This window comes from Chenopodium quinoa, unplaced genomic scaffold, assembly GCF_001683475.1.
Source record: "Chenopodium quinoa cultivar QQ74 unplaced genomic scaffold, ASM168347v1, whole genome shotgun sequence".
NCBI classification, from domain to species: Eukaryota; Viridiplantae; Streptophyta; class Magnoliopsida; order Caryophyllales; family Amaranthaceae; genus Chenopodium; species Chenopodium quinoa.
This window is the reverse complement of record NW_018742263.1, coordinates 2,108,017-2,180,105: the sequence shown is the minus strand read 5'-3', so window position 1 is coordinate 2,180,105 and position 72,089 is coordinate 2,108,017. Positions and strand designations below refer to the sequence as shown.

The following is a 72,089-nucleotide window of genomic DNA, read 5'->3' as shown; positions in this document are numbered from 1 at the left end:
CATTTGGAGTGAAGTGCGTGAGTGGGAGTTAAAAAGAGCATTCCATAATTTTGGGAAAACTCTTAAACTCATATAACACTCGGTTTTGGTCGGACCTTGCTAACCCCAAGGTAGCGGACCTTAAAGTTGTGTTCGCCCTATTTGTGGGTGGATACCGTCGGAGGCGCGGCGCTTGACGTGCTCGTAGCTTTCAAGTAAGAGCCCCGGTTTTTAGGCGAAGCTCGCTTCAAGGGTAAGATTTGTTATCCTTTATTTGTGATTATTTATTTATACTTTATGATTTTAATTATTGCGAGTGGTTCCTCGGGTCGGAGTTGTTTCCGCGGTGAGTCGGACTCACCAAACCTCAACAGACACGTGGTGGGCGAACATCCTTTTGTCCCAAAAAGATTGACGATCCAGCATGGACCATTCAGAGGGTGACACGTGTCACCCTAAAAGATGCCCAAAAGCCTTTTGGGCTCAGTGACACGTGTCACTCAGACATTGCCTCTGGAATGGCGGCCTTCAAGGGCCAAAACCTTGAGGCGCCGTTTTGCAGCGTGACCTAATCCCTGGGTCACTAGATCCTAGGGATTGCACACTTTCCAAAAGGACCCTATAAATAGGGACAGTTCCTACATTTATGACAAGAACGGATACACGTCATACGAGACAACACGTCACTTTCACATTTATTACAGAGCTGTCGTTTTCAAGGAACAGACAACACTTTACCTGAGCTTGGAATCCGAGTAGATAACTTTATTTCCGCCCGTTTTACTACCGAATACTTACTAACTTAATCTTTGGAGGCGGACCACCGACCATCCGGCGGTCCGTTTGCTTTGCAGGTACAGGCGTCCTTTGCTGAATCCAGCCTCAGTGTTGTAACTCTCTAAAGGGACAAAAACCCCCGAAATAGGGGTTTTGTCTCGTTTTGCGTGCCATAGCCTTGGGATTTTGATCCCAATTTTGTGTGACATGTTATTAATTCTAAATTGATTTAAGAATTAATTCAATGAGCAAAAATTGAAAATTTAAAGAAGTCTAACTTTAAATAAAATTTAACAAAGTGTATTCAACCAAAATAATTCCCAGGAACCATTATTTAATTAAATTGGTTTAACTTGGTGCAACAAAGTAAATAAGGAAATTTCTCATTTTTAATTTAATCAATTTAAATTAATCTTGAAATTTTGACAAAGTAAGAGGGAGTTGGAAAAATATGAACTTTAATGTTCAAATGAAAAATCCAACTACTAACATTTGTGAATCCTTGAAAAATTATATCTTCCAATATGAAGATAACAAATTTCTATCACAAAGTCTGAAACTTTACGTTTCCAATCAACTAACCAAAAATGATTAAAACAACAAAGTTCAACATCAAATTCATGGTACTTAGTAGTTTTTAAAGTTTCAATCACTTAACATAATTAAATATTGAATCTTTAGCACATTAGAAGCCTAAAAAAACAAAGTTCTCACACTTAATGCAATTAATTGGAAATTATGTGAAAAATAAAACCAAGCTTTCAAACACAAATTACCACCAAGTAATCATGCCTAAAGAGGTTTAAAATTTCATATAAAATATGTATTGAACCAATTACATAACCACCATATATATGCAATTAATTTTCAAGGTAAGAGAGACTTAAAAATTTTCATAAAAACGGAAAACCCCTCGAAAAATGCATTTCTGGTCGGTTTTTGGCTAACTACTTAGACAACCAATTTTGTCTCCCCAAAACCAAACCCATTGATGAATACCTTTTGTTTCGGGGTTTTCTGATGTCCTGCGGGAGAGTTACAATTCCGAGACTGGAACCGGACGCCTGTACCTGCAAAACAAACGGATGCTCCGGATGATTGGAGATCCGCCTCCGACGGTCAAGTTAGTACTTGATTAAGGAGTAATTAATGCGGAAATTAAAGTGATTGGGTCTCTCTAGGTGAGAGATTTAATGTGTGTAATCTGCGTAATCTCCCTTAATGAGGATTAAGGGAGGTATTTATAACCTCGGGAAACGTGCCAATCTAGGTTTAGGTTAACCTTGGGCTGATTGGGCTTCCCACGGAAGTTGGGCCTAGGTGACCGGTTATCCCAAGTGTCATGGGAAGGACACGTGTCGTGTCGTAATTGGTCCATAGTGGACGGATCATTGCTTGACACGTGGCAGGCTCCTATTGGCCCATGTGACGGACACATGGCGGAACCTGATTGGTCCACTTGTCAGATGGTGATTAGTGGGGAAAAATCCCCTAATCATTTGCCCCTCACAGGTGGCACGTGACTGGTCACGTGTTACCTGTGACAGGTATCGCCCTGTAACAGGCGACGGCCTGCTACAGGTGTCACTCGGCGAGAGGCCGAGAGATTCTCCCGCCAAAATTTTGAATTCTGGAAGTGACCCTTCGCCTTCTCACTTCGCCTATATAGAGGAGTGTTGACTTCGGTCATTTTCACACTTGAAAACTTTGTGAGAGAACATTCGGACCCCTGAACTTGCTCTGACATTTTGGACCCTTTCTGCCTACCGCCTGCTCTGACAAGCCGACTGCAAAGGATTTTCAGAACTTCATCAATCGTCACTCGTTCAGGTAACCGTCGGTTCTCTTACTCTTAATTTTCTCTTTACTTTATTCTTTTTTGAAATTGCACCACGGAAGCACACAACACGACCTAGGTTAGTGATCAGCCGGTCACCGGGGACGGCTGAATCTAGGACTAGGAGTGCCGCCTGCCCTTTTTTTGGACCCATCTTTGCCCTTTATACAAAGTCCGACTGTATCTGTGTCTATGCAGAGCATGATGGCCAGAACAAAAAAGACTGCCAGGATCTCAAACTCAGACGGCTCCTCCCACAGGGTGCCGATTAGTGAAACATCTGAACAGGCGCCAGATGTGGAAGTGAAACAAAGCGGCTTGAAAGCCGGCAGTTCTGAGGGAGGAGTCAAAGTGACCCCCTCCCATTTTACAATTGACAATTCTACATTCTCTCCTGCTCCTTTTAAAGGAGAGGAGACGGGCCCCTCCGGGAGAGGGGAGGAGTCGTCCTCTTCGGACTCGTCAGAGGATGATTCCGAGTCTAGCTCTTCAGGCCATGCTTCTCTGGACACATAAGAGAAAAACAGTCGCCTGCAAGAGAAAAACAGAACTGTTGATTCTTTCTGGCCATGCTTCTCTGGCCCGCCTCCTGAGAAGCCGCCTACAATGGTGTAGACGACTGCATCATCTGTATCGGAATTGTCAGCCTGTTGATTCTTTTTGGCCGACTGTTTTTTCGAGGAAGTGTTCCCCGTAGATTTCTTGACATAAGTGTCAAGATCACCTTTCTTAGCCAGGCGGTCCAGATACCGCATGAGACTGATGCATTCATTGGTGTAATGACCAACATCTTCATGATAATCACAGAATTTTTCTTGGTTCCGGTTGTTTGCAGAACCCTTCATGGGGACCGGCTTCTCAATTGAGATCTGTCCCTTGATTTCCTTTAGGATAAATTGGCTATCCTTGTTAAACGCATACTTTGGGGAGTATGATTTGAATTCTTTTTTTTTTTCTGGGCCGGCTGTTTAGAGGAATCAGCCGCCCAGACCTCTTTTCTCTTCTCGTCTTTGTTTGACGACTGTTTCTGTCGTCCTTCTCTTTTTTCAGACCTTCTCCCGTCTGACTGTTTTACCGTACTACAAAGATCAGTCGCCTGTATATAAGCTTCCGCTTCAATCAAGGCCTCTTGAAGAGTCGCCACCCTCTTTCGGACCAAATCAAATTTGAAGGTCGACCCGTCTTTGAGACCTCTGAAAAAGTCAGTATAGGCTACTTCATCTGGTAACCCTTGAATCTGTATTCTCATCAGGTTAAACCGCCTGATGTAAGAACGAAGCCCCTCCTTCTCGCCCTGCTGAATTGTTCCTAAATCAAGGGTCGTCTTCTTCGCAGGGATGTTCATGGCGAAGTTGGAGGTGAATAAGTAAGCAAGCGTCTTGAAGTTATTTACACAACCATTCGGCAGGTTGCCGAACCATTGTTGTGCGATTCCTTTGAGAGTCGCTGGGAAACACTTGCATCAAGTGGGATCATCCAACCCTTGAAGGTACATCAGGTTGGTGAATGACATCAGATGGTCTTCTGGGTTAGTAGTGCCGTCATAGGCGCCTACTAATACATTTTTCACTTTGACCGGCTGAGCGGCTTCAGTAATTTCCTTGGAGAAGACCGACGGCTGTTCACCAAGTCTAAGCAACCGTAGCTGCCAGTCCATAGGTTGGACATTTTTTGCTGCATGTCCACCAAACGGAGGTGGCTGTAAAAAATATTGTTGTTGCGGTACAAACGGTAAGTTTGGTACCGCCTGGTCGCTATGAAAGCCGGACTGACGGGAGGTGCCGCCTGATGACTCTCATGATACGACTGAGTATGCCTCATCGAGGTATTTCGCAGACTGTCTTGGAAGTTTGAAGTAGAGGCCGACCCTGACAATCGGTCACTCTTCTTCTGCTCTAGCAGTAGCCGAGCGTCTGTGTATGTTTTCCTCGACCCGTCCGCCTGAATATGACGAACAGGTTTCCTATTTCCTGGAGTAGGAAAACGGTATTTTGTGAAATCAAGGGCAGGTGGCTCCCACTTCCTAGATTTAGGATGAGGGGTCGCCTCTCGCCCTTGAACTGGCTTCCTCTCCCGTGAAGTGGAGGGTTTCTTAGCCGACTGCTCCTTGTCCAGAGCAGGCGGCATCTTGTTGATCAACTCTTGAATTTCTCCCTTGAAGTCCCTCATGAAGGTCATGAGTTCGTTCCTTGTGATGGGAGCAGACCCATCAGTCGGTTGCTGCCGAACAGGCGGTGCGCCTGCTGGCTCGCTTCCAGTTTGAAGATGTTCCCGTTCCCTCCTTTCGGTATGACGGGTACGTCGGGCCCTTAGGGTCCCGTCTGAAGCTGTGTGAGCTTCAACTTCAAATTCATTCTCAGTATCGTGGTCCGACTGAACTAGAGGGTCGTCCTGGGGATGCCATCTCAGAAGTACTCTCCCCACAGACGGCGCCAAGATGTTTCGGGGTTTTCTAATGTCCTGCGGGAGAGTTACAATTCCGAGACTGGAACCGGACGCCTGTACCTGCAAAACAAACGGATGCTCCGGATGATTGGGAGATCCGCCTCCGACGGTCAAGTTAGTACTTGATTAAGGAGTAATTAATGCAGAAATTAAAGTGATTGGGTCTCTCTAGGTGAGAGAGTTTAATGTGTGTAATCTGCGTAATCTCCCTTAATGAGGATTAAGGGAGGTATTTATAACCTCGGGAAACGTGCCAATCTAGGTTTAGGTTAACCTTGGGCTGATTGGGCTTCCCATGGAAGTTGGGCCTAGGTGACCGGTTATCCCAAGTGTCATGGGAAGGACACGTGTCGTGTCGTAATTGGTCCATAGTGGACGGATCATTGCTTGACACGTGGCAGGCTCCTATTGGCCCATGTGACGGACACATGGCGGAACCTGATTGGTCCACTTGTCAGATGGTGATTAGTGGGGAAAAATCCCCTAATCACCTTTCACGTCATTTGATTATCAAACAAAGCGAAAGTGTGAAAAGTCTAGTGATGAGGATATTTTTATTAAAATATCTCTTCTTTCTGTTTTTGAAAATATTTCTTTTCTTATCTTATTTATAAAAAACGTGCATTCCAGTTTAGTTTAGTCCATAATAAGGGTCCAATAATAGTGTATTTGGAAGGGGTTTGAAAAGACCTTTCCAACGATATATTATAACCCAATTCCGATGAGTAATGAGGAAGTTATGGCCAAAATACTAAATTGGGCCCGATTTGGTTTTTATATGCGGCCCAATGGTCTAGAGGAGGGCCTATTATTAATTATCATTCCTAAAACTATTAGGATTGATTATAGTCTTCTAGAATACTTTAAAAGGTAATTTTAAATTCTATGGAGTTAGGATTAATAATTATGTTTCAAAGAGTTTGAAATTGAATAAACTACTCCTTTTTAGAATCCTTGTTTTGTACGAAGTGGAATATATTCAGATTTCATTTTCGTACCTCATAATATTTATCCAAATTTTATATGATTGGATAGATCTTGAAATTATCTTTCCAATAATATATTATAATATTAAATCCGAGCTATAAATAAAAAGATATGAATGAGATATGAAACTCTATCCAAAACAGAAACCCTTCAACTATTTCGGCCATATCATTTTATCAACAAAATATTTTAATCTGATTCTAATTAGATTAGAAAGTAGACTTCATGAGCTTTCCAAAAACATATTATATGACTTATTTGGACTTCCGGATCAAAAGATAAGATAAAAACAAAAACGCATGAAACTGATTATTAGCGCCTGACGACAAGGATTAGCGCCTGGCGCTAACCTTTAGCGCCAGGCGCTAATGTATGGAGTTTGACGCTGCGATCATGTTTTATTCTTTTCGTAACTTTGATTTGTTTTTTTATCCGTTTGCTGATTTTCTCTATAAATAGCCTCCTAAAACCTCCGTTTTCAATCATCAATTTTTATCAACTCTCTAGTTTTCTAATTCTCTTCTCTCCCTAAGCTAAAGCTTACTCTCTCTCTCTCTCTCTCTTTTCTAAACCAACCCTTTTGCATACCAAAATTCCGCATTCACAAGATCTAGACACACCTAGCATAATTCGAAGTTGCCTTCGCCCTAGACGTGAAAGGTTTTAATTTCTGAGGGTTTGGTCCCAAATCTCTCTTTCAATTATTTAATTTAATTTTTTTATTATTTTTTTCTTGAAGTTACTAACGCGTCTATTTTTTTATTAGAAAAAGGTACGAGGCATCCAAGTAAGTGCTTTAATTAATTAATTAATATTATGATATAGAAATCATGCTTAGGTTGTTATTTTGATTTCTAGTATCATGTTTAGGATGTTCCTAGTATCATGTTAGGATGCTTTCATTAGTATGATATTTAGGGTGATTTGCTTATATCAATTATGATTTCTATGATGCTTCCTATTTTCTTTCCTAATATTCATGTTAGTATCATGTCAGGGCTATATATTTTATCTTTATTGTTTAGTGACATGCTAGGGTTTGTTATTAATCTTGTTAGTATCATGCCTAGGATCTTGCTATTATTATTGTGCTTTAAAATGATTATTTTAATTATGATTATTTTAATTATAGTTTGGTATTATGATTATTTTATCATTATTTTTATTATTATCATGTTGCTTGATATATATTTATTGTTATTTCTTGATCACACCTTTTTATGTATGTTTAAAGGGAATTTGTACTTGTAATCACGCTTATATAAGATAATTAATAATCTTGTTTAGGGTTAATTTGATTATAATTCAAGTGATTGCCAATAATAGTTTTGTTTATGCATTAATATTCAACCAACATAGATTAAACAGGTTTAGGGTTAATCCTATTGATTGCATGTTTTTCAGAAAGCGCACATAAATACGATTAGAATAAAGTAGAGGCCTACTTTTAGGGAAGGTTCAATCTCTTTTAGGTTGGATTTGTACCTTCATCCCCGAACTACCAGTCATGGTTCCAGACCTATTGGAGTTGACGATCTCCTGGATTATTAAGGGGTGTAACCTTCACCTCGGGAACGGTTTACAAGTTCCTAAAACTTGTTGGAGACTCTTTTGCTCTATCTTCTTTCCCTTTGGACGCCACCGTACTTTAGTGTATGATAACAGTGGGGTTCAAGTTTGTGGTAATGCTTGAAATATTCACTACAGTTTTTTGGCGACTCTGCTGGGGAGGGTTTCTATTTTAATTCTTGAAATTTATTTCGGCAATGATTTAGAATGAGTGGATGAGACTCGAAAAGTTCTAAGTATTTCATGTGCGTAATTTTGATTAACATTATTGTCATATGCATAAAAAAGATCTCATTAGAAAGACCATCCGTAATGAGATAAAACATAGGATTTTTACACGTAGGAAATTTGAGGAATATCTTTCACAACTAGGATTGAAATAATGTTGTGCGAAACTGGAAAATTTTATCGAGCATAGAAAGCTACTGAGGCATGTAGGAACTAGCGTCAGCGAACAAAGTCTGGCGCCAACAATTTGACGTTAGCGCCAGGCGACAGCTTCTATCGCCAGGCGCTAAAGCCAAATTGTGGCGCTGGCCTCTGTTTGCTGGTGCCAAGTTCTTCTAATACCGAGCCATAAATATGCGTTCTAATTTCGACCAGTTTTCAGCACTCTATGCTCGATCCTACTACCTGATTGAGTTTTTCTCACTTTTCTGAAACCCATATGTGTTCTACATATGGACATAACCCCCTGGGAATTCATGCTCCATCTACCTAATTGAACGCTTTGAGCAAAAAAGGGTACACCCGAGAATGTTGAATTCACCAACCCATGGAAACGAGTTTTTCTTAATTCGCGGTGTCCCATCCACTCGCGCCAACCCTTCACGGTTAGGCTTCCACATGGTGCATCTGGACAATTAACCATGGACCCTCTATTGACTAACCTATATCCCGAACTTTAGAGAACTAGAGCCATGGTTGGGTTGCAAACTCATTGCATCATGTTGTGCCTACTTGACTAATTGTGCATTATTGGTTGTGCATCCTCTATGTGTTTTTCATAACCGTTTGTTTGACTTGTGCTAAGATTAAATAAACATATTTATGACTAAAAGAACTTTGCCTAATTAATTTTAGTAATTAAAGTCTATTAATTTAATCAGAGTTGACTTATGACTTAATATGACTTTAGGCATACCCTGTAGAGTAATAATACTGAAAGCAGTTCCAAATCGACGTTCCAGCAATGGCGCCAAGATTTAAACTGCAGCGCCACTCTCTGGAGCGTAGCTCCTGGCGACAGTCCTGTCGTTTTGGCGACAGTTCGGTTTGTTACTCAAGTCATCACCTTATGTCTAATTACACATCTTTCTAGTCGATTCAGTTAATTTTTACTGGTAATAATACCTTGTCAAGTCATAAATCGAGTCTAAGCACTAAGTCACATGGTCTTACACAAGAGTCAAAGCATGTCATTTACACTCACCATATAAAACACACACTAATGTACACTTTGACCATGTCTAAAGGAGTCTTGTATACGCGTATTTTCCATCTTTTTTTTTAGGGTGGTAAGTCGGATATTAATCCTCCAATTAAATCAACTTGTTTGAACCTTATACTTAACTCCCAAAAATATATACCTTATTTTTGCCAAAAATATGCACCTATTTTTTCTTTTTCAAAACCGTAAAGTCAAGGTCAATTTGAGTCAAGTAATTAAAAAAAATTGGTTTAATTTTCAGCGCGTGGTCAAGAATGGAAGAGCGTTTGATCAAAGACAACCTTTTTATTCAAGTCCAACTTTTCGACAAACCAATCGCTCGTAAAAGGAAAGCTAAGACAATAATGGCAACTCAAGAGGAAGTTAATGAGCTCAGGAACCAATTGATTACTGTGACTGAGGCGTTAAAGGATTTAACCCTCAAGATTGATGATCCTGTGAAACAACAACATATGTACCTCATGCAGGAGAGTCTGAGCAAACTGTCTAGTGACTATAAGTTTCAAAAAATTAGCTCACAAGGGGTCTCGGTGAACAAGGATCTTCTTCCGCAGATGTTCAATGCTAACAACATCCCGAAATTCAAAGCAACTGACAACCCTTACTTTCATTTAAGAGCCTTCAAAACGATAATGAGTATCAAGGGTATTGACAAGAAGGTGTTTCCCTCTTTGTTCTCCTTATCTCTCGAAACCGTTTGCCAACAATGGTTCTTTTCTCTTGAGAAATAAAGAACCTCTTCTTGGGAGTCCATAGTAAACGCTTTCATTGAAAGATACAAGTGCAATATTCAAGTTGAGACTGACTATAGAGAACTTGAAATCCTCAGGCAGAAGGAGAATGAAGGTTTTACCTCTTTTTCAACAAATGGAGAGAAACCTCAGCTAAGATGATTTAGGTGCCAAGTGAAAAAGAATTTGTGAGGTAATTCATCAAAAACCTTCAAGAGAAGTACTCCAAACATCTCAAATACCTGAATAATATCCATACCTTCAAGGTCGTCTATGACATTGGAATCAATATTGAAGACGACCTGGCTAAGCTGAAAGCTGCTAACAATAACTCCAATAGTGGCTGGAAAGGCAAGAAGAACGAAAATCCTTCTTCTTCCAAAACCACCCACTCAAACAATGTTAGTACCTTTAATTTAAGTGAAGTCCTTGCTATGAATAATCAAGGAAAAAAGAAACCATTTAGGAGGAACTTTACTCCTATAGGTATGAGTTATGACACCGCATTTGACCGATTAAATGCAAAAGGTCTTATAACTCCTATTGGACCATTTGGGGACCCACCAGTCAAGAAGAGTACGGCTAATTGGAATTCCAATGCACATTGCAAGTATCACCAAGGTAGAGGCCATCTTACCGAGAATTGTTGGAAGCTTAAGAAAGCTATCCAAGATTTAATCGACAACAATAAACTGCCATTGCCTCCTGCCAGTAAGAAGTCAAGTATTGATAGTGCACCACTTGCTCACACCTTAGCCATCTCTGATGAGGAAAACGAGGTTGATCCCTCATCTCTCATCAAACCTGTTGAAGAAATCCATGCTATTAAAAGAGGAGGAGATCTTTTTCGATGCCATGGATGACTTTCCTGAACTAGCAAGTAAAGAGGACATACAATTGTTTACACTGTCCATGTTGGAAGGATCAAACTTGCTACGTGAAGCTCTCGAAGTTGCAAAGAAACAATTAGAAGAGCTTTAGAAAAAGGGTGACAAGATTCCATCCACAAAGAAGAAACCCTTTTCCCTGCAAGTAATTAACAAACCCAAGAAGAGTAATAGACTCTATTCTCCAATTGGGATTCTATATGCTCAAATGTTCAAAATGCTCTCCGAGAGTGGTGAGGTCAAACCTCTCGAACCGAGACCATTTGAATCATTAAAAAGGACAGATAGGTTCTACTGTCAATACCATCAATCAGGAGGTCACACTATTGAATACTGTTTTAAATTTAAGGATTTAATTGAGAAAATGATGGATGACAAAAGGCTAGTCCAAATTCCATAAGAAGAAGACATGAGTATTAATGGAGTTTGGGACAGTGATGAAGAAGACGTTTATTTAAAAGACATGGTAGGACCTCCACCTTCGTTGTCATATGCCACGGATGACTTCTGGGTTGAAGAATATTCATCCATAGACGTCCTCATAAGATCTGGGAGAATGCAACCTCCTATTTCGACACAACCTATACCAACTACGCATTAAGTTCCCATACCTATCATAGAAGACAATGATATTGTCAAACAGTTCAAGAAAACCCTGGTTAAAATGAATGTATGGAAGCTTCTAGAAACATCTTGAGAACATAGGTTGGCAGTAATGAATGCCCTGGATAAGATAGGGATAGATTCTGACACCACTCCTGAAGGGTTAGCTAACTTCCTTACGAGTGATCTCCCTAGTCCTATCAACTTGATCACCTTTTCCGAAAAGGACTTACCTCCAGAAGGTGACAAGCATTATAAGGCGCTAAACCTCACAGTAGTCTGTAAGAGAATGAACGTCCCTATGACTCTTGTAGACAATGGATCGGCCATTAATGTCTGTCCACTTAGAACTGCGAGGATGCTAGGTATAAGGGATGACGACCTAACCCCGTCAACGCAAGGAATAAGAGCTTATGACAACACTCGTCGTCAAGCTCTTGGAAAGATCACTATGAATATAACGGCGGGAGCAATAGAACACGCTACTACATTCTAAGTAGTAGATATTAAGGCTTCATTTAATCTATTGTTAGGACGCCCTTGCTTCATGAACTAAAGGTCGTCCCTTCATCTCTCCACCAATAGGTAAAGGCCATAGTTGGAGGAATTCCCGTTACGATCGATGCTTCACCCATGAGGATTAAAGCTATAGAAAATCCAATAATTAATGTGGAGCACAATGAAGATGATGAAGATTTGTGGGGCTTTAATGAAGAGGTCTCGTTAATCGAGGAGGATGAAAGGACCCCTCTCTATCACGACCCCCACTCCAATATGTCATTAAAGGCTATTCTTATGAGACAAGGGCACTTTCCTGGAATGACTCTAGGAAAGAAGAAGGGAATAGAAAAACAGCTGGAATTACCTGGCCTCCCTAAGTTAGATATTATCGGACTTGGTTTCGAACCGACTCGGGGAAATCTCAAGCGAGCCCAAGAAAAGTCAAAAGCACGTAAGGACACTCGCATCCAAAAGAAAGCAATCCCAATGGATCAGTATCCTCTTACCCTCAATGGACAATTCGTAAAAGGAGAGGACTATCCATGCTACGAATTTCCCGAACCTTTTATCGTAAATGGCATAAGGCAACCGGGATTTGAAATTTTCCTAGATTGCTATTTTACAGATGAAATCCCAACTCCTATTCATAAGGAGAAAGCACCACATGCTTTGACTTTAATGTCATGGTATTACTATTTGGGCGAGAAAAAGATGAGTCAACAGCCACATCTGTAAAAATAAAAAAAATTCAATGCAAATAAATTAATATTACTATACAAAATATGTTTTTGATTTCTGTAATTAAAAATATTATTTTTCTACCTGTAATAAAATTGGAGAGCCCCGAAAAGGTGCTTTTGGATTCTTTTTTAATTCATCAAGACTAAGCATAGTCTCTCCAATAATTAACGGCATTGGATTTCTCCCAGATTCAATCTGCTCCAAAACAGTTGATATGATTGCTTGACCCTCATTAGTTCTACCACTAGTGAGAAGATATTGATTAAGCATGCAAAAAAGAAAAGCCCTTCTTCTATAAACATGAAAAGACTCACAATAACGTCTATCAAAATAATGGCTAGCAAATTCTTTCAAATTAACTATGCTACCATCTACTATATTTGTTAGATCTTTGTCTTTTAAATTGAAGAAGCGCTCGAAATCCTTATAGTAATATTAGTTTATTCTAGGGATTACTACAAGATCTAATGCAGGGAAGCCTAATATAGCATCGAATTCTTCCGGCAAAGGGCTAATTTCATCATACCCTAATCTAAAACTATTTCGGGGGTTTTTGTCCCTTGGAAGAGTTAAAACACTGAGACTGGATTCAGCAAAGGGCACCTGTACCTGCAAAGAAAACGGACCGCCAGATGGTCAGTGGTCCGCCTCCAAAGATTAAGTTAGTATGTATTCGGAGTAAAACGTGCGGAAATAAAGTTATCTACTCGGATTCCAAGCTCAGGTAAGGTGTTGTTTGTTTCTTGGAAACGACAGCTCTATAATAAATGTGAAGGTGACGTGTTGTCTCGTATTACGTGTATTCCTGTCATAAATGAGAGAATTGTCCCAATTTATAGGGTCTCATGGAAAAGTGTGCCCTCCCTAGGATCTGGTGACCTAGGGATTAGGTCACGCCGCAAAGCGGCGCCTCAAGGTTTGGGCCCTTGAAGGCCGCCATTCCAGAAACAATGCCTGAGTGACATGTGTCAGTGAGCCCAAAGGGTTTTTGGGAATTGCTTAGGGTGACACGTGTCGCCCTCTTAATGGTCCATGCTGGATCATCAATTACCCCAGAATGATGGGATGGCTGCCTACCACGTGTCGTCATCTCAACGGTCCAGGTGGCACCTTTACCTAAGACACGTGGCGGCTTCTGATTGGGCCACTTGGGCGGGTATAAAAATACCCAAATCATTTGCCCCTCACAGGGGTCACGTGCATTGCACGTGACACCTGTGACAGGTGTCATCATCCGACTGGCCGGATTTTCAAATTACATTTTGGGGGCAAAAATTAGGGTTTCCCTTTCTATAAATAGAGGGGTTTGACTTTCTTTTGGATTCACATTTGCGTGAATCTTCAAGGAATCTTGAATCTTCTGACTTTCCATAACATCCGACAGCCGGCCCCCTTAGTTCGCCTGCCATCAAGCGCCCAAGACCGACGCCTCTCGTTACCTTCTTCTAAGGTAACCGCCTGATCCTTTTTTCACTTATTTTTTGCATTTTTCTTTTATCAAAATGGTTTCCCAAACGCACATGGCACGGCCTAGGTTAGCGATCAGCTAGTCACCGGGGACGGCAGAATCTAGAACTAGGAGTGTTGAATGCTCGTTCGAGAACTTTCCTTTAAGTACATCTCCAAATCCAAAAGTGTCTGTGCCCCTGCAGAACACGATGGCCAGAACAAAGCAAACAACCAGGAGATATAGAGCGAATGATAGCTTTTACCATTCGGACAGTGAGACTGTCAATTCCGATGGCTCCATTAGGGTGCCTGTCTCTGAGGTTAGCAGAGACCCGCCTAGCACCTTCAGCACTCGAAATGACTTGTTTTTGGAGGAGTGCGACGAGTAATTTGAGAACTCCGGGCCGAGTGAATCGGTGCCGGATGATGAGTTGGGGGAGGACACTGCTGGCAATAGCCCGCAGTCCCCTAGCTTCGATGAGAGTTCTGATGACTCGGCGTCATCGTCTTCCAACTGCGTCCCCCTTGACTCAGAGGAGGCGCAATCGAACTTAAAGGCTGCCAAAGATTCCCTCTCCGTTGAGAAGGGAGAGGGTTGGGCAGAGTCGTCTGCTTCCAGGCGGCATGAACGTGCGCCCTACTATCTGCACGTTCCGGAAGGCAAGCGGAAGATCATGGCGGATGATCTTTCCAACTTTCTTTATACTCATGTCATGGGGCATGGGTATCTTTTGTTTGTGCCGAATAGTGAAGACACGGTCACCTGGCCTGAGATGGTTGTTTATGGTGACCAGTGTTTCGGCTGCTACGAAGCGGCCATCCAGGCAGGACTTCGCTTTCCTCTCCATCCGGCCGTGGAGAGGATCTTGGACGGATACCAGCTGGGTATCTGGCAACTAGCCCCCAACTCTTAGGTAAATATCTTGGGCTACGTTTTCGCCTCCGAGATGCTGGAGGTGGATCCCAGCTTTGAGGCATTTGCTTATATGCACTATCTGAGCAGGACGCCCAATCCAAGTGGTGTCGGCTGGTTTACGCTGACCAGCCATACCAAGTACATGATGACGATGGGGAAAGAAAATAAATGGAAGGACTGGCGGAGCAATTTTTATATAGTATCTTCCCCAGACGCCCAAAGGAACAAGCGGTACAACCGCTGGACTCAATATCCTCTCCTCCTGGCTGGGAAAAAGGCTCTTCTACCTGTTCCCAAGCGAGCCCAAGAGGAGATCTTTGACCGGGGCCTCTTCTCTGTGGCCGTCCGGCCGAACAAAGAGACAGGGGTTAAGGAGGTCACCCCTAAGAGCTATATTCCCCGATTCGAGTGGATCTCGGATGGGACTTACTGTTGCGTGTGGGCTAAGTACTGAGATGACGAGAGATAGCTGGCCGCATGATTTTATTACCTTTTTCTTACTTGTAACTATTTGTCTTTTTTGCTAATACTTTGTTTCTTGTTGCAGATAAAGAAATGGCAAAGCTTCCTGCCCACAAGAAACTAGCCCTCTCCGCCGCCTTCTACCGCGCAAACATAAAATAGACGGATGAGCAGCCGCCAGGCGGCACTCCTAAGGTAATGAGTCTGCAAAGGCTTCCCTTAGTGAATTGTATTCTCATACTTTGTTTATGAAACTCATACTTGGACTTCTTTTCAGAGTGCTTCATCAAAGCCCCCCCCCTTCCTCTCAGCCGGATCCCAAGCTGCGAAAGCAGGCGGCTGGTGACGTCTTTGAGAGCCGGAGGAAACACGTCGCCAACAACCTGCCATGAAAGGGACAGGCGCCTCTTCCCCCACTAAAACACCATTAAGGCCAGACACTCTTCAACGAGTGTCGAAGAGTGGCATAACGCCACTCACCACTGCTGGCGGCACAGCAGGCGGCAGTGAAGCTGCCGAGGGAAAGGGAGGTAAGCCATCCGACCATTCGACAATGCACTTCATAAAGGGCACAATATTCAGTTTCAAACTTAGCTGTATTTGTTTGATAGATGTCCCAACGAGGCCAACTGTCCTCCAGATGGCCAGGCGGATGCTCAGGTCGCTTGACCCTGAGGACAAGGCGTCCGTCAAAGGAGTCGGCACCCTGGATCTGGACGACATTCTGGCGCTTCTTGGCGAGGTAATATTCCTTACAAATTAACTTATGTACATATTTTTGTCGAATGGTTACTGACATGTTTCTTTGTTCGGGGCTTGTAGGCTATGCTGCTCGTTAGCGGCCTCAAAGGGCCCCTCAACAAGAAGACCCGGGAGGTAAAGGTAGCAAATGCTTGGGCTGCCTCTATTTTGGACAAAGCTCAGTTTGAGATTGCTCAAAATGAGATTCTGACACTTGATATATTGTATTCCCAAGCGTCTGCCAACCTGCAAGTTCAGTAGAACTTGGACGCAGCCAAGCAGCGGGTGAGGGAGCTCCAGGACCAGGTCAAGGCCCTCAACGAGCAGCTGGACAACCTCAAGGAGGCGGAGTCCAAAGCGACTAGCCTAGAGGCGACGGTCAAGAGACTCAGAGGTCGGCTGAGCAACCAGGAGAAACAACTCCGAGCAAAGTATAGGTCCTTGATGGAGGAGGAGAAACAAGCCCTCGTCAAACAAATTATAGACGACAACGAAGTCATCATGCGCGCGGCCTGGGCGGCTGCTCAGTCGTCTGCCGATTATCAAACCTAGAAGGTCCAGTTTGATAAGGCTAATGACGAGTTCAATGCTCGTCTCCTTAAAGAGGCTCAAGAGGCGGCCGAGAAGGATGCGGCTGCCAAGAGTGCCTCGGGGGAGTCTAGCTCGTCTGGGGACGAGGAGGAGGATGATCAGGAGGAGGGTGAGGAAAATAAAGAGCATGCGCCGGAGGAAAACGCGGATGCCGATGCTAAGAAGCTCCCCTGATCTTTAAGCTTTACCTGTCTTTCTGCGGCCGAATGACCATATATTTATCTTTCCGGCCTGTGCGCCGTGTATTTGTGTATCTTTACCGACCGAGGGGTCCGGTAAATTAACAATTTCTCTGGCTTTGCCAACAAACAATCTTACCCAGTCGTCTGGTGGCGATTGGGCTTTTTAATTCAAGGACTTTCGGCCGTTTGGCTGAAGTTAATTCATCTTGTTATCCTTTAAAAAAAATTTCATTGCATGTTTTTTTTTAGCTAAGTATTATAACATGTATACCATGCGAGTGTTCTTGCCCCTATACGAATGTCGAGTGGTTTCGGTTGATTGGATTGATTGACTTAGAAATTATTGATACTTGGAAGAGTATTCATGGTTTCTAAGTCAATCAATCACTATGGTGATCGCCCCAAACCACGCGACAGACGGCCATCCAGAGCTAATGAATAATTGTTTTCATTCGGCCATTGGCACAAACGAAATACAAAATTCTTGACTTAGCAAATTTTCTAAAAACATAACCTCCGCCTGTTTTGCCCCAAGGGCTAAAAACAGGCGCATCTGGCCATAGGCCTCGTCGAGATAAGATGCTTTGTTTTAACTTAGCTTAATTTTTCTTAAGAAGAATAATCCGTCTGTCTTGCCCCAAGAGCAAAGAACAGGCGCATCCGACCCACATGTCTCTTTTTTAATCTACTAAGTATTTTAGCTTGTTTTCTTCGTAAGTAATAGTCCGCATGTCCTGCGTTTGAGCATAAACAGGCGTATTTGCCAAAGGCCTCATAAGTTAACTTGTAAATTAGCAAAAAAAATTTGCCTGTCTTGCCCCAGAGCAAAAACAAGCACATCCGGCTTAATGCCTCAATAGCCTCTACTTATGAAACAATAACCCTTTTCCGACTGTGCTAGAACAGTTAGAAAATTCTGGCCTTTTAGATTTCACTTTTGATTAAATCAAACGACTGCGAATGCTGCCTTAGAATTAGGTAGGGCTGCTTGATGTATTCGTAGAGCAATGTGTCACCCAAATGGGAGATGCTTCTCCTCGACGAATTCGCCCGAATGGACGTCGCTGATTATCTGACTGATGTTGGAGCAGACAATCATACTCATGTTGGAGCAGACTGTGACCGTTCAACCTCTATTTGTTTATTAACATCCGGCCATTGGCCTTAAAATGATTTTATCTGGCCTTAGGCCTTTTAAAGAATTAAGCAGATATTCGTTAAGTGTTGGCATAAACTTAAAGATTTTCGTAGGAATGACTGCTTTAAAGCAGTCGGCTCCTTCAGAGAGATTGGGGCGTCTGCTATTGGGATAGACGCTTTCCAAATACATTAGCCATCTGTATTGTGTAATAGCGTCGCTAATAAAAAAGACAAGTTGGGAAATGAAGGCATATTCTCATTAACAAAATTTGAAATGACAAAATTTGAGGTATTTACATTCGTACTTAGAAATAGTACTTTTTTAAGTTATCTACATTCCAAGTTCTAGGCAGCTTCCTACCGTCTGGTTCTTCCAGGTGATAGGTGTCGTCTCTTACTTCCTCATATATTCGGTAGGGGCCTTCCCAATTTGGGGTTAGCTTTCCCTACTCATGCGCCCTACCGACTGCCTCCATTTTCCGTAGCACAAAGTCCCCCACTTTGAGAGGACGCTTGTGTACTCTTTTGTTGTAAGCCCATGTCATTCTCAGACGGTAAATCTCATGGCGCAAGGCAGCATTGCCCCTGCGCTCTGGAAGTGAGTGCAATGCCAGCCGCATGGCCTCCTAGTTTACTTCTTCGTCATATAACATGACTCGAAGAGTAGGTTCATAGTGTTCATTGGGCAGGACAGCTTCTGCACCATACACCATGAGGAATGGGGTTTCTCCAGTTGCCCCTTTAGCAGTCGTTCTGATGGACCAGAGGACGTGTGGTAATTCATCCGCCCAAAGGCCACCAGCCTGTTCAATTTTCTTTTTAATCCCGTTTGAGATTAGCTTGTTGAAGGCTTTGACCTCGCCGTTTGCTTGAGGTCGGCCAACTGATGCAAAGAAGCTTGAGACCCCTTGGTCTCCCAGCCAAGTCTTGAGTTGAGGCGTCTCAAATTGACGACCATTTTCAAAAACCATAGACATGGGCACCTAGAAACCAGTGATAATATTCCTCCAAATGAAGGAAATGACATCTTTTGTCTTGATGTTTTTGACCGCCTCCGCCTCTACCCACTTGTTAAAGTAATCCACAGCTACCAATATGTAGCGTTTGCCGCTTGGTGCTGTTGTGTAAGGCCCAAGTATGTCCATGCCCATTTGGAAAAGGGTATTGGGCTATGGATGGCCGTCAGATCTGTGGCCGGACGATGGATGAGCTTGCCAAACTTTTGACACTTGTCACATTTTTTGACCATTTCCATGGCATCCCACTCCAGAGTAGGCCATAAATAGAGCCGCCTGGCCTTGGCAGCTAAAGACCTGCCGCCTATATGGGAGGCGCAGAAACCCGCATGCAAATCTTCGAGGACCTCTTTACCCTTCTCTGGGGTAACACACTTCAACAGGGGTTTCAAGAAACCAGTTTTGAAGAGTTCTCCTTGCCTCAGCTCGAAGTTTGCCGCTTTCTTCTTCAGAACAACCGCCTCCTGGGGTGAATCAGGGAGCGTGCCGTCTGCAAAATAAGCCCGGATGCTGTCCATCCAGGTAGTGCTTCGGTCGAGAATTCCAATGGGGTATTCATTAGATATACTTCTCTTTTCCATGACTTCCTAGAAAACCGACCGAAGCGTTTCACAGGAGGCGGATGATGCTAGTTTTGACAGAGCATCCGCCTGATTGTTTGAAGATCTGGGCACCTGAGTTAGATAGAACTCCTCAAGTGTCCCAACTTCACTTTTGACCGCCTGCAACTATTTTTATCATGGTCGGATGAGTGGCCTCGTACGTTCCATTGACCTGGAGTACGACTATTTGAGAATCAGAGCAGGCGCCAATCTTCTTTGCCCCTGCCGCCTTGCAATACCGAATGCCGGCTAGTAGGGCCTCATACTAGGCCTCATTGTTAGAGACTTGGAACTTGAATCGTAGTGCATATTCGTACTTATCTCCCTCAAGAGATTGGCAGATAATCCTTGCACCACAGCCGTTCACAATGGAGCTCCTGTGCACATACACTTTCCAAACCTGGTCAGTATTGTCCGGTGCAACCGGCCTTGTCATTTCAACAATAAAGTCAGCGAATGCTTGCCCCTTTATTGCCTTCCTTTGTTCGTAAGTGATTTCTAATCCTTGCATTTCAATCGCCCATTTAAGCATTCGTCCAGAAGACTCCAAGGTTGTGAGTGGCCGCTTGATCGGTAGGTCAGTATAGACCTCTACCGCATGCGCCAAGAAGTAGGGTTTAAGCTTCTTGACAGCCATGTAAAGGGCAAGGCCAAATTTTTCAGCCATGGGGTACCGAAGCTCTGCGTTTCTGAGAACATGGCTAATGAAATACACCGGGAGCTGGATGTCGTCTCTTTCAGCTAAGAGAACGGCGCTGAGGGCATGATCAGAGACGGCTAAATACATGAATAGCTTCTCTTTGGGAAAAGGGCTAACAAGCCTTGGTAAAGAGTGCAGATGAGTTTTCAGCTTTTGAAAGGCCGCCTCTGCATCATCCCCCCATTCAAAGTTGGTCTTCTTTTTGATTGCCTGGAAGAAGTAGAGACACTTGTCGCCTGACCGACTGAGGAATCTCCCCAAGGCCGCCAGGAAACCTGTTAACTTTTGCACTTCCTTCATAGTACGGGGCGACTGCATGTCGATTACTGCCTGTATTTTCTCAGGGTTGGCCTCTATTCCCCTTTGGTCAATCAAAAATCCGAGAAACTTCCCAAACTTAACACCAAAGACACACTTTTTTGGGTTTAGCATGACCTTGTGCCGCCTGAGTGTGGCGAATGTTTCTCAAAGATCAGCAAGATGATCCGCCTGTTGTTTTTATTTGACTATCATGTCATCAACGTACGCCTCTACATTCCTTCTGATTTGATTAATGAAGACCGTATTAATCATACGTTGGAAAGTAGCAGGCGCATTCTTCAAACCAAACGGCATCACCGTATAACAAAACAACCCCTGATCAGTGACGAATGCCGTCTTTTCTTATTCTTTTTTCCACAGGGGGATCTAATGGAAACCTGAATAGGCGTCCATAAAACTCATCAGGGCATGTCCTGCTGTTGAATCGACCAGACTGTCGATCTTAGGCAGTGGATAGCTATCTTTTGGACATGCCTTGTTGAGGTCTGTGTAATCAACACACATGCGCCAAGTTCCAGTCGACTTTTTTACTAACACAACGTTAGCTACCCACTCAGGGAAATTGCACGGTTGAATGAACTTGGCGTCCAGCAGCTTTTTAACATCGGCGGTTGTCTCCTGACTTCTTTCCTCGCCATGGTTTCTTTTCTTTTGCCGGATCGGCTTCTTTTAGGATCCACGGCGAGTTTGTGGACAGCGTGATCCGGGCTGATGCCTGGTATCTCTTCCACTTCAAAGGCAAATATGTCTTTGAATTCTCTCAACAGCTGGTGCAGGCTCTCACCCAGCTTTGCAAAGGCAACCGTCCCCACCTTAACCGTCCGCTCTGGGCAGCTATCGTCCGAGGGATATCAATGTGTTCGCCAGCAGGCTAGGGACGGAGATCATCCGACCGTTCCCCGGTCAGTGATTGCTATTGTTTTTCTTTTTTGACCACCACCAGCTGATCAGTCTTTCTTTTCTTTCCGGCTGGTGGGAACGACTATTTTTCCTCGACATCGTCGAGGTCAATCATTTGCTTGCCCCGGCCAGATGCTGCGGCCGCGGGCTTGACGTCCGAGAGATAACACTCTCAAGCCTTCTTTTGGTCCCTATTGAGGGAACCGACTGTTCCATCATCCTTCTCATACTTGAGCAGCATGAGAGCAGGGATGATGACGGCCTTACACTCATTTAGAGTGGGTCAGCCAAAGATGAGGCTGTAAGCTGTGAGCTCTTTAACCACTAGGAAACGGATGGTCATGTGTCGACCGTCTCCCCTGTTCCCCAGGCGGACAGGTAAGTCACTTCGTCCGACTGGGTGCACAAGTCCTCCCCCAAACCCAACAAGGGTGTGGGAGACCTCCATCATGCTATCCGGTTTGTACTTGAGATTGGATAAGCATTTGAGGCTGATGAGGTCCGAGGAGCTTCCTGTGTCAATAAAAATTCGACCAACCAGCTGGTTGGCCACCTTGCATTCAATGACCACAGGGTCATCATGCGGCCGACGGACTTTGCCTCTGTCCTGCTCGACGATGACAACTTTAGGGAAGGCGGATGTACCAGCCGCCTCTCCTTCTTCAACAGAATTGACCATCTTTCTTAGATGGTCCTTGGTGCCCCGAATAGTCGGACCACCTCCGGCAAATCCGCCTGCTATGGTATATACCGGATCTTCAGCAGTTTCGACACTCACAACAGGCTGGGGGTCTTTTTCTTGGACTGCCCCGGATTTGCCTTTGTAGTCTCTTTGGACTTCACCTAGGATTTCAGTTGTCCTTTGTCAGCCAGACGATCGAGCTCCCGCTTGAGACTGAAGCAGTCGTTTGTGTCATGGCCGACATCCTCATGGAAATGGCAATTCTTGTTTTTGTTCCGATTTTCAGCGGAACCTTTCATAGGAGTCGGCTTCTCAAGAGTCAGTCGTTCCTTAATTTCCAAGACGTATGGTTTCCACTCTTTTTTCTTCTACTGGGCCGGTTGATTAGAGTTATCAATGGCCCATATTTGTTTTTTCTTTTTGCTTTCTTCTGGCTTAGGAGCCGGCTGAGCAGGCCGACTCTCCTTCTGTCGGTCAGACTTCTTAGGGTCCGACTGCATATTGGAGGAGCAGAGTTCGGTCGCCTGTATATAGGCTTCCGCCTCTCGTAAGGCTCCTTGCAGAGTGAAAATTTATTTGCGGACGAGTTCATACTTAAAAGTAGACCCGTCCTTCAGACCCTTAAAAGTATGTGAAGGCGGCCTCATCAGACAGCCCATGAACCTGAATTCGTACCAGATTGAACCGCCTGACATAGGAACGCATGCCTTCTCTATCTCCCTGTTGTACATTGCCCAAATCAAGGCTTGTCTTTTTGGCAGGGATGTTCATAGAGAAGTTTGAAGCGAACAAGAACGCAAGCGTCTTGAAGCTATTAATATAATCAGCCGGCAGATTGCCGAACCATTATTGGGCTATGCCCTTCAGGGTGGCTGGAAAGCAACGACACCATGCGGCATCATCCAAACCCTGTAAATACATGAGGTGGGTGTATGCTAGCAGGTGGTCTTCAGGGTTGGAGGTCCCATCATAGGTTCCAACCAGAACATTTTTAACCTTGGCCGGCTGTTCGGCTTCAGTTCTTTCCCTGAAGAAGGCAGAGGGTTGATCTACAAGGTGTTGCAGCCTGAACTGCTAGTCCATCGACTGATAGTCGTATGCCGCTTGGCCTCCAAAGAGAGCAGTTTGTAAGTAAGGTAAAGCCGGTGACAGGTACAATGGCGGAGCCAGGTACTAGGTCGACTGGATCGCATGAGGACCAGACTGAACTCGTGGGCTGCTTGCCGGGGTCTCATGTACAGACTGGGAATACCTCACAGAGGTATTTCGAAAGTTATCATGGTAGGTCGACGTTGAAGCCGACTCTGATAGCTGGGTCTTCTTTTGCTCAATGTATTGTCGAGCATCAGAGAATGTTTTCTTGCTACCATCCGGCTGTATGTGCCGGATGGCCTTTCTTGTGCCCGTTTCTGGAAAACGGAGCCTGGTGAGGTCAAATTGGGGCTGAGCCTTCTCCGTAGCGGCAAGATGAGGAGTCGACTGACGGTCCCTGACCGACTTCTGTTTGCCAGCTTGGTTGGCTTCTTGGCCGACTGCTCCTTTCTAGGAGTAGGCGACTTCTTGGAGGCAAGTTGTTTGATTTCACCACTGAGACTACTCAGGAGTTTCATGAGTTCATCTCGAGTAACGGGAGTCAATCTTGCCACCTGGGAAGGATCACCTGTCCGCACCGAGGTCTTTTTTGGCTGACCAGCAGTTTTGCTTGGCCCCTCCTGATCAGTGTGACGCTCCCGCTTTTCCCTACTTTGAATGCGTCTTGAGATGAGGGACCCGTTAGGATCCACATAGGTTTCGACGTCAGCGTCGTCCCCTGAGTCATGGTCCGTCTGGACCACTATGTCTTCTAAAAGCCGATTGGTCTCAAGATTCGGTACAGGGACTTGTGAAGCCATCTCAGGGGCACTCTCCCCACAGACGGCGTAAAATGTTTCAGAGGTTTTTTCCCTTGGGAGAGTTACAACACTGAGACTAGATTCGGCAAAGGGCGCATGTACCTACAAAGCAAACGGACCGTCGGATGGTCGGTGGTCCGCCTCCGAAGATTAAGTTAGTATGTATTCGGAGTAAAACGTGCGGAAATAAAGTTATCTGCTCGGATTCCAAGCTCAGGTAAGGTGCTGTCTATTTCTTGGAAACGACAGCTTTGTAATAAATGTGAAAGTGACGTGTTGTCTCGTATTGCGTGTATTCCTATCATAAATGAGAGAATTGTCCCTTTTTATAAGGTCTCATGGAAAAGTGTTCCCTCCCTAGGATCTGGTGACCTAGGGATTAGGTCACGCCGCAAAGTGGCGCCTCAAGGTTTGGGCCCTTGAAGGCCGCCATTCCAGAAACAATGCCTGAATGACATGTGTCACTGAGCCAAAAGGGTTTTTGGGCATTGCTTAGGGTGACACGTGTCGCCTCTTAATGGTCCATGCTGGATCATCAATTACCCAGAATGGTGGGATGGCTGCCTACCACGTGTTGTCATCTTAACGGTCCAGGTGGCACCTTTACCTATGACACGTGGCGGGATGGCTGCCTACCACGTGTTGTCATCAATTAGGCCACTTGGGCGGGTGTAAAAATACCCAAATCAAAAACAATGAGTATCCACATCCCAATATTTCAAGGCGGTATGAATAAAGTCTACATCAAGATCTACCCCTTTGACACCATAAATACCCCCCATATGAAAAACATCCAACTCTTTTCTCTCTTTTCCAGTTAGAGACCAACACCATTCATGAGTGAAGTTGGTAAAACTTTTAGAGACTAGAGACATGATTATTATTTTTTTCAAGAGCTAAGGATATATTCAATCTGCTGAAATTATGAAGAAAATCGGCTAGGCAAGGGGCTATTTATGCACAAAATCGGTGCAGTTTTAATCCGGAAAGGATTCAGAGTCAACGCTCATCAGCGCCAGACGCCAGACATAGGCACTGACGCCAGAGCCGGCGCCAAGCGCTAAGAGTTATCACCTGGCGCTAACCCAAAGCGTGTGGCACCAGATGGCGCTGACGTGTCTTATCATACGAGCTTCTCACAACCCCGTTTTTTGTCTGATTCGAGTCTGGCCAATGACTTTACGATTTTTTATTATTTTTATGCCTTTTTCTAAATTATTTTTTCCTTCTTCTTAAATTAATATATCCATCATATTAATCATATTATTTTTTGGATTTTATTTAGACTTAACTTTTAAGTTTTTATAAATCCAATATTTTTACTTTTATTTTTTCATTTTTTCTTTTTTTGGGGGAGAAAGTCGGATACCCTCCATCAATAATAAAAATGATGGAATTTTTGCGCAAAATTAATTACCACAATTCTTTGCACACACAAACATACACATAAAAATGAAAAAATGATAAATAATAGATAACTAAGTTCATAGTAGTATGTATATACAAACATGTCTAAATAATGAGTCTAAATAAAGGCAAAGTTCTATACAAAGTCAAAATAAAAAAGCACAGGAATAAACTACGGCGCCGGAGGACGTACACCCATCATGTCATAAAACTGCGTCGTACGAGGAGAAACCTCTCCACTAGCTCCAGCTCCAACTCCAGTCTCCTCGGGAGGTGGAAAACTCAGCACAGGACCTCACCACCCAAGATCAACCTGAGGCTAAGGCTGCGGAGGGTGCTGCGATGACGAGCCGACCTCGTACATCCCACCACCTCTAAGAGCCAAGGTAGCCTCTCCCTGGCCTACCGGCGCAGCATGTGCACCCTCAGATGAAGAGCCTGACCCCTCCACTACCTCGGTGCGGGCAGCCTCAGAACGACCACCCCGACCGCCAAAACCAGTACAGCGACGTCTTGAGCTAGACCTCGCCGGCTCTCTCCGCGCCTCAGGTCTGTACGGGTACGAGAAGGAATGGGCTGACCCTGCAAGAAGAAATTAAATCAGAAACAAGCAAAATAGAAGCAGTAATGCAAAAATAATAAGGGAAACTACCTCCTGAACAGCGTCGTCGCCGTGACCACATTCCTCATCCGAATGAGCTAGCTCCAGAAGGCATCTATGCACCGTGCCATCGCCGTAACTACCTTGCGCGAGAACTGTCAAGGAAATAAAAACAGTAATGATGCATAACATATATGGACAAAAATTGCAAATAAATAAAGCTTACCCGAGTCTGGTGACGAGGAATCGACTGCTCCACGAAGTGCTCACCCTCAGGAGCAAGAGGAATCATCTCCTCAATCGGCTCGTATGTCGCCTGATAATGGATGGACATATGAGGTGGCACAAACTCAGTAGGTCCAGCCTGACAAAAGCAAATCAAAGTTAGTAAAACGTTACTTGGGGGCTACTTAATGAAAGGTAAAAGCTGAAAATCATACCGCCACCTCCTTAGCCAGTACAGGGACTAGAGCTAACAGCGGCAGTAGCTCCTCCTCATAGCACCGCCCAGGGATCGTATAAGATTGCCAAGGGGTACCAGCTCTCTCTGACATGCTCACCAACCTCGCGGCATTGAACATGTGACGCATTGAAGGAGCAAAAACGACAAAAGTGTCCGAGAAATGCTAAATAGCAACCCTCTCTCCAAGGTATGCAATCGCTCCATATGTCCCCAAGAAGTAGCGACGCTCAGCAGTATACTGCGCGGTTAGCCCAGGGACAACCAAGCCGACCCACAGCCGGTACAGCACATCAGGCTTTTGCAAAGAATGTCTATTAGATAAGAATCCATCGAAGGTAATGCGAAAGTGTTCAAATATATAAAGAACCATACCGAGATGATCTGATCTCGGACATAAGCAGTAGACATCCTAGCGCAGCGGCTTCCCCAGGAGGCACTCAATGGAAACCTGCGCGGCGACGGTCTTGCCGGCGCAACCGAGGGGAAGTACTTGTAGAACCAGATCTACAAAAGGCAAAAAGCATCAGCAAGTGCAAATCAAATCTTAGAGCTAAACTTTATGGGAGATAAAGTATACCTCTACGACTCTCCAGAAGCCGGATAGAGCGACGTTCCCCATGAAGGACCGATGTCAACACGAGTCTCGTAACGCTCAAATGAAGTCAGCATAGGCCAAGCTGGCCCAGTCATAAGTCTCGATCAAATGTAGATCACAGACCGCATGTAGGTAGTAAAGCAGCACTCTACAACCCTTGTCAGGGGAGAACGTCTCTGACAGCAAGATAAGCACAAAGATGCACACCTGCTGCTCTCGGGTGGTCGCATCATCCTCGAAAGCCACCACTAGAGTCGAACGGCGAATCCCCTTGGCGCTGAACTGATTCAACTCTACCTCGACACGAGCCCGAACAACAATCGGACCCAACAGCTCCTCGACCTCAGGGGAAAAGACGCTAATCTCGTTGTCAAACGGCAACACAACAGAACTACACTCCAGTCCCGTAATAAGACTGAAGTCGGTCGGGGTGACCATCATCTCACCCCAAGGAAAGTGGAAAGTGTTGGTGGTGTCCCAAAAGAACTCCCCCAGAGCAAGAACCACGAGATGACCCCAGCTAGAGGCAATCATGGCCTCTAAGGTCTCAAAGAGCGCAGCCAGTCCGCAAAACTCGCAGAGAAGTCTCACCTCTCCGTCATTGCCGATATACATCTTGTACGGGTCACCCAAGGTATCGCAACCTGAACCGTGGCAGCGTGTCCTACCAAGCGTGATCCTACGTCGCACCCTCTCAGAAATGTGGTGGACGGGAGAGAAGTACAGAGTCCGCTCATCCCACTCTGGGAGAGGGTTGAGAGAAGTGGACGGGTCGGCGTCGTCCTCTACATGCTCGTGCTCCCGTCGTACGTCTCGGGACCGTGAACCTGAAATTCGTTGTCTAGCCATGCTACATTGTGCAGAATCATCATAAATTAAGGTTCTATAGTATCTAAGGTTCGCCTAGCCACATGATACTATGTTCGCAAAAAAAAAAACAAAGCACAAATTTAAATTGAGCATATACGGTATTTTTCAAGCATTCAAACAATTTCTTGCAATACTATAGTAATTATTGTGACAAATTGGACAAGAATTGCTAGCAAAAACATCAAGAACAAGCCACATTGTATTCCCGACCTTAAGAGGTCCAACAATGGTGATTTGTTCGTTTCTTCACCAAATTGAGTCAAACAAGTCTCAAATTACTCCCAAGGCAATATATAAACGTAATCAAGTAATTTCATGGCATAAAACTTGACAAACAAAGTGAATTAAGCAATTCAAGTTTTGAATTTTCAAGAAATTCGTGAACAAACATGCTCAAAATTCATTAAAACCGGAGTGAGTTTGAAGAAAACTTACATAGATCGGGAAAATGGATGGAATAAGCTTTGATTTGCAACAAATTTGAGCGAATTCGGTTGAAAAACGTGCAAGAACGAGTAAATGGAAGTTCACGAGCGATTCTTGAGCAAAAACGAGTAGCAGCAGCGGAAATGAAGATGAAAGGGGTATATATGGAAAACCCAACTCTAGCGCCAAGCGACAGGCCGTGGCGCCACAAGATAAAGCTTAGAGCCTAGCGGTAGTGCCAGCGTCTGGCGCTAGAGCCATATATGCGGCGCTAGCAATATTTTAGCGGCGACAGACTGTTCAGCCACTCAGTATGGTTGTTTCGACCCCTTGCAACATTTTGGGTTCCTTGGTAAGCCAGTTAGCCCCTCTAAGCAATTTGACATGATTAAGTAGTCGGCTTGATTACAATCGCAATAAGTGATCGACCTGACAAAAGATCGTCTCACTTAGCTTAAAGCGCCTAAACATTGGCTCATCGCAAGACACCGACATACTGGTTCATAAACAGCAGAGGCACCGACATAAAGGTTCACAGGCATCAAAAGCACCGACGTACAGGCATAGCGGAAGCAAAGATCAAGCGAGCTTTTAAAGATCGACAAGCGTGGGTCTTCGGTTATTTTCCTCGGAATTATATCGCAACAAATCAGGATAGCTTCAAGCGAGGATATCTTTGGCAGCGTTCCCTAGCTTGCGGAGAGTTTTCACAAACAACTAAAGGTGATTACAAGCGAAGTTGTCTTCGATCGTGTTCCCTGGCTTGCGAAAGATGGTCACAAAGTGCTAGAAGGTGGTTTAAAGCGAAGCAATCTTCGATGGGGTTCTTTAGCTTGCAGAAGTCTATCATGGCAGAATTGGAGGCAGTTACAAGCGTAGCAGTCTTCAGGCGTCATTGTCTAGCTTGCAGGAAGTCGTCTAAAATACAGAAATACAGCAATGCAGCAACAAATCGGTTATCCCAGAGACATATGCTCGACGGTGCAAGATACACATTTCTTAACTCTCTTATCTGTTTAACTAATGCTAGTTTGCAGGTATCGGCATTACAAGAATGGTTTAGGATCGTAGAACGTTCTGAATCATTCTCCGTCCCTTCGATACTTTGACTTTTGTTTTAGAAACTTGCGTTTCTCCAAACTCAGTCAAAGTGGGGGCTTCTGTAGACACCCAATTGTGTCTCCCTAAAACCAAACCCAGTGATGAATACCTTTCACGTCATTTGATTATCGAACAAAGCGAAAGTGTGAAAAGTCGAGTGATGAGGATGTTTTTATCAAAATATCTCCTTTCTGTTTTTGAAAATATTTCTTTTCTTACCTTATTTATGAAAAACGTGCATTCCAGTTTAGTTTGGTCAATAATAAGGGTCCAAAAATAGTTTATTTGGATGGGGTTTGAAAAGACCTTTCCAACGATATATTATAAGCCCAATTCCGATGATGAATGAGGAAGTTATGGCCAAAATACTAAACTGGGCCCGATTTGGTTTTTATATGCGGCCCAATGATCTAGAGGAGGGCCTATTATTAATTATCATTCCTAAAACTATTAGGATTGATTATAGTCTTCTAGAATACTCTAGAAGGTTCTTTTAAATCCTAATGGATTTAGGATTGATAATTATGTTTCAAAGAGTTTGAAATTGAATAAAACTACTCCTTTTTAGAATCCTTATTTTGTACGAAGTGGAATATATTCAGATTTTATTTTTGTGCCTCATAATCTTTATCCAAATTTTATATGATTGGATAGATATTGAAATTATCTTTCCAATAATATATTATAATATTAAATCCGAGCTATAACGAAAAAGATATGAAGAGATATGAAACTCTATCCAAAACTGACACCCTTCCACTATTTCGGCCATATCTTTTTATCTACAAAAGATTTTAATCTGATTCTAACTGGGTTGGAAATAAGACTTCAAGATATTTCCAACGACATATTACATGACTTATTTGAACTTCCGGATCAAAATATATGATAAAAACAAAAATGCGTGGAACTGATTATTAGCGCCAGACGACAAACATTAGCGCCTGGCGCTAACCTTCAGCGTCTAGCGCTAATTCCTAGCGTCTGGCATTTAACGCCACACGCGTGTTTGACGCTGCGATCGAGTTTTATTCTTTTCAAAACTTTCATTCGTTTTTCTATCCGTTTGGCTGATTTTCTCTATAAATAGCCTCCTAAAACCTCCGTTTTCAATCATCAATTTTCATCAAATCTCTAGTTTTCTAATCCTCTCCTCTCTCTAAGATAAAGCTTACTCTCTCTCTCTCTCTCTCTCTCTCTCTCTCTCTCTCTCTCTCTCTCTCTTCTAAACCAACCCTTTTGCATACAAAATTCCGCATTCACAAGATCTAGACACACCTAGCATAATTCGAAGTTGCCTTCGCCCTAGACGTGAAATGTTTTAATTTCTTAGGGTTTGGTCCCAAATCTCTCTTTCAATTATTTAACTTAATTGTTTTATTATTTTCCTTGAAGTTACTAACGCGTGTATTTTGTTATTAGAAAGAGGTACGAGGCATCCAAGTAAGTGCTTTAATCTATTTATTGATATTATGATATAGAAATCATGCTTAGGTGGTTATTTTTATTCCTAGTATCATGTTTAGGATGTTCCTAAGGGAAAGACTATTTGGTCATGTATCTGTGCGGTGTGTGATAGTGATACTAAAGTTAGGTCGTAAGGGCTAAGTGTGGGAAAGATATTATTTTTAGAAGAGTCAAATAATGGTGACTCTTAGGCTAGGTAAGCTAATGATATAGGGATCACGCCCCCAAGTCTAGCTCTAAGTGAATAGGGATGAGCATTGGAGATATTTTGATATGATCATGGTGTGAGAGTGTGTGAATGTGAATATGAATGCATGTTTATTACGGCCGCACCTCGATGTGAGGTTGCCTACGTATCCGTTAGGAATCAGGCCGAATGTAGCTCTAGCTGAACCTCGCACAAGTGTGTATATACCTCAAAAAGGTCTTTTTAAGGGTTGTAACGTGGTTAGGCTAAAGGTTATAGAAAAGGGGATAAAAGGCTCAAGACCCTCGATAAGCCCCCAAGGTGTGCAACCTTGCTTTTGAATCTTTGTATTTTTATGCTTGAGACTTTCTACTCTTTTTTAGCTTTTTTTTCTCTTTTTTTTTTTACTTTAGCATTTATTTTATTTTTATAAGTGTGGGCAATCCCGATCATGCGGTCTATCACTCACTTGGCATTCATGTTTCTCGGGCACGGTACCGAGCACTCGATAAGAGACGTAATCCGAGACGTGTTCTTACCAAAGACATTTTCGTATCAAAGACATTGGAACACTTGCCCTTTTGTACACTTTTATTTTTTTTTTTGCTTATTTTTTGCTATTTTAATCACTTGGTGTCACTCAAGATTTTTAAATTGCATAAGTTGCACACCATCCCATCCCAAGGTTAGGTAGATATGGGTTGAAAAATTAAAGGTCTATCGTTAGACGAGGCTCAAAGTGGTTTATCAAGAAAGGATTGTCTATTTGAAGGGTGAAAGGTGATATAATGTGGCTACAAGGGGTGCCTCAAATCATTGGTATACCTTGTGCTTAGTTTGACATGGATTTTTTTTTTTTATATATTTTATTTTTTTTAATGCAATGCAATGCAATGATCATATGCAAGGAAACAAATGCTCATTTTATTTAAAGGGGAATAAGAAAGAATCTACAAAATTAATATAAGGGAAAAGAAAGGTGTCTATGCTAGACTTATTGGGGAAAGGAAACAAAGGAATAGAAAAAAAAAGGTCATGAAATCTTGTCGTTGCAGCTTGCCTCTTGTCTTGTGTTGTTTGCTTCATCATCACCTAGTCTTCTCGTTAGCTAGAGGCAATGGGATCTTATTTGCTTATATGAGATCTTGAATGAGATTTTGAAACCTGTAGCATTCATTAGTTTTATGACTGTGTCCTCGATGGTACTTGCAATAAGAGTTGGGATTCCATCTCAAAGATCGATTTTCTGGCGTTGGATCCTCGGTAGGGCCAATAGGTTTGATTAATCCTCGATCATAGAGACGATCGAAAGCAGCATGGTAGGTCATTCCAATGGGTGTGAACTCTCTCCTGGGTTTCCTTTTAGATCCTTGATTGTCCATGGCTAAGACACCATTATGGTCAATGGTACTAACATTATTACTAGAGTGGGCGTTTTTGGAAGAAGAAGGATTGTCGTTCTTCTTTCCTTTCCAGCCACTGTGGTTACTATTGTTAGTAGCTTTTTGTTTTGCGAGGTCATCTTCGATTTCAATTCTGATGTCATAAACGGCTTTGAAAGTATTCAAATTATGTTGATATTTTAAATGCTTCGAATACTTCTCTTGGAGATTCTTGATAAACATCCTCACAGATTCTTTTTCGAAGGGCGCCTCAATCATCTTAGCGAAAGTTTCCCTCCACTTGTTGAAGAAAGAAGTAAAACCTTTATTCTCTTTTTTTCTTAGCATTTCAAGTTGTCTATAATCGTTTTCGACTTGAATGTTACACTTGTATCTATTAATGAAAGCGTTTGCAATAGCATCCCAAGTATAGGTTTTCTCTTTATCAAGAGAAAAGAACCATTGTTGACAAACGGGTTTCAAGAGATAAAGAAAACAAGGAATGAAAGACTTTCCTATCGATCCCCTTAATGTTCATTATAGTTTCAAAGGCCCTCAAGTGAAGATAAGGATTATCTGTTGCTTTGAACTTAGGGATGTCAATGGTATTGAACTTCTGCGGAAGAAGCTCCTTGTCCACCAAGACCCCTTGTGAACTAATGCCTTGGAATTTGTAGTCACTAGATAGCTTGCTCAAACTTTGTTGCATGAGCTTCATTTGTTGTTGCTTCATAAGGTCATTGATTTTGAAGGTTAAAGCCTTCAACGCCTCGGTCACGTTAGTCAATTGATTTCTAAGCTCGTTGACTTCTTCTTGAGTTGCCATCATCTTTTTAGCTTTCCTCTTTTGACGAATCGGTTTATCAAAACGTAAGACTTGAATAAAGGTGTTGTCCTTGATTAATCGCTCTTCTCTCCTTGACCAAGTACTGTGGAAAGGGAAATTAGGGATATTGACTGTTAATTATTTGACTCAAACTCTATTCAACATGCAATGGATCGAAGAAGGTAGAAAGAATGAAAATTGGAATATGGAGAAAGATGATGTATATGGAGAGATATGAAAAATTAGGAATATAATGTACCCCCAACTCAAATGACGGAAAAAAAAAAAAAAAAAAAAAAAACGACTCATGCATGAACCTAAGACGTGGTCATAGTGACATATACACAAAGTGTGTGCTAAGACTAGTGAGTGTAGGTGACATGTTAAGACTTGTGTCATGACCATGTGGCTAGACTATGTGACTAGACTCCAACAAAGACTAAGTTAAGACCTCACGTATATGCATTAAACTGGACAGGATGTGGTATTTTAGTCATAACTTTTGATCTGTGACTCTGATTGGGATTATACCAACTCCGAATTAAAGATAAAACTCGGGGCTACAGATCCATAGGTTGTATGACTCTTAGTTCTTCCTAGAACTCCGGCTATGACCAAAACAAGTTGACGTTTGTGCAGTCTACGGGAATAAAAATCCGGGTTGACTTAAAGGGACTATGACTCGATTTTTAGACATATTTATTAGCTAAAATTAATTAATTAATTAAGCAAAATCCTTTAGTCATTAATTAGTTTATTAAGACTTATTTACAAACATAATTCAAACAAACGGTTAGGAAAAAACACATAGAGTATGCACAAGCAAGGAATGCACAAGTAGTCAAGTAGTCACAATATGATGCAATGAGTTTGCAACCTAACCATGGCTCTAGTTCTCTAAAGTTCGGGATATGGGTAAGTCAAAGAGGGTCCATGGTTAATTGTCCAGAAGCACCACGCGTAAGCCTAACCGTGTAGAATTTGCGCGAGTGGATGGGACACCGCGAGTATAGAAAAACTCGCTTCCATGGTTTGGTGAATTCAACATTCTCGGATGTACCCTTTGTTTCTCAGAGCGTTCAATCAGGTAGATGGAGCATGAATTCCCAGAAGGTTATGTCCATATGTAGAACACATATGGGTTCTAGAAAAGTGAGAAAAACTCAATCAGGAAGTAGGATCGAGCAAACAGTGCTAAAAACTGGTCGAAATTAGAACGCATATTTCTGGCTCAGTATTGGAAGAACTTGGCGCCAGCAAACAGAGGCCAGCGCCATAATTTGGCTTTAGCGCCTGGCGACAGAAGCTGTCGCCTAGCGCTAAAGTCAAATAATTGGTGCTAGACTTTATTCCCTGGCGCTAGTTCCTACATGCCTCAGCAGCTTTCTGTGCTCGATAAAATTTTCTAGTTTCGTGCAGCATTATTTCGATCCTAGTTGTGAAAGATATTCCTCAAATTTCCTACGTATAAAAATCCTATGTTTTAACTCATTACGGATGGTCTTTCCAATGAGATTTTTTTTATGCATATGACAATAATGTTAATCAAAATTACGCACATGAAATACTTAGAACTTTTCGAGTCTCATCCACTCATTCTAAATCATTGCCGAAATAAATTTCAGGAATTAAAATAGAAATCCTCCCCAGTGGAGTCGCCAAAAAATTGTAGGGAATATTTCTAACATCACCCCAAACTTGAACTCCAGTGTGATCATACACTAAATTACGGTGGCGTCCAAAGGGAAAGAAGATAGAGCAAAAGGGTCGCCAACAAGTTTTAGGAACTTGTAAACCGTTCACAGGGTGTAGGTTACACCCCTTAACGATCCAGTACATCTTCAACTCCAATAGGTCTGGAACCATGACTGGTAGTTCGAGGATGAAGGTACAAATCCAACCTAAAATAGATTGAACCTGCCCTAATAATAGGCCTCTACTTTATTCTGATCGTATCCATGTGCGCTTTCTGACTAACATGCAATCAATAGGTTTAACTCTAAATCTGTTTATCTATGTTGGTTGAATATTAATGCACAAATAAATCTATTATTGGCGATCACTTGAACTATAATCATATTAACCCTAAACAATATTATTAATTATCTTATTAAGCGTGATTACAAGTACCAATTCCCTTTAAACATGCATAAAAGGTGTGATCAAGCAATAACAATAAATAATCATCAAGTAACATAATAATAATCACAATAATCATGATAAAGCATAATAATAGCAAGATCCTAGGCATGATACTAACAAGATTAATAACAAACCCTAGCATGTCACTAAGTTATAAAGATCAAAGCTTTAACGAACCCTAACATGATACTAACATGATATAATAGAAAGAATAAGAAGCATCGCAGGAATACCAATTGTCATATTTGATATTAGAAATTATATTTGTTACCCTAAACATGATACTAGGAAGATCAAAACGCCCTAACATGATACTAGGAATCGTAATAACAACCTAGACATGATTTCTATATCATAATATCAATAAATCAATTAAAGCATTTACTTGGATGCCTCGTATCTCTTTCTAATAACAAAATACACGCGTTAGTAACTTCAAGGAAAATAACAAAATAATAAATTAAATTAAATAATTGAAAGAGAGATTTGGGACCAAACTCTCAGAAATTAAAACCTTTCACGTCTAGGGCGAAGGCAACTTCGAATTATGCTAGGTGTTTCTTCGTCTTGTGAATGCGGAATTTTGTATAGAAAATTAGAGAGAAAAGAAGAATTCTTAAAAACAAGAAAACTAGAGAATATAAGAGAATTAGATAGAATTGATGATAATTCGTGATGAAAAACGGAGGTTTTAGGAGGTTATTTATAGAGAAAATCAGCCAAACGGATAAAAAAACAAATCAGAGTTTTGACGAGGATAAAACAGATTAGCGCTAGACGCTGAACGTTAGCGTTAGGCGCTAAAGCTAGCGCCAGGCGCTAATGTCAGTCGTCAGGCGCTAATTATTATTTTCACGCGTTTTTCTTAATTCAGATAAATTTAGCCGTAAAGAAGGGCAAAATCGTATTTTCCTTAAAAACACTCTTTTATTCTGATTAAAACTCTAAAAAGTCAACCAAAGTCAATTTATCAATGCTAATTGAATTAGGAATGAAAAGAACTTTCTAAAAGAATCTAGAAGAATAAAATCAATTCTAATTGCATTAGGAATGATAAATCCATATTAGGTCCTCCTCTACATCATTGGGCCGCATATAAGTATCAAATCGGGCCCAGTTTAGTAATTTGGCCATAACTTCCTCATTATTCATCGGAATTGGGCTTATAATATATCGTTGGAAAGCACTTTTCAAGCCCCATCCAACTACATCATTAATGGACCGTTTCCATGGACCAAACCAAACTGGATTGACTGTTTTCTTAAAATAGGTTTTCAAAAACAAAGAGAAGAGAAAAGAAATTAAAATTATCCGCAACACTAGACTTTCCACACTTTCACTTCATTCGATTATGATTCGACGCGAAAGGTACTCATCACCGGATTTGGTTTTTGGGAGACACAAATGGGAGTCTACATAACTTGACCTGTTATTATCCGGACCTAAACCCGAGACCCAAACCCGATAAGATATATGACCAGACGTGAACCGACTCAAGCATGACTCAACCCAAACCCGACCCGCATAGGTTACGACAATAACCCAAATTGACCTGACTCGAGTTGACCCGACCCACTCTTACCCGACCCATGTACCCGAATTCATAGCTCTACTTTCACCTGCCCCACTACCTTTATATTTCATTATTTTTTCCAATTTCTTCTAAAATTCTGTGCATGGACAAATGAAGCAAGTATTTTAAAACGGAGAAAGTATATCTTAATGATAAAATTTTTACTCATACCTACCTTCCAATTGAAAACTAACAATAAAGATACGAATCAAGCGTAATTAACGCCAATACCGTTAACGGGACCCACCACAGAAACGAAGTGATGGTAGTTATGTAAATATGCCATGATTTTTTTTTTTTTTTGTTTTGTTTTTTGTCCCCACAACATTTTCAAGTAATGAATGCGCACCGTGTGTAAAATCCCTAGCCTTTTGGGCATTATAAAACGAGGCCACCACTTTGGGTCTGAAAAACAGAACGAACTAAAACTACTACTCACTATTCACTTTCTTTCTCTTTTTCTAGGGTAAACAAAAGAAGAGCATTTCTTCTTTGTTGCCTCCCAAAAAATAGAAGTGTCTGTAAATGTTTATTTAAATCGCTCCACCATACTTTTCCTCCCCCATTGCTTTGTTCTCGCCTCTTTTACCTCTGCAAACCCGAGGATTCAGATTTTTACCCACAATGTGGTCGTTTAAGAAGCATTTGAGCCTCTGTTTAGCAGGGGTTTTTTTTAATTTTGGGTTTGAGAAGGTTGTTGCGACGGCATTAGGCAAGAAAACCGTCGCACATTGGAAACCCGCTACTGCTACTTGGTACAGTGAACCTAATGGTGACGGCAGTGATGGTGAGTGCGCTTACTTGCTTCTCAAATAAAATTTTAACTCTTCTTGCCTTATTTCCGCCGCTTTACTCTAGTAATTTTGACACAAGTATTGTCAACTTTTTATTGTTAATTGATTAGTGCAATAGTGCGTTAGCTTACATAATTTTTACTAATTGAGCATTGCGTTGTTATTTCAGTTAGTAATGTGAAAGTTCTTGTAGTCTTATCTATTGCATTTACTTTATATTCTAAGGGTCTAGCTTAGTTTCCTAAGCTAATAAATAAGTGTACATGACTTTATGTCATAAACTCCTAATTAATTGGTCCTACATTGCTCGAATTATTACTGTATTGTAGAAGTAGTTACGAGTATTTTTAGAAAAAATAAAATTGCCCTGCCTTGTTTCCAGTGACCTTTTTCTAAGCGTGACTTACATACTTGTTAATGCAATAGTGCAATGTTACTATACTAGGGCTTGTTTGTCCGTTGTTTTTTGTTTTCAGTTTTCAGTTTTTAAGAAAACAAAAAATCAATAATAAGAAAAAAGTGTGTTCACTTTTTAATTGTCAATTTTCAAAATTATCTTGAGTTTAATAAATTTGACTAATTTTTTTATTCAATGTGACATATATTGTATGATTTTGAAAAATAAAAAACCAAAAATAAGAAATCCACAATGATGTCAAAGGAACCATATTAATGATATTTTAAATTATTAATAAATGTGATTTATAAAAGGTTAACATTTGATAATCAATTCTAACAAATAATTATAGTTAGTTTCATGTTTACATATTCATTGATCAAAGTAGTGGGGTAAATTTTCCATCGTACAAGAAACAAATTGGGACACCTAAAAAAAAATGGAGTGAAATTAATCTTTTTTTTTTTTTTTTTTTTTTTTTTTTTTTTTTTTTGTAGTGATTTCAAACATGTTTAACTTTTGGATACATATAAAGAAAAGTTATAGGTGATAATTATCGAATTATAACTGCAATTTTTAGTGGAAATTTTTTAATTGCTACCATTACTTAAGTATTTTCTCTTACTGTTAGTAAAATTAATAAATTATTTACACTAATTTTCTTTTTAAATGAGGTACAGACTAGGAGGAACTAAAATTATGATGAGTAGTTAGCTACTAGTGCTCCGTAAAAGAGTAAATTATCTGCTTAGCTTTTTCTAGAATGAGAATCTATTGAGACTATTGTTAAATTGTTATACTCCTTAATATGGCTTAATATTATCCACCAAAAAAAAAGAAGTTAATATACTAGACGAAGTGTTATCAGTAGTTCATATTACATTATCGAAGTGATTATTAGTTTTTCTTGATCTTAAACTAATTAAAATTTTCCTTGGAAAGTAAAATCTGCTTAATTAAGATAATAAATGAGATAATTTGTGAATAATGAAGACGGAAAAATTGATGCAGGTGGGGCATGCGGGTACGGATCATTAGTGGATGTAAGACCATTTAAGGCACTTGTCGGTGCGGTTAGCCCGATCCTATTCAAGAACGGAGAAGGTTGTGGGGCCTGTTATAAGGTCAAGTGTTTGGACAGTGAAATTTGTTCTAGGAGAGCCGTTACTGTTGTCATTACTGATGAGTGCCCTGGTGGTTATTGCTCCGGTGGAAATACCCATTTTGACCTTAGTGGTGCCGCCTTCGGTCGCTTAGCCATTGCTGGTGAAGGTGGTCAGATTAGAAATCGTGGGGCCATTAATGTCATTTACCGAAGGTAACTTTCTTCTCTTTTTATTTGTTGTCTTGTTGAGTTGTGTAGTGTACTAGTGTTATATGAAAGCGGTTTAAGAGCATCAACACTCGTGGTATAATTTTATACCACGGTGTAAAAACTCATCAAAAACATGTAATTTTTACTACATTGGTAGTATAAAACTATTTCATTTGATGGTATATACCATCACATGGTAAACAATTGCTTTGATCCCTGTAAAACATGAACCCACTAGGTCACAGCATGTTGTCTGATTATCATGTATTTTTTATTTATTTTTTTCAATTGCATTTTGAGAAAAAATTATAAAGTAAAAAGTTATGAAAAAATTATCATTGTTCATAATTTTTCAATATCTATACATAGACACCCATATTGATAGTTTTATATATTTTTTCGAATTCATTTTTTATTATATAAATTGCTTATTTTATTTAATTAACTTTACAAACATTAATTAGTTATTTTCAATAATAAAATAAAATATAATTATAATCAAATTAAGTGTATTATTAATACAAATAGGAGAGAGAAAGTGTGGTGGTAAACTTTTTTTATACCTAGGATAATTTTTGGAGAAAGTATATTATATTGTGGTATAGATTACGTGGAGGAATGAAAAAGTGGTAGAGAAAAAGGGATGATATAAATTTTTTATACCATGAGTGATGAATGATGATGGTCTAAAAACGTTAAATGAAAGTGATTTTAGGACTCAATGCTGGTTGTGTATAAAATATTTTCTCGGTTATATATTACGCCCCAGTTGACACATTTATTTAAATAAGTTTGTTAATGCAAAATTTTATTTAATTTTGTGAAAAGTGCCGATTTACTAGCAACTGTCATCTTAATTTTTTTTTTTTGAAAGATCTTTCATCTTACCTTAAAACATTAAAATTGTACACTTTATTTTTACTTGTCTAATGTTGGTTTAATTTATACTTATACATAATACGAGTATTATAATAGCCAATAAGGGCAGTTTTGGGAGATGGGTTATGTAATTTTGTTCTCATTTGTTTTAGCCTTTTTGACTGGAAGCATTTCTGACGTCTATTGTTTTGACTATTTTGACTTCATGGAGATGTACTGTGTTTAATGTACTCGCTGTTGACTGCTCTCTGCTCAATTGGTAGTTTTGTTGCCAACTGACTGAAAATTTGTTATGGAAAGCTTGTTTTATACTCATTTCATATTTTAATAAGTGTTATACTTACCGAATTCGGTCGTGTTTTAATAGGTTTTTTTTTTTTTTTTTTTTTTTTTTTTTTTTTTTTAATTTTTTTACAAAAAACCACATTTAAATATTACATTTCTTTATCTCATGATACCCACCCAAACTCACTACTACTTTTTTATTATAACTTTCGGCTATTTCACCAAATGTCACTAAGAACTTACAAAATTCACTAAATGGAAGTTTTCAAAATTCACCAAATGCCACTGACAAACAAAAACAATACAATGAAATTTCGTGCCACTAATAACATATGGACGTTAGTTTTCCGTTAATGCAATTCTTATTTCACCAAATGCCATTATTTTGGAAAATTATTTAACCAAATGCCATTAATTTTTAAAATTAATACACAATAATTATTTATTTTAATGAATAAATAATACTTTTTTCGATTTTCGTGACGAATATTGTTCGGATAAAGTTTTAGGGGTCATTTTGACCTTTTATGAGTAAAATTAAACTTGAAATTGGAAAAAAAGGTAAATACCCCGTTTTGCATTTTTTTTCCGAAAAAAATATACGATATCGACATAAAAAACGGGGCATATATGTTTTTTAGTCAATTTCGAGCTTAATTTGTTACCATAAAGGATCAAAATGACCCCACAACCTTACCCGATCAATTTTGATGGTTAAAAAATAATGACACGCTAATCGAAATATTTTTCAACACATAAAACGGAGCATTTACGTTATTTTTTTGTCAATTCCGAACTTAATTTGTACCCATAAAGTTCAAAATGACCCCCAAAACTATACCCGAGTAATTTTTGCCACGAAAATAAAGGAAAAAAATATATTTTTTTAATTAAAATAAATAATTTAAATGCATGACACGTGTCAAGATTTAATCTTAATGACTATCGGAGTTAACGGCCATAAGTCATTAATGGCATTTGGTGAATTTTGTAAAAGTTCGATGCTATTTGGTGAATTTTGAAAACCTTGATCGCATATGATGAATTTTTTAAGTACTTAGTGGCATTTGGTGAAATAGCCGTATAACTTTCCTCACACATTCATTACTTTTTCAATAAACTATTAACCCCACTATATTTCTCTTACAATTAATTAATAATTCAACCACTCCAATTATCTCTTATTTTATTTAAGTCAATTAAATTGTCTAAAACTATATAACAGCCAAAGTGTAACACTTATTAAAACATTAAGGGAGTACTTGAAATTTGTATAAATTATCATTGTTATTATACTTCTTATTATATGTATAATTCTTTTTTATTGATCCATATATATCATTAAGGGGTAAAATAGTAAAACTAATGAAATTTTTTGTTCTCAGTCAAAAAGGTGAAAAACTATATGCGAGTCTGTGACGACCAAAGTCTTTGCCTCACTATATTATAATCACCCAATTGTTACTTAATAATGCTAATTTTTAAATATATTCACCTACTAAGGGCTTGTTCTCATACGTTTATTTTTATTTCAGCTCGCTCAGTTAAGTTCAGTTCCTAATTTCATTCTCTTATAAAATATTTATTTCAGTTCAGTTCAACTCAGTTCAGTTCAGTTCAGCTAAGTTCATTCAATGAGAACAGACCCTAAGTCATATTAAGATGTTGGCCCTGTTTGGGAGAAAGCTGAAACTGATTGAGTTAGCAATGATTACAATAAAATTATGGCCATTATAACAATGAAATTTATACCCTTGATTGTAATTATATAAATTAGTACCTTTGATTAAGTTGACCAAAAAAATAACCAAAAAAAAAAAAAAACTTTTAACTGTTTTTTTTTTTCCAAAAGCAAACTACTCTATCTTGTACCGAAACTTCAATTGCTAATTCTCTGCAAATTGTGCACAGCCAATAAACCCATTTTTAGGAAAATCATATTCTGAACATTAATCAAATTAAAAAATACATAGACAATGGTAATTTAATGTGACCAACAAGGCAACAAGAGTATTTATGTACTGTATAAATATAAAGTAGGAAAAAAAATTATACAACGGAGTAGTATTTTTTTAATAGACATCGAATGGAATGAAGTTTTCCATGGATGGTACTACGTTTAAATTTTGATCTTGAAGCATAAAAAGGAAAATGCATGGTTTTTATACTATAAAATGTTTAATTTTTGGGGAAAAGAAATCTCTTACTAGTTTAGATTTAAAAACTAATTTTTTCAAATGAAGTAGTTTTTTTTTTTTGTTTTTTTTTTTTTTTTAAGTCATAATGAATGGATAAGACCGTTCTTAAAATAAAGGGTTGAGATTTAATGTCATTATAATGACCACAATTTTATTGTAGTCATTGAATAAACTTCCTTTTTTATAAAGCAAAATAAATAATTACTAGATGAAGCTTGTGCGATGCACGGTTTAATTTGTTTGAATTTTTTAAAACATTTTTTTTTAAATTTTTGTGCTAAAATTTGTTACACATTTAGATTAAATTCATAATATCAAAAGATAATATTTTATATTTAATTAGTTTAAACTTAAAAATTTTATTCGCCAATTTTGCTTACGTGGCATTTGAATTATTTAATTCTGAAATAAAATAATAATCTCTTATTTGATTGGCTACAACTAAAATTTTTAATCCTACATGGCTTCTAAGAAAATTAAATCCTACGTGGCTCTCTAAAAACTCGGGAAAAAACTCCCCTCTAAATATATATATTAGATAGATTATCTTGTTTAATAACGTTATGGGCCTTATGGCTAATAATTTCGTGCTTAGATATATTTCTAACTTAAGTTTCTATAAAAATTATAGGACACCTTGTAAATATCCTGGAAAGAAGGTAGCCTTCCATGTAAACGAAGGCTCGACTAATTATTGGCTTTCTCTTTTGGTGGAATTCGAAGATGGAGATGGTGATGTAGGTTCAATGCACATAAGAGAGGTAATGTGTTCAGGCGTCACTTCATACATTTTTCCTATAATAATATTAATAATAATTAATAGTAATAATAAGGAAATCTTGATTTTTACCACCTCTAAAAAACCACTTATTTGCTTTTATCACCTCCATAAAAAAATGGTTTATTTTACTACATTACAAAAAAAAAAAAAAAAAAAAAAAAAAAAAGACTTGTAATATCAATCACCGCCAACTAACGGATTCCGTCCATAATCCGTTAATAAGATCTACTATATCCATGTGTCACCATATTATTGGGTAAATTTTTTTTTAAAAAAAAACTAATAATATGGCGACACGTGAACATGGTAGGTCCCACTAACGAATTTATGGACGAAATCCGTTAGTTGGCAGTGATTGGTGGTAAAAGCCAACTTTTATTTTTATGTGGTGGTAAAGCTTTTTTATGAAGGTGGTAAAAGCAAATTTTTTGTTTTTTTTGCAGGTGGTAAGTCAAAATAACCTAATAACATTAATAATGCCTCGTTTTTAGTTTTTATTCAATACTAGTATAAGCGTATATCTCTTATTATGATCGTGTTTTGAAGACAATATATGGATAATAAGAGTTTCGTTAATGGTTGTAGTGAGAGATTAACTTGTTTGTAAATTTCTTGCTACGACTAACCTGATCATTTTATAGACATGATAAAAAGATACTTAACATACAAACAGGATTTATGTTTAGTTTTTTTTTTTAATTTTTTTGGGTGAGTGTGTGTTGACAGGATAAAACAGTGTTAAAGTTAAAATAAAGAAGTATGTAATGAGAAACTATGAAGTAGAATAAAGTTTCTATTTTTGAGTTCAAAAGATCCATTTTAAAAGATAATTTGTTAGTGGTTCACTAGTTCATCCATCATAAAAAAAGTTGCATCTTTTAATCTGTGTCTAAAAGCACTGAACAAAAGCAGTGGAAATCTGTGAAGGCAATATCTTTTCATTTCTAGTAGAATATAATTTTCATGAAAAATATAAAAAAAGGTAGCTTTTGTGTAATACAAAATTAAAACATATATATAATCCCAAATATCACGGAACAAAGTTTGTAATTCCACCAAATCAACGTTCTCAAGCTACAATTAATCAATTATTATATGGAGTAACTAAAGAAGATTAGGAAAAAAAAAAAAGTGTAGTTGTTCAGAAGAAGAATTAAATTTGTCAGTTTTGGTCGTGACAAAGTGTAAATGCGCAGTGTGCGCAATATAGCGTGCATTACTGTGTATCATGTTTGTTTAGCTATAATTTGCTTGACCCTCTTTGCTAAAGATTTTTAGTGGGAGAACATGCAAAAGGACCCTACTTTTTTGTGTGACTTTTTACATCAAAGCATCACCTTTCGTTTAAATCAAATAATAGCCTCTCTTATTCATTCTGAAATGGAAAAATGTTGAGCCCATGAACAAACCACATGTGAGCATTCTCTTGTCCCACACTAAAACACTAAACACTATAGGGGGAGTGTAGTGGTAATGAAATCCCACATTGAAAGAATTCAAGAGTTACCACCACAATATAAGGTTAAGGGGCTACTCTCCTCATTGCCATGTGGTTTTGAGGTGGAACCTCCTTGGTCTTGTGAAGTGGTGGACTTGCACTCTCTCGTGACGGGTGCGGCCCAGACCCGTATTTAACAAAAAATCGGTATACTCCTTCCGCTTAGGGATGTCAATGGGGCGGGGCAGATGTTGGCCTTCCCATCCCTATCTCTACCTAACATTTCCCCACTGACATCCCTACTTCCGCTCATAAATAATTGTTTCAGTTTTACTTTTATGTTTACTACAACTTAAAGTAATATTTAGCCATTTTATATCGAATTATTTAAACATATTACTATGAAGTAACTAAACCATAAATCAGGTGTGCAATTCGGGTCAGATTTGTGTGTAGTCGGAGCTAAGCTCCCGTGAACTGAATTGGGCAAACTCAAAAGAAAAAAAATAAATTATTGTACTATGAAATAAATGGAATTTTACATAGCAATAACATTCTATAGACATACGATTAATGTAAATGTCAAAACATCTCTTTAAAACTTGACCCTTTTATCTTTTTTCTCATTGTGTTTGAAAATTGTGTAAAAACTCATGTAGAATACAGGTGTGTTTTGAAGGTGTATCTAATTGTTTAATTACTAATGATTTCTTGATCGAATGTAGCCTTCGATACAATATATTAACATAACCTAGGTAGCTAATTTATTAGTATAATGACCTAGCTCATGTGCATCATTATTATTATAACCAAGTCAAGTTCGCGACTTGATTATTAAACTAAGCTTCCCATAACTAATCAAATGATCAGTTTCAGAGAAGCAGAAAATTGCCAACTATGTCTGACGAAAGTATTTAACTTCTAATGTAAAAAATTAAATGACGGCTTCTTAATCCATTAATTAACTGTTTAGATTCCCCCTAAATAAAAGGGTTTGGATTAGAGACGTTACTTAAAAGTTTATTGATTAAGAAGCCGTTCTCATGAGCAAAACAACGTATCTAAGTTATTTTTTCCAGAGTTTTAATACACCCAAGTAAAGATTTACCCTATTTCGTTATCTCTAGTAGTCTACTAGAAAGTGCATTGTAATGAAATATAGTTAGACAAAAGAACTAGCTGCAAATAAGGTTTTCATGATGCACCATCAAATGTCTTCTCCACTAGAAAAAAGGCATAATAATAATGAGACAAAAATTTATACTAATTTTAGCATCCTACCTTTACTTTGGAACTTGACGTAATTTTCCATAAATTAATAATATCTATGTAAACAAAAGGATGATTTAACATGAGTCAGGTAGATTATTCATTGGCCATATTGTACATGATTATAATTGTGAATCCAATTGTAGTAAAATCATTCTTTCTTGAGGTTCGAATTTGGGGATGTCTCAATGTCATGTTAAATGTATTTATTTCAAAAACAGCACATATGGTCATATTCACATTAGTGACATACTATGACTTAACTTTTTCGAAAAATTATGTACACACGATGTATGTATGAGGATATTTTTACTCCGGTCATTTAAAAAATGACTCGTATTTTTTTTTATAATAAATAGTTTAATGATGATTTAATTTTCTTGGAAACTAATTCACATAATTAAAGAAATGTGGTATGATTAAGGCCATTATACAAGACTTACTATTGAGCATTTTACCACCTATATGGCTCCATACCACTCTAATATCCTAATCTATGTTTGACAAAAAGTGTGGGCTTCTTTGTCAAACAAGCTTAGTAAAATGAAACGGAGGAATAGTATTGCTTGTGCATTATGTTATGTTAGAATATGTTATATGTGTACAAATGAGCCTTTTTCTTTTTCTTCTTTTGTACCAAACTACCAACACATTTGGTTTATCACTACTCTCTAGTTAAATTCAAACTTGAGTTTTTTTTCGAACAACGTTAACATATCCATTGTCCAAAACTTATTTTGATGTTATTTTCGAACAATGTTATTGGTTATAATCATTTTCTACTAGTACTTGTAATTATAAGAGTTGGAGCTTAAAGCCAACATGTGAGTGTCTTTGATTGAAATTAGCAGGCAACATCAAGTAAGTGGATTGAAATGACGCATTTGTGGGGAGCAAATTGGTGCATAATTGGGGGACCTTTGAAGGGCTCATTTTCGGTTAAATTGACAACACTTTCAACGGGAAGAACCCTCTCAACTAGGGACGTCATTCCACAGAATTGGTCACCGACAGCTACTTATACTTCACGCCTTAACTTCCTTCCCTAACTATCGTGTTCCATTCTCATGAAAGTGTCTCATACAAGACTTTGCCCCTTTTGAAGGATTGTGTAACATTCTTATGGGATGGTGCACATACAACTTAATATCGTGTTTCATTATTGTCCATCTTTTTTTTTTTTTTTTTTGAAAGAAAGATGAAAAGTAGCATCTGATGCTCTTTCATTTTTCTTTGATTATCCCTCTCAAAGTCTTTGTAATTGATGCTTCTTTCTAGTAGGGTGATCTGGAAGGGTTTGAAGGGAGCCCTCTCCTAAAGGAGGAGAGAGAGCGACAGCATGTGAGTCTTCTTTGTATGATACTATATAGTTGTAAGTTTGTGAGTTATTTATTCATGCCGTGTTTGTGTTTTTTTTTAATCATGAATGAGTAGCTTCAAGTTCAAATGTTAGTTGTGATTATGGATGAAAAATATAATATGTAAGACTATTTAATTTCATCATTCTAGCTGCTATTGACTTCTTTTCTTCGTTTGTGCTTTTGTATGGTGACCCACTAATTTTCTTTGTAGCACACAATTTAGAAACAAACTAAGATATATTGTGCATCCAATGGATGCTTACAATTTTAGTGGGTCAAATAATGTGTTTGTCTACTGTTTGGGTGAAACAATGTGTTTAAGACTTTGAATTTGATCAGTGTAAGATGACCCGAAGAATACCTACACAGAAGAGAACAATTGGCCTAGGGGTGTGTCTTAGGAAACCCCTTCAGTTAGTGATGTCAAATTTCAAACCGAAATCGTTAATTGTTCGAAACAAATCGACCCAAATGAGAACCGAACCGATTAAAACCTGTTTTTTTTTTAAAACCGAAAACCAACCCGAACCGTAAACCGAATTGATCCGAATAATGTCACACCGTATAAGAACCGAACCCGTTACTGAACCGAACCAGTTTTAAACCGAACTGTAATAAAACCGAGCCGAAAAAGAACCGAACTGTTTCTAATCCGAAACCGCTTTCAACCCGAAACTGTTTGAACCGGGATAAAAACCGTTTACACCGAACCCTTAACAACCCGCGACCCGTTTGCACCGAACTATATAAACCGAACCGCTTGCAAACCGAATCGTTTATGAACCGGACCACTTATAAATGAATCGGCTTACTATAAAGAGAATATTAAAATGAAGTTAAAAGGTGTTTTAAATGAAATTTAATTATGCACACATGTTTACTACCGATCGAGCATTATTATTTTTCCCAACGTTTTTTTTTAATGTAATTATATGGATTAAGCAAAATAATCTTACTTTTTGCAATACAAAGAACCATTAAGAATTTGTTATCTTAGTAAAAAATTCTTCATGCCAAATTAATATTAATTGAAAATTTATCATAGTATAAAATATCTTCTTGCCAAATTATTATCATAGTATAAAATATCTTCTAATCCGAACCGTAATTTAGTATACTTGAAATGGAACCGATCCAAATAACTTTAAACCGTAGAAGAACTAAATCACAGTTATAAATTGAACCGAAAAAGAACCGAACAAGTTATGAACTAAACCGAAAAAAAAACCAAACTAGTTATAAACTGAATCGAAAAAGAACCGAACTGTTTCACCCGAAATCATTTCCAACCCAAAACTGTTTGAACCGGGATAAAAACCGTTTACACCGAACCGTTAACAAACCGCAACCCGTCTACACCGAATTTTTTACTACCCGGACTGTTTACAACCCTAACGGAATTAAAACCGCTCAAGAATAAACCGAAACTGAATCGAACCGATAACTTTTTAAACCGAACTGAAATCAACCCGCGAGACACTTAAACCGATTTCAAACCGACCCGATTTAATACCGAACCGATTTCATACCGAACCGAACCTGAACTGTCAAACCGTTTTAACAGTACTACCTCCAGTGTTTAAGTTAGTATGTGAGATTGAAAGCTCAATGAGAGAATTTAATGCTTCCAAGTGTAGTAAATGAGAAGTGATTTGTAGATACCTTTGTTTATGTGGTTTTGGAGTATTTATACCTTACGAAATACAAATATGGGCCCTAGTATTGATGGGCTGTTTTGGTCTATATGGCAAAGGGATAATTATTAATGGCTACACGGCTACACCCCCCTTTAGCCAAAACTGCCTACACCCCCACCCCCCTCCGCGCGAAATTACCATGTAGCCCCTACATTCCTCACGAACCACATTTACTGCAAATACCCTACCAAAAAAAAAATGTACATCATTACTTGCAGTTTTCATTTTCTTTCTCTATATTCTTTATCATCTTCAATAATTTGCAAAATTTCTAGAAGAAATCTCAAAATTAAGTACAACAATCAAGAAAAATGTCTGATATAAGGACGAAACTGTGCTAGATTATGCAAAACAACAACAAAAGTCACGCACAATCGTAAGTACGTTTGTTCATTTTTTGAAAATAAAATACAAACTCTAAGTTTTATTAATCTTTTTGTGATTTTAATTTTCAGGAAAAAAGAAGATACATCAAATGGCCAAAATGAATTGTTGTAAGTAATACAGTGTAATTTTACTAAACATTGGTTAAAAAAAAAACAAAACAAGTAGAACGAAGTATTACTGTGTTTGTTTTCAAAAAAAAAAAAAAAGTATTACTGTGTTTAATTATTTTTATTTTTTGAGCGAAGTATGATCTTCAAGAGAGTAAAGAAGACAATTATAGGGAAATGTAAGTGTTATTTACTTAATTTAAAAGTGTTTATTTGATGAAACACTTACATTATGGAGTTATGTAATTCTTAATTGATATTTTATTTTTTAAATATGTGTATAAACAGAGATGACGATAATATTCCTATTCAATCAAGAGTAAATAAAATACAAAATTAGCGCTAATGTCGAGCGGTCCTGCTGAAAATGAAATGTTTCCAATACTAATGTATAATGATCATTTATAACTTACTAAATGTTCATATGCACTTCACTAGTCTTGATTTCTATTTTCATAAATATACATGTTTGTAGTTGTACATTTATATGTATAACAATGTTCATTTTATCGTAACCTTATGAACATATATAAATTTGTTCATGTGCAAATAATGAGCGTGAGCAAATATATTAATGTGATTCTTTTTCCATTTATGTACAAGTCATTATAACTAAGGATAATGAACATTTAGATTTTATAAAATAAATGATCAATCATCACAATTAATTTATATTGAAAATTACTTTTCGATAAATGTTCATTTTTCATTTAGATAGATGTTCATTATGATATTAGTATATGATCATTTACATTCTTACTTTACATAGATCTACTAGGGTTCAGGCTTGAGAGAAATTTACCCTAGTTTTGTTTATGACCATTAACATATTAATGAATGTTTTACTGGTATTTAAACATATGTGCATTTGAATTTAAATACGTACATGTTCATTCTCATATCAAAGATATCCACATAGACTATAATAAAATTTGTTTTAACCATATTAAATTAATATATGCTCAGAGCGTCATTTAAATATCATACTACATACATTTTAACTCTAATATTGATAGATTTTTATTCAAATTTGATACATAAATTGGAAATGTGTATATTCATAATATATTATGTATGTTCAATCACATATTAAAAAACGTTCAAAAATAAATAACCTATTGTTCATTCATCATAAACCTTTGATGATCTTATTTTAAAATATAAGATAAGCTTATGGTATTTCATCCACATACAATATCAATTCATATTAAGCTGTATTTTGACATACGTAATTATTATTAATGGGGAAAAATGGAAATTAAAAATCCAACCTTTGCGCGGTCTTCCCATAAAAATTCAACCTTCCATTAATCTCATAAAAATCCTACAATTATACCGCACCTTCATCTAAAGATCCATTATATGTTGATGACCGATTTTTGTAAGTTATATGCCACGTGTCAGCTAATAATAGGCCAATTACCTTTTTAATTATTAAAAAACAAAAATAATTAAAAGAAAAAGAAAAAGAATAAATCAGAAACCCTTTTCCATCACCACCACCTTCCCTTGCCACCACTCCCTATCCCCATCCCTCCCTCCCTTGCGTGCCCACCAATTAGCTTTAACAGCCACAACAACTCCGATGAACTCACGCACAACAACATCCCCACAATCACCGAACAACGCATCCCGGAATCTTCATCAACCTTCACATTGCCACCACTCACCACCACAACACCAATCAGCTCACGCATAGCCCACACAAACCACCTGACTAGTCCGCAACAACAATGCAGTTACCTACTACACCAATAATCAACAACACCAATGACCCCCTTACCCTCATCACAAAACCACAATCGCCTCCCAACAATAGCCAAATTAAAAAACAAAGTAATGTCATTAATTAAGATCAAACGGTGTTTATTTGATAATTTCGATTTTCGGTAATGATGAGCGTTGGTTATTCAATGATGAAGATTGATGATGTATTTTGATGGTGTTTGAAAAAGGGAATCAAAGCCCAAGTTGGAGCAGCCAATTCGAATTGAAGAAGAACTAGGGGGCGAGTTTAGGGGTTGAGTTTTGTGGGTGGCTGGGGTGGTCGGGTTTTAGGTTGGTTGGGGTTGTCGGGATTTTAGGGTGGTTGGTGTTAGGGATGGGGTTTTGTGTGTGGTACATAGAGGAGAGGGAAAATCACTAGAGGTGTATTTTGAAAGGAATGGTGTCCTTCGAACAATTGTATTATTCTGATAGAGGGTTCGGAATTATTAGAAAGCTAATTATTTAGTGAGGTCAAGTGATCGGAATTTCTGGGTGGAGGCCGCTTCCGATCAGTAATATTATTGAATAATTAATATTACGGCTTAATCTTGACTGAACCCTTCGGGTCACACCCAAGCAACCAGCGAACCGAAGCGACGAATTAATTTTAAAGGATTTAATGAGTCGCCCCAGTTTAGACGCCCATTTGTGTCTCCCCAAAACCAAACCCAGTGATAAATACCTTTCACGTCGAATCATAATCGAATGAAGTGAAAGTGTGGAAAGTCTAGTGTTGCGGTTAGTTTTAATTCTCTTCTTTCTCTCTAATTTTGAAAACCTATTTTATGAAAATAGCCAATCCAGTTTAGTTTGGTCCATGGCAAGGGTTCAATAATAGTGTAGTTGGATTAGGCTCGAAAAGAGCTTTCCAACGATATATTATAAGGCCAATTCCGATGAATAATGAGGAAGTTATGGCCAAATTACTAAACTGGGCCCGGTTTGATCTTTATATGCGGCCCAATGATCTAGAGGAGGGCCTATTATGATTTATCATTCCTAATGCAATTAGGATTGATTATAGTCCTCTAGATTCTTCTAGAAGGTTCTTTTGAATCCTAATGTGATAAGCATTGATAATTGAGTTTTATGAATTTTATTTAGAATAAAAGAAGTGTTTTAAATGAAATTACAGTTTTACCCCTCGTAAGCTTAATTTTATCAAAATATAAAAATGTGTGAAAAAACTGCCTGCAGCGCCGCACCACAGGCTGTCGCGCGGGGACAGAGGCATGTGCGGCGCTGGCGTCGTGTTTTATTCTTCTTGAAACTCTGATTCTTTTTTAATCATATTCCGACTTATTTTCGTTATAAATAGCCTCCTTAAACCTTTGTTTTTAATGATCAATTCTCATCATCAACTCTAACCAACTCTCATCAAGAAATTCTTGATACTCTCTCTCTCTCTTATTCAAAACCAACCTTTTTACAAACCAAATTCCGCATTTACAAGATCTAGACACACCTAGCCCAATTCGAAGTTGCCTTCGCCCAAGACGTGAAAGGTTTTATATTTCTAAGGGTTTGATCCCAAATCTTTATTTCAATTATTTAATTTAATTGTTTGTTTTTATTATTTTCCTTGAAATTACTAACGTGTGTATTTTGTTATTAGAAAGAGATACGAGGCATCCAAGTAAGTGCTTTAATTGTTTTTAATTGATATTATGATATAGAAATCATGCTTAGGTTGTTATTTTGATTCCTAGTATCATGTTGAATGTTTTATTGATTCCTAGTATCATATTTAGGGTGATTTGCTTATATCAATTATGATTCCTGTGATGCTTCCTATTTTTTTTCCTAATATTCATGTTAGGGCTAAAGCTTTGATTTTTATTGTTTAGTGACATACTAGGGTTTGTTATTAATCTTGTTAGTATCATGCCTAGGATCTTGCTATTATTATGCTTTATTTTAACATGATTATTTTGATTATAATTATTATCATGATTATAAATTTTATAATTATTATGAATATTATGTTGCTTGATTTATATTTTTTATTGTTATTGCTTGATCACACCTTTTATGCATGTTTAAAAAGAATTTGTACTTGTAATCACGCTTAATAAGATAATTAATAATCTTGTTTAGGGTTAATATAATTATAATTCAAATGATCGCCAATAATAGTTTTATTTGTGCATTAATATTCAACCAACATAGATTAAACAGGTTTAGGTTTAACCTATTTATTGCATGTTAGTCAGAAAGCGCACATGAATACGAGAAGAATAAAGTAGAGGCCTATAATTAGGGCAGGTTTAATCTCTTTTAGATTGAATTTGTACCTTCATCCCCGAACTTCCAATCATGGTTCCAGGCCTATTGGAGTTAACGATCTCCTGGATCGTTAAGGGGTGTAACCATCACCTCTGTGAATGGTTTACAAGTTCCTAAGACTTGTTGGCGACTCTTTTGCTCTAGCTTCCTTCCCTTTAGACGCCACCATGCTTAAGTGTATGATCACAGTGGGGTTCAAGTTTGGGGTAATGCTTGAAATATTCCCTACACTGAGTAATTAATATTTAGACGTCGGAAATTCAATCTTAGAGCGTCGAAATCGAGAGTCGGAAGTCGAGTCGAAAATAATAAAAAGACGGGACAAGAAAAAACTAATAAATCAACATATTCCCAAAAATACCCCTAGCATCGGAATGCCTCACACAAACCGAGTTCTAGGGGCATGGTGGCTAGCAAGCCCACCAAGCCGAGCCTATGGCTGGCTGGTGCGTGCTACGCGCACCTGGGCTAGCATGGCTGCCACGGTCATGTGCGCATATGGCCAGCAACAGCCCGCACATATGGTGCAAGGCTTGCTGGCCGAGGGAGCTAGCAGCACCCCACGGTTGCAGCAGCCCGCATGCTCGTGTCGGGCCTGCTGGCCTTGGGTATCCTCGAGCAATAGGGGAAGCATGGCAGCCCATTTGGGGTGCCTTGGTGCCCTAATGGGGCTACCATGTGGCGCATAACAAGAGAGGATGAGAGGTGTGAGGTGGCAGTTTTTAGGAGAGGAGTGGGGAGCAAGTTTGGTCTCCCCCTCCTCCAAATGGTCCTCACTTAACCCCTCATGTGAGCTTAACACTTGTTGATTTATTAGTAGCTTGCTTATTTATTTTAAATCTCCCACATGGAAAGATGATAGGAATTTGAGAACCGTTGCCTATAAATACCAACCTAAGGAGTTGGGAATTCTTCACTTGAGTAAGTGTTGAAAAAGGCATCATAGTGTGAAAAACTTTGAACACTAATTACTCGGGTTTTTATGTCGAGCCTTGCTAACTCCGAGGCATTAGACCGATTTGGTGCTCGCGTTGCGGGTGGACCTTAAAGGAGGTCGCCGTGTGAGCGGGACTTGAAGGCTTTCAAGTAAAAGCTCGTTTTAGAGAGCGAAGCACGCTACAAAGGTAATAATTACTTAGTCTTGTGTTTATGTTAATTATGTTTATGGTTACAATTATTGTGAGTTTGGTTTTGAGGTCGAGTTTCCTTCCACAGTGGGTCACCGAAACCCAACAGCGGTATTGGAGCCTTGCTCATTTATTTTTATAATCATGTGTTTATCAAGGTGTTTTTATGGCTTAATTTTTCTAGTTTTAAGTTTCTAATTATATTAGTAGCTCGGTTTTATTAATTTTAATCTCGTATTAGAGCTGACTTCAGCTCCCGAACCCAGATTTTCGCCCAAAAATAGTGAATTTTGGGTGGATAAGGTGTTCTGAAAATGGTTTTACCCCTTTAGGACTATGTTTTTAGCCAAAAAACGACCAGAAAAGCACTTTTTGAGGGATTTTTTTGTTTTGACGAAATTTTTTAAGTCTTTCTAACCTTGAAAATTCATTGCATATTTATGGTGGTTATGTATTTGTTTCATTTCTTAATTTATATGCAATTTAAAACCCTTTTAGGCATGGTTACTTGGTAGTAATTTGTGTTTGCAAGTTTGGTTTTATTTTTCACATAATTGCAAATTAATTGCATTAAGTGTGAAATGTTTGTTCTTTGTTGCTTCCAAGTATTAAAGATTCAATCTTTAATTGTTTTAAGTGATTAAAACTTTAAGTTACTAAATTCCATGAAGTTTTTGTTCAACTTTTGATTTAATCATGTGTTGATTTGATTGGAATTAAAAGTTTAAAACTTGTGATAGAAATTTGTTTTATCTTCATATTGGAAGATATAATTTTTCAAGGATTCACAAGTATTAAAGTTGTAATTTTTATTGAACTTGTGTTCATGTTTCCAACTCCCTTTAATTTTTTCAAAATGTCATGATTAATTTAAATTAATTAAATTAATAGTGAGTGATTGCCCTTATTATTTTATTGCACCAAGTTAAACCAATTTTATTAAAGAATGGTTCTTGGAAATAATTTTGGCTGTGTGCACTTTTTGTAAAATTTTAATTAAAGTTGGACTTGTTTAATTGTTCATTTTTTCTCACTAAATTAGTTCTAAAAATTAATTTAGAATCAATAAATTAGTCATGCAAAAACTCGGATTTTAATCCCGAGAGTGTGGCACGCAAAACCAAGCCCGCCCGCATGTGGCTGCCGAGGTGGGCTGCTTAGTGTGCGCCATACATGGAAGCGTGGCTGTGTGTGTGCCTAGCTATGGTAGCTGCATAGTAGCACAGGCCGAGCAATAACGTGATGTGGTCGTGCGTGCGTGCGGGCTGCTGTGATGCGTGGGTCGTGGGCTATTGCATACTTGATGTTTGGTGCTTTGGTGCGAAGGGGCAAGCAGCCATGGGCATGTGCCTAACAACAGGTAATCCGTAGCAAACGCTACTAGGTCGACCTACCTAGTGCTTCGTGGGGTGGTGGAGGTACATGCACCAAGTCACATTGCATATGGAACGCATGTAGTGTGTGAACCACTTGAGTGCGGTTGGCTTTATGTTGCTTATTTTGCCATTTTAATTATTTTATTAATTTAATTTGGTTTTAATTATTTTAATAAATATTGGAGGCTAGGCCTCGATTTTTGAGCGGCATTTGGAAAATTTAATTTTGGCAAATAATTGGGTTTACCGGCTTAATTAATTGGATTAATAAAGATGGATGCGGAATTTAGTGGGAGCTTCAATAATTAATTGCGTTAAATTACATAATTAATTAAATAACTTTGACTTGTTTTAATTAGGCATGTTAATGGGATTAACGATGTAAATTAGTTAATAGTTTACGCGCGTTTTATGCATTGTTACCTGTTTTATCGTTGTAAAATGCATGGGTCATTCACAAATAGTGAAGGATGAATGGTGATAAGGGGATTTTTATCCACCAATCACCGTCTGACAAGTGGACCAACCAGGTTCCGCCACGTGTCCTTCACGAAGGCCAATAGGAGACTGCCACGTGTCAATCACAGATACGTCCTCTACGGACCAATCGAGGCACGCCACGTGTCCACCCATGCTAAATGGGAAAACCGGCCAACAAGGCCCAATCCTGTCTAGAGGCCCGGTCAGCCCTAGGTTTACCCTAAACCTAGAGAGTGGCACGCTTCTCAAGGCTATAAATACTTAATTAATCCTCATTAATTGAGCAGTGAAGAAAACATCAAGAAATCAAGAGAAGCAATTGAGAGGCAATTGATCAAGCAATTAATCTCACCTGAAGAACAGAGAAGAACAGAAACATTACGGAACACTAATAACCGGCTAATCTCGCTAACAAAGCAGATTACCAACATTAAACACTCTCACCTAGAGAGGTCTTATTACTTTAATTTCCGTATTAATTACTCCTTAATCAGGTACTAACTTGACCGTTGGAGGCGGAGCTCTCAGGAGTCTCCGTTATTTTGCAGGTACAGGCGTCCGGTTCCAGTCTCGGAATTATAACTCTCCCGCAGGACATCAGAAAACCCCGAAACATTTGGCGCCATCTGTGGGGAGAGTACTTCAGAGATGGCATCCAAGTCTGTACCGACTCCTGAAGAGAGGCGTCCACTAAACGACCCTCAAGTTCAGTCGGACCATGACACCGAAAGTGAATTTGAAGTGGAAACTCATACAGCTCCAGACGGGACCCTAAGGGCCCGACGTACCCGTCATACCGAAAGGAGGGAACGGGAGCATCTTCAAACAGGAAGCGAGCCAGCAGGCGCACCGCCTGCTCGGCAACAGCCGACTGATGGGTCTGCTCCCATCACAAGGAACGAACTCATGACCTTCATGAGGGACTTCAAGGGAGAGATTCAAGAGTTGATCAACAAAAAGCCGCCTGCTTCAGTCAAAGAGCAGTTGGCCAAAAAACCTTCCACTTCACTGAAGAGGAAGCCAGTTCAAGGGCGAGAGGCGACTCCTCATCCTAAATCCAAGAAGCGGGAGCCACCTGCTCTTGATTTCACAAAATTTCGTTATCCTACGGGAAATAGGAAACCGGTTCGTCATATTCAGGCGGACGGGTCAAAGCAAACGTTCACAGATGCTCGGCTACTGCTAGAGCAGAAGAAGAGTGACCGATTGTCAGAGTCGGCTTCTACTTCAAATTTTCAAGACAGTTTGCGAAATGCCTCGATGAGGCATACTCAGTCGTACCATGAGAGTCAGTCAGGCGGCACCTCCCGTCAGTCCGGCTTTCATAGTGCCCAGGCGGTACCAAACTTACCATTTGTGCCGCAACAACAGTATTTTATGCAGCCACCTCCATTTGGTGGACCTGCAGCAAAAAACGTCCAACCTATGGACTGGCAGCTACGGTTGCTTAGACTTGGTGAACAGCCGTCGGCCTTCTCCAAGGAAATTACTGAAGCCGCTCAGCCGGCCAAAGTAAAAAATGTACTAGTAGGCGCCTATGACGGCACTACTAACCCAGAAGACCATCTGATGGCATTCACCAACCTGATGTACCTTCAAGGGTTGGATGATCCCACTTGGTGCAAGTGTTTCCCAGCGACTCTCAAGGGAATCGCACAGCAATGGTTCGGCAACCTGCCGACTGGTTGTGTAAACAGCTTCAGGACGCTTGCTTACTTATTTGCCTCCAACTTCGCCATGAACATCCCTGCGAAGAAAACGACTCTTGATTTGGGAACAATTCAGCAGGGCGAGAAGGAGGGGCTTCGTTCTTACATCAGGCGGTTCAACCTGATGAGAATACAGATTCAAGGGTTACCGGATGAGGTAGCTTATACTGACTTTTTTAGAGGTCTCAAAGACGGGTCTACCTTCAAATTTGATTTAGTTCGAAAAAGGGTGGCGACTCTTCAAGAGGCCTTGATTGAAGCAGAAGCCTATATACAGGCGACTGATCTGTGTACGATAAAACAGTCGGACGGGAAAAGGTTCGACAAAAGAGAAGGACGACAGAAACAGTCGTCTAACAAAGAAGAGAAAAGAAAAGAGGTCTGGGCGGTTGATTCCTCTAAACAGTCGGCCCAGAAAAAGAAAAAAGAATTCAAACCATACTCCCCAAAGTATGTGTTTAACAAGGATAACCAGTTTATCCTAAAAGAAATAAAGGGACGGTTCTCAATTAAGAAGCCGGTCCCATGAAGGGTTCTGCAAACAACCGGAACCAAGACAAAATCTGTGCTTATCATGATGACGTTGGTCATCACACCAATGACTGCATCAGTCTCATGCGGTACCTAGACCGCTTGGCTGAGCAAGGTGATCTTGACACTTATGTCAAGAAATCTACGGGGAACACTTCCTCAAAAAAGCAGTCGGCCAAAAAGAATCAACAGGCCGACAATTCCGATACAGATGATGCAGTCGTCTACACCATTGCAGGCGGCTTCTCAGGAGGCGGCCCCACTATTAGGGGCAACAAAGATAATATAAGGCGGTTAGATGTAAATTCCGTTCACCAAGAACGGCCGTCCAAATATACATTTCCTGAGATTGTCATCACTGAAGAGGATCTAGGAGGGGTAAGGGGGCCGCATGACGACCCTCTCGTTATTGAATGTAAAGTGGCCAACCAGAGAGTTGGCCGAATCCTCATAGATACCGGGAGCTCCTCAGATCTCATCAGCAGCAAATGTCTGTCAAAACTGAAATATCAGACGGACTGCATACATCCGGCCTCCCACCCTTTAATAGGGTTTGGAGGAGGAGTCGTCCACCCACTGGGACGAGTAGATTTACCCATTCGCCTGGGCGAAAAAGGGGAAGGACGACACATGGTAGTCCGGTTCCTAGTAGTAGAGGAACTCTCGGCCTACAACATGATTCTGGGTCGACCAACCCTGAATAATTCCAAGGCTGTTATAATCCCGTCTCTTATGCTGCTTAAGTTTGAGAGGGATAATGGAACAGTCGGCTCCCTAAGGGGAGATCAGAGGATGGCCCGAGAGTGCTATCTCTCGGATGTCAAGCCCACTGTTATGGCCACTGGGTCAAGTGGAGAAAAAACAGACCTTGACAATGTCAAGGAGAGTGCGCATGTTCAAGAAACAGGCGACAAAAAGAGAAAGGCGTCCCAGACAGAGTCCGCAAGAAAAGCAAGAAAATAGCAATCATTGGCAGAGGAGCGGCCGGATGAGTTCCGCCCTCAGCCGGCTGGTGAGCATGCGGACCTGATCTTAGACGACTCACGTCCTGACCGAACAGTCAAAGTTGGGACGACTGCTCTGAGAAACCTTGGTGACGACTTTCACAACCTATTGAAAGAATACAAGGACATCTTTGCATTTGAAGTCCATGAAATGCCAGGCATTAGTTCTGATCTGGCAGTACATAAACTCGCTGTGGATCCGAAAAAGAAGCCGGTACGGCAAAAGAAGCGGAACCATGGCGAAGAAAGAAGTCAGGCGGCAGCCGCCGAAGTTAAAAAATTACTTGATGCAGGGTTCATTCGGCAATGTTACTTCCCAGACTGGGTTGCAAATGTGGTGCTTGTTAAAAAGCCGAATGGCACCTGGCGAATGTGTGTAGACTACACAGACTTAAACAAGGCGTGCCCCAAAGACAGTTACCCTCTGCCTAAAATTGATAACCTGGTCGACTCAACAGCGGGTCATGCCTTGATGAGTTTTATGGACGCCTATTCTGGTTTCCATCAAATTCCTTTATGGAAGAAAGATCAGGAGAAGACGACCTTCGTCACTGATCAGGGGTTATACTGTTACACGGTCATGCCGTTTGGTCTTAAGAATGCCCCGGCTACCTTCCAACGAATGATAAACACAGTGTTCTTTGATCAGATTGGGAGAAACGTCGAGGCATATATTGATGATATGATTGTCAAGACTAAACTTCAAGAAGATCATCTGACGGACCTCCGAGAAACTTTCGCCACACTCAGGCGGCACCATGTCATGCTCAATCCCAAGAAATGTGTATTTGGAGTTGAGTCTGGGAAATTTCTCGGATTCCTTATCAATCAGAGAGGAATAGAGGCGAACCCTGAGAAGGTGCAGGCGGTCATTGACATGCAGTCGCCTCGTACCATCCGAGAGGTTCAGAAGTTAACAGGTTGTCTGGCGGCCTTGGGGAGATTCCTAAGCCGATACTTTTTCCAGGCAATTAAGAAAAAGGCAAGGTTTGAATGGGGGCCGGATGCTGAGGCCGCCTTCCAGAAATTAAAAGTTCACTTGCATTCCTTGCCGAGGCTGGTCAGCCCTTTGCCCAAAGAGGATCTCTACATGTACCTGGCCGTCTCTGATCATGCGTTAAGCGCTGTGCTCCTTGCTGAAAAGGACGGCTGTCAGCTCCCGGTCTACTTTGTCAGTCACGTACTGAAAAATGCCGAGTTGAGGTATCCCCTAGTGGAGAAATTTGGTCTTGCACTCTTCATGGCTGTTAAAAAATTGAAGCCCTACTTTTTGGCACATGCAGTCGTCGTGTATACCGACCAACCAATCAAGCGGCCCCTTACCATCATGGAGTCGTCAGGACGAATGATCAAATGGGCCATAGAAATACAGAGCCTCGAAGTTACTTTCGAGCCTAGAAAAGCAGTGAAGGGGCAAGCCTTTGCTGACTTTATTGTAGAGATGACTCGTCCTCCTGACTCTCGAGTTCCAGACCAAGTCTGGAAGGTATATGTGGACGGAAGCTCTACTTCAAATGGTTGTGGAGCAGGCGTCGTATGTCAATCTCCAGAGGGCGACAGGTTCGAGTATGCTCTACGCTTCAGTTTTCAGGCTTCAAACAATGAGGCAGAATATGAAGCTTTACTAGCCGGGATCCGCATGTGCAAGGCGGCAGGGGCAAGAAAAATAGACGCCTGTTCTGATTCACAATTGATAGTGAGTCAGTACAATGGCGAATACGAAGCAACCCATCCGGCCATGATCAAGTATTTACAGGCGGTCCGACAAGCAGTCGGCTCCCTTGAGGATTTCCATCTGATCCAAGTGCCGAGATCAGAAAACAACCAGGCAGACGCACTGTCAAAATTAGCATCATCCGCCTCCTCCGATACTCCTCGAAATGTTTTTTGGGAAGTAATGGAGAAGAGAAGCATCGAGGAAAACCCTATTGGAATCCTAGACAGAAGCTCAACCTGGATGGATTCAATCAGGGCATATCTGACAAACGGTACACTGCCGAATGATCCTCAACAGGCGGCAGCACTGAAAAAACGAGCCTCCTGTTTTGAAATGATACAGGGAGAACTTCACAAGAGGGGGTACCTTCAACCCTTCTTAAAGTGTGTTACTCCTGAAAAGGGACGAGAGATACTAGATGATCTTCACTCTGGTTACTGTGCTTCTCATATAGGTGGTAGGATGCTTGCTCAAAGGGCAAGGCGGCAGGGCTACTTTTGGCCTACTTTGGAAGCAGATGCAATGGAGATGGTGAAAAAATGTGACAAGTGCCAAAGGTTTGGCAAATTAATTCACCGTCCGGCTACTGACCTCACTACCATTCACAGCCCACTACCGTTTGCTAAGTGGGGCATGGACATTCTGGGTCCATATACGCCTGCTACAGGCGGCAGAAGGTATATACTTGTTGCCGTTGACTACTTCACTAAATGGGTAGAGGCGGAGGCTGTAAAGGGAATCAAGACGAAAGATGTAATTTCATTCATTTGGAAAAAACGTCATCACTTGGTTCGGGGTTCCCATGTCTATGGTTTTTGATAATGGTCCCCAATTTGAGACGCCTGTTCTCAAAAGCTGGTTGGGAGACCAAGGAATTGCACACTACTTTGCATCTGTCGGCCGTCCACAAGCAAACGGCCAGGTAGAAGCCTTTAATAAAATCATCTCAGACGGTCTCAAGAAAAAGATTGAACGAGCAGGCGGCCTATGGGCGGATGAACTACCACATGTTCTCTGGGCCATTAGGACAACTGAAAAAGGGGCGACTGGAGAAACTCCATTCCTCCTAACTTATGGTGCGGAAGCTGTTCTTCCAATAGAACACTACTAGCCGACTCTTCGAGTAATGCTATATGACGAAGAGGCAAACTGGGAAGCCATGCGCCTGGCATTAGACTCACTTCCTGGAAAGAGGGGCAATGCTGTTTTGCGCCATGAGATCTATCGCCTGAGAATGACTAGATCATACAACAAAAAAGTACACAGGCGTCCACTCAAAGTAGGGGACTTTGTACTTAGGAAAATGGAAGCAGTTGGTAGGGCTAATGAGTCTGGCAAACTAACTCCCAACTGGGAAGGACCCTACCGAATCTATGAGGAAGTCAGGGACGGTACCTACCGTCTGGAAACACCAGACGGACAACCGTTGCCTCGAACTTGGAATGTAGATAACCTTAAAAAATATTTCTTCTGAATGATGTTAAGTAAAGAGCTACTTAATAAAGTTTGCACTTACTATTCAATTTTGTATTACGAGGGGCATGCCGTCTGTACCTTTACAGTCGGCTACTCTCCATTGAGTTTTTCACTCTATCTTCAGAGGGGCATGCCGTCTGTACCTTTACAGTCGGCTACTCTCCATTGAGTATTTTACTCACAATACTTAGCTAAAAAGATTAGGGCCTGGCCGACCCTGTGTCTAACAGGCGGCTACCCTTCTTTTACTTAGCACCTACGTTCACCAAGAACTTACCAAGGCCACCGGCCGAATGATCAGACCAGGCGCCAAGCCACCTGATCAAATCTACAAAACTAATACGACCTGTCCCAACATCATAGCAGGCGTCCGACGGCATCCCTCCGGATGAAATTCGTCGCAGAGAGCAGCTCCCTTTTGGGTGGAACATTGTTCTATAAACTAATTACACGGCACCTATACGACTGTCCCCAAGGGAAACCACGTAGCCGTTTTTGAGACAAGGATAACTCTATCACTAACCAAACCAGTGGTAGCAGTTGACATCTGAGTCAGATGACCGCCTGTATTACTTGGGATAAGTGCAGGGGGTACCTATTAAGTTAATAGCCAACAAACTTTGACGAATCAAGGGGTCTAGCCGGCCTACGCCGCCTGGTACCTCTACTACTCAATCTAGATTGTGACGAAGACTAAGTAACTCCTATGTTAACTTAATAGTCACTCAAACTTAGTATGGAGCCTAAAAGGTATGAGTCGTCCGCCTGTTTTTAATAAACAGGGGCTCTCAACCACTACTCTTGCTAGGTTAACAAATTACGAGTTAAAAGCCAACATTGGCAATAAAGGGAAACAACCGGTACCCGCCGCTTGTTATCCTACTTAATTCCTTGGCGACTAGGTAATACTATTTACTTGGTTAGACCGATTGAATAAATAGTTCGAATACCGATTGAATAAATGGCCGACTGATCGTCTATCCTGGAAACAGACAACCAGTCGTCCAGGGGCATAGGCGGCGTACTTACTATTTGTACCTGTCTGCAACGTTCGGCCATACACAACAGTCGGTCTAGTGAACAATGGGATATTAGATATGGAATACTTAGACAAATTTGAATCAAAACAAAAATTTGATTAAAAATAAGCCGGTCATTAAAGACCAGCAGAAAATTCAAAGCCCCGGCCCCCTGGCCGGGTAAATACAAAGCAAACGGCACGCAGGCCGTGAAAAAAAAAAAATATATACTTTAAGCTTAAGAAGGGGGCAGTTCAGTATTAGCAGCTGCCGCCTGGTCAGCACTCTTCTTGCTGGACTCGGCTTTAGCTGCACCCTCTTTTGATGCCTTACCCCCAAGTGGCACAAGCGCCACAACCGACTCTTCCTCCTCCTCCAACGTACCTTCCAACGCCTCTTCTTCAGCAGCCGCCAGGATCTCTTGATTATATGTTTCCGAACACTGGCGGTACGTTCTTTCCCATGAGGCAAAGTCGGCATTGGGGAACAGGCGGCCCCAGGTCATGCGCTGGATTTGAGCGGAGTCTTCCACCATCTCCCGGACGAGCTCTTTCTTCTCTTGCTCGGCCTTTTCCGAGAGCTCTTGGGTAAGACTCTTCTCTTGGCTCACCAGGCGTTCTTTTACGTTGGCCAAAGATTTCTCCATGGCTTCGTAAGAGTGCATTTTTTGGCGAAGAGGTTTCAGCTCGGCCTTAAGATTTGTGACGGTCGCCTCCAGCTCGTCATTCTTCTTCTGGGCCGCCTCTAACTGAGCCCGAACAGCGGCGGTAGCCTGCGCCTGATAATAAAGAATATCAATGGTCAGTACTTCATTTTGGGCAATTTGAAACATTGCCTTATCACAGTTGGAGGCGGCCATAGCTTTTGCGGCCTTTACCTCTTTGTTTTTCCGATCAATCGGCTTGCGAAGGCTGTTAACTCGGAGCAGGGCCTAAGTACAAAAAAAAAAAAAAATAGGCGTCAGTTTCCAAACAAAAAAGATAACAGGCGTCCTGGAACTCAAATACTCAAAAATATGCTAAGTATACCTCAGCAAGGACCCCTGAAATCCCATCAAGGTCAAGGGTGCCGGCACCCCTGACCGCCTCCCTTTCAGATGGAGGAACTACTTTGATCATGGACTTGGCTACCTCAACCAAGTCAAGCCCCTGAGGGCCGGCTGCATCAAGCGTAAAAAAAAGCAAGTTAGACCTAGTCAAGAAGGAAGCAAGTGTGAAAGTTTTTACAAGTGATTGTCCATACTTCTAGGCGGCCCCGCCGGGGTTTTAGAAGAAGTGGCCGGCTGCTTCTCAGCCGCCACTGTTTTCCTGGAAGACCTAGGAGAGCTTACAACAGTCGTCTTCCGGGCCTTGGGGTCCGGCTGTTGCGAGGAAGAAGCTCTTGGAGTGCCAGACTGAAAACAAAAAGAGTTAGTATATGCATAAGACAACTCCTAAAAGAGGAAGAGTTTTCGAAGCCTACCAAGGGTGCCCCCTTGTTGGGGGAGTCGGCACAAGACTGTTGCATGAGAGAGGCCCGCAACATGGCCGCCGCAGTCTTGGATGCTGTTATTTTACTCATAGCGTCAGCTGCAAAAAATAAACAGCAAAGTTAGTAAAGATCCCAAGTAAACAAGGCGTGAAAAAAAAAAAAAACAGAGTATTTGTCAGGCCGGCTACCTCTAGAGCACCGACTGCTGAGGCCACAGGCGGCCAAAAAGTACTCGTCATAGAGCCACTTGAAGCTCGGGATGCAGTTTAGGGGTACTTGCTCTCGTACCCCTGAAGTAGAGTTCACCCTAGTCTCTACTTTGAAGAGTCCTTTGTCTAGGATCTCTCTTTTAGCCTTTGGGGGAACAGGCGGCATGCTGCGGCCGCCTGCGAGAAGAGAAGGATCCCTATTCCACTTGTTAAAACGTTGGTTCAGCTCCGTGTCTGAACCCTCAATGATAAGGAAGGTGTTCCGCCAATCCTTCCATTTGTTCGCCTTACCTCTCGTCATGAGGTAACCCCTATGGCTTGTTAATTGATACCAGCCGGTACCTCCCGACTTAGGGGTCCGGCTGAGATAGTTCATGTGGGCGAAAGCCTCAAAGCTTGGCTCCACCCCGTACATTTCGCACCCGGCCACATAGCCGAGTACGTTTACCCAAGAGTTGGGGGCTAACTGCCATAACCCCAAATCATACCCATCTAAAATCCGCTGAACAGCCGGATGTAATGGGAAGCGCAGTCCAGCTTTGATGGCCGCCACATAGCAGCCAAAGCAGCCGTCATCATAGCTGGTACCAGCCGGCCAGACGACAGTGTCTTCTGGATCCGGCACGAACAGTAAAAATTCCGGGCCCATTCTGTGGTTAGCAATAAAGCTCTCCACTTTGTCTTGCATGGTTGCGATCCGGCCCCGGGGTACCATGCAGTAGTAGGGGGCGTTTTCCTCTCTGTAAGAGGCGGACGGCTCCGCCCAATTGTCCCCCTTCTCAACTGCATGAGAAAGTCTCGCCTCTTGTAGGCGGCTATGTCTTTCTTCTGAGCCTGGAGAACTGTGGCCAGAAGAGCTGGACTCGGACTCGTCCTCTGACGAGTCCGAAGAGGACGACTCCTCCCCTCTCCCAGAGGCCCGCCTCCTCTCCCTTAGAAGGAGCAGGAGGAAAATTAGACATATCAACGGTAAGATGGGAAGGGACCACCTTGGCCCCTCTCTCAGAACTGTCGGCTTGGCAGCCGCCTCGTTTCAATTCTACATCTGGCGCCTGGTCAGATGTTTCACTAATGAGCACCCTTTGGGAGGAGCCGTCTGAGTTTGATATCATAGCAGTCTTTTTTGTTCTGGCCATCACGTTCTGCATAGACACAGATACAGTCGGACTTTGTATAAAGGGCAAAGATGGGTCCAGAAAAGGGCAGGCGACACTCCTAGTCCTAGATTCAGCCGTCCCCGGTGACCGGCTGATCACTAACTTAGGTCGTGTCGTGTGCTTCCGTGGTGCCATTTCAAAAAATAAAAAGAAAATTAAGAGTAAGAGAACTGAGTTACCTGAACGAGTGACGGTTGATGAAGTTCTGGAAATCCGGTGCAGTTGGCTTGTCAGAACAGGCGGTAGGCAGAAAAGGTCCGAAATGTCAGAGCAAGTTCAGGGGTCCGAATGTTCTCGCAAAGTTCTCAAATGTGAAAATGACCGAAGTCAGCACTTCCTTATATAGGCAAAGTGAGAAGGCGAAGGGTCGCTTCCAAATTCAAAATTTGGGCGGGAAAATCTCTCGGCCGTTTGCAAGGTGACACCTGTAGCAGGCCGTCGCCTGTCACCGTGCGACACCTGTCACAGGCGACACGTGACCAGTCACGTGCCACCTGTGAGGGGCAAATGATTAGGGGATTTTTATCCACCAATCACCGTCTGACAAGTGGACCAACCAGGTTCCGCCACGTGTCCTTCACGAAGGCCAATAGGAGCCTGCCACGTGTCAATCACAGATACATCCTCTAAGGACCAATCGAGGCACGCCACGTGTCCACCCATGCCAAATGGGAAAACCGGCCAACAAGGCCCAATCCTGTCTAGAGGCCCGGTCAGCCCTAGGTTTACCCTAAACCTAGAGAGTGGCACGCTTCTCAAGGCTATAAATACTTAATTAATCCTCATTAATTGAGCAGTGAAGAAAACATCAAGAAATCAAGAGAAGCAATTGAGAGGCAATTGATCAAGCAATTAATCTCACCTGAAGAACAGAGAAGAACAGAAACATTACGGAACACTAATAACCGGCTAATCTCGCTAACAAAGCAGATTACCAACATTAAACACTCTCACCTAGAGAGGTCTTATTACTTTAATTTCCGTATTAATTACTCCTTAATCAGGTACTAACTTGACCGTTGGAGGCGGAGCTCTTAGGAGTCTCCGTTATTTTGCAGGTACAGGCGTCCGGTTCCAGTCTCGGAATTATAACTCTCCCGCAGGACATCAGAAAACCCCGAAACAAATGGAATGTATTTCTCTCACGGGTTTTATAAAATGGCAATTAGTGGGGCCCGATTAGGATAGAAAATACGGACTGCGATCCTTGATGTATTTTTGTAAATCTAAATACGGTTTGCGAACCGTTGAGTATTTTTGTACCTTAATATTTAGATTAGTCCTAATCGTAGATACTAGTGTCTGCATAATTATGGTCATATATTGAAGATGGAGGTTCTTGGAAGACGAAGCCGTGAAGTTGCAAAAGACGTCCCTTGAAGACTTGAAGATTCAAGGGGTCATGCTAGTTGCCAAATGCATCTTTATGTATGTTTTCGATATATATTTATGAGTACTTATGTATGAATTGTATGTTAGATGCATGTTTAGGATTTCAAATGTTGGGATGATTAATTAAGTTCACTTAAATCAACTAACATGAAAACCCTAGGTCCCTAAATATTAAGTAAAATTTTCCATTTCAAAACAACACTTATCGACCTATTGAGAATAGTGATGGGCTACGCCAAAGCGAGGCATCACTATTATTTCCTAGGATATGTAAGGTATGTGGATGGGTTTGCCAAAGCAAGACATTACATAAAAGTTGGTTTTGGTTGTACTCAACGATATGAGTGATGGAGTCCTAACATGTCGTGGCAAAATGAATAAATTGTTGAGAGAGCATTAGATGCGACGATTTATTCAACCAAGAGTGGCTTGGAGCCATTAGCAAAGAGTTTCTTACCTTAGGAGATAAAGTGTTAAGACAAGCCAAAGCATGCGTAACCACTCTTTGTTTCTTTGGATCTTGAAATCGACTTATTCTCGCTAAATGGGGACAAATTTAATGCGTGGATAGGACGTTCAATAATATTGAACATTTGCATGATTGGATTGAGTGGGAGCTTTGGTTGCCACAAGATTGGATTGAGTCTACCTATTTAATTAGGATTGTGTCATATCGACTTGAAGAGGGAGAATTCAGTAAATGCGTGGCCGCGCTCAAATGTATTACTTAGTAATCATTTGTTTTGTAATTCTAACTAAGATTTCAAGAAAGTTTGTAGATTAATATGATCTCATCATGTGATGCAATCATATTATCAAATCGACACATATTAACTGAAGGAATTTGAATATTGCACACTTGTCTCAGACAAGTGGGAGGTTGAAGGATTTATGTCTTCGTCAAGTGATATTACTAGATATATAATGGATCAAATTATGGAGACAATTAAGTACGTTCTTTTAGGTGTCATTATCTGTTGCTAGACGTGATCAGTGATTTTTGGGCTAGTCAAATAGTCCAAAGCCCAATAGAATGGATCCTATAAGGTCACCCAAAAGGGTACTGGATTGAACAAAAGAAAGAAGCCCATTATCGGGCCTCATGAAGTGGCCAGCCATATGGTTATAAAGGGAGAGTATTGTGGGCTTGGTTTGGGCTCTAATTATACTTATGATGTGTAAATAGAGGCCTTTCCTAGGGTTTGACATAACACAATTAGCAGTCAATTGTTAATTGACAAGCTAGCAACCAAACCCTAATGCGTCACACAATCTCTTTCTCACTCTCTTCCTCACACCCTTACAACTGTACGACGCTTAGTGTAAGGTGGAACATGGTGGAGGTGTGTGGTGTTTGTGGTCGGTTTTATCCTCCCCTCTCCGTGGAAGGTGGTTTGAAGTGTTCGTGCCCAACAACCTAGCAGTAATGGAGGTTCAATCCTATCCTGTGAACTAAGTAAAGGAGTAAAGCTTGGGGCTCTATTATATTCCCAATTGTCAGTCAATTGCTTGTGGAAATCACGCGTCAAACGTATGTATTATGTGATTCATTATGTGTTATACTTGTAGATCTTGTTTAGGTGCAAACGAATATACTTTGTGAAATTCCGCATTAAAGTACCTAAAACCCTACACACAAAACTCCTTTTTCTCGATAAGCTTGTCGTGAGCTTCCTTAGAACGCGCTTTGTAGGTGCTAGCACAATCATATGCATCAAGTTGAAGCTAACCACCATTGCTCTCCCATACTTTCTAAATGAAAGTTGATTTTCTTGATCGTCCAAAGAGCACGGTGTTCAAGTTTCATCGGAAGATGGAAAGACTTGCCATAGACAAGACAATATGGAGTGGTGCCAATAGGGGTCTTAAATGCCGTTCGATATGCCCACAAGGCATCATCAAGTTTGTCCGCCCAATCTTTTCTATTTCTAGCAGCCATCTTCTCAAGAATCAACTTGAATTGACGATTTTGTACCTCAACTTGACCACTTGTTTTAGGGTGATAAGGAAGGCCAAAACATTGATGAATCCCATGCTTCTTCAAAATCTTCCGAAAATCATTATGCACAAAATGTGAGCCATTATCGCTAATCACCGTCTTGGGAACATCAAACCTCGGAAAAATGATCTTCTTACAACAATTTCATCACCACATTGTGGTCATTTGTTGGGGAGGCAATGTGATATGTCCTAATTTAAATATATTTTAGGTTCTTATCTACACTCAATTGCATGTGGATTTAAATATCTAAGGTGTATTTTTACATTATTTTCTTAGGTTATGCTCTACTACTCTCTATTAGTGTGTTTTGATGATTTTCGGGTGATTTAGATGCAAATGGATCATGGTTGGATAATATTGAGTATAATAATCATGGAGTATGAAGCTATGTCGCTCAAGGAATTCAATTTACATGTTCGAGAGGAAATAAGGATAGAAAGAAGCAAATGTGTTGGTGAAGGACTTGACGAATACGAGTCCTGTCCACTATTTTGATCCTAACTTTTCATATACAAATGATATTGGAGTAATTAAAATTTTATCGGAAAGAAGACTTCAAGATCTTTCCAACGATATACTACACGCCTCAAACAAAGATATAAAGCTCAAGTTATGACCGTTTTAAGATGAGCTACACGTGCAGCAGTGAGACATGGACGTGCCCCATGCTAGCACGTCCGTACAAGGACGATATATCATATTATTAGCGGAATATTTTCTTAATTCTATCCTAATTCCTAGATTTATTATAAATACTCCTTACCTTTATTATCCCAAAACCCCCATTAGTTTAGAGTCGTAGTTTTCTCTCTAGTTTTATTTTATCATTTGAAGTGTTATATTTTCCTTTCTTCTTCTCTTTCTTTTATTTTATTTCTTTTATTATGTTAGTGTAGATTATTATTCTAGTGTTAGGTTTAAACCCTAGCCATGATTGATACATGATTTGTTCTTATTAATTCTCAATTAATTATTTATATTGTTCATGCTTAATTGATTGTGCTTATGTCAATACTAGATTAGGGACAATTGTTATTGTTATTATTCCATTGTCTTGATCGCAACGGGAGTTGGGTTTTGACGGATTTCAATAAATCAATTAAGGGTATGAAATTCTCCAGGGAAGTAGGTAGAATAGATTATTAGGAAGTTAGGGTGCCGAACTTAATGTCTTTAATTTACACACGGAAGTAGGTTTGATTGTTAATTAGGGAAGCCATTGACAACTCGGGAGAGATCTTTGGTATTTTATAGGGCGTACCTTTCCTTGTGAATGTATAATTAATTGATTGGGGCAAGAATTTGTCTTGTATTGATT

General features: G+C 40.4%; 1 protein-coding gene across 1 annotated transcript; it reads left to right on the top strand.

Annotated features, from left to right (window-relative positions):
* The first annotated feature begins 37,539 nt into the window (after nt 1-37,539).
* LOC110683724 (expansin-B3-like) lies at nt 37,540-47,949 on the top strand. The gene is made up of 4 exons (XM_021860123.1): nt 37,540-37,928; nt 39,344-39,650; nt 43,641-43,770; nt 47,349-47,949. Exons 1-4 carry the CDS (start codon nt 37,766-37,768, stop codon nt 47,544-47,546), a joined length of 798 nt encoding a protein of 265 aa, XP_021715815.1. The 5' UTR covers nt 37,540-37,765; the 3' UTR covers nt 47,547-47,949.
* The last annotated feature ends 24,140 nt before the right edge of the window (nt 47,950-72,089 follow it).

Excerpts from the sequence above, each read along its gene's own strand:
- LOC110683724 (XM_021860123.1), top strand. The coding sequence starts at position 37,766 with ATGTGGTCGTTTAAGAAGCATTTGAGCCTCTGTTTAGCAGGGGTTTTT. Across the intron at positions 39,651-43,640 it reads ATTAATGTCATTTACCGAAG|GACACCTTGTAAATATCCTG; the intron begins GTAACTTTCTTC and ends TAAAAATTATAG. Across the intron at positions 43,771-47,348 it reads GTTCAATGCACATAAGAGAG|GCAACATCAAGTAAGTGGAT; the intron begins GTAATGTGTTCA and ends TGAAATTAGCAG.